The sequence below is a fragment of the Anastrepha obliqua genome, chromosome 2 (assembly GCF_027943255.1).
Source record: "Anastrepha obliqua isolate idAnaObli1 chromosome 2, idAnaObli1_1.0, whole genome shotgun sequence".
Lineage (NCBI taxonomy): Eukaryota > Metazoa > Arthropoda > Insecta > Diptera > Tephritidae > Anastrepha > Anastrepha obliqua.
This window is the reverse complement of record NC_072893.1, coordinates 114,009,525-114,081,613: the sequence shown is the minus strand read 5'-3', so window position 1 is coordinate 114,081,613 and position 72,089 is coordinate 114,009,525. Positions and strand designations below refer to the sequence as shown.

The 72,089-nt window shown below is 37.2% G+C and overlaps 2 protein-coding genes across 2 annotated transcripts; one reads left to right on the top strand and one right to left on the bottom strand.

Moving 5' to 3' along the window:
- Positions 1 to 20,769: 20,769 nt before the first annotated feature.
- Positions 20,770 to 54,461, top strand: LOC129238357 (putative nuclease HARBI1). The gene is made up of 5 exons (XM_054873385.1): positions 20,770 to 20,974; positions 53,678 to 53,787; positions 53,856 to 53,998; positions 54,054 to 54,160; positions 54,442 to 54,461. Exons 1-5 carry the CDS (start codon positions 20,770 to 20,772, stop codon positions 54,459 to 54,461), a joined length of 585 nt encoding a protein of 194 aa, XP_054729360.1.
- A 6,628-nt stretch (positions 54,462 to 61,089) lies between these two features.
- On the bottom strand, positions 61,090 to 62,802 carry LOC129239213 (uncharacterized). Its single transcript, XM_054874560.1, has 3 exons — positions 62,555 to 62,802; positions 62,308 to 62,475; positions 61,090 to 61,355 (listed from the first exon to the last, which is right to left on the bottom strand). The coding sequence occupies exons 1-3, from the start codon at positions 62,786 to 62,788 to the stop codon at positions 61,209 to 61,211; spliced, it is 549 nt and encodes a 182-aa protein (XP_054730535.1). The 5' UTR covers positions 62,789 to 62,802; the 3' UTR covers positions 61,090 to 61,208.
- Positions 62,803 to 72,089: the final 9,287 nt, after the last annotated feature.

The following is a 72,089-nucleotide window of genomic DNA, read 5'->3' as shown; positions in this document are numbered from 1 at the left end:
CCCACCTTAAAATTTCATCTTATTTTTAAATTTTTTAAACCTTTACCTTTTTTCTTATTTTTTCATTGATAAAAGCAAAATTTTAATTTTAACCTTTATTCTTTTTCTTATTTTTTCCTTGGTTGGTTTAAGAGTGACCCCGTATCGGAGTGCCACATAGACCGCAAGTTGGGTCCGTTGGCCCTAGAGCTCATTATGTTATATGATTTCCCCACCTAACCGAGATTTTTATTGTAGATTTTGGTCAAAGATATTAATTCGTTTCGAGAATTTGATGAGAGATTCGATTTTCAGGTCCGAGAGTACTGAAAGATTATCAATTGTTGGGGAGCCTAGAAGAGCGGGTCGACTTCTGGCTAGGCCGGGACAACTGCACAGCAAATGCCTGCTCGATACTTCCTCATCTTCGTCCTCGCAGTATCTGCACAGGTCGTTTTGAGGAACCCCGAGCCGACGTGCGTGAATGCCCAAAAGGCAGTGGCCGGCGATAAGAGATATTATATGCCTTGGTTTGTGTTTCGAAAGACTTATAAGGGTTTTTGTCTGTTTCAGATTGTAGGATGGCCAGATTTGCCTGGTCGTAACGCAAGTAGTTTCCACTCGCCACCTTTCTTAATAAAAACATTTTTTTTTTTTAATTTTTTTTTAACCTCAAATTTTTTTATATTTTTTATTAATAAAAATATTTTTTTTAACCACCCACCTCAAAATTATATCTTATTTTTTAATTTTTAAAACTTTAAATTTTTTTCTTATTTTTTCATTAGTAAAAATAATTTTTTTTTAACCACCTTGAAATTTTTTCTTAGTTTTCATTTTTTTTTCATTAATAAACAATTTTTTTTTAATTTTTTTAAAATACGCACCTTAAAATTGTTTCTTATTTTTCATTAATAAAAATATCTTTTTTCTTTAATTTTTTAGAACACACGTCTTAAAATATTTTCATTAATAAAAGTATTTTTTTTTAAACACCCTGAAATTTTTTCTTATGCCTTCATTAATAACAAGAATTTTTTTCTTCAATTTTTTTAAAACACCCACCTTAAAATTTTTTCTTATTTTGTAATTAATAAAAAAAAATATATAAAGCGTTTTTCAATAGGTGCGCTTCAACTTTTTTCCAATAGGGAGGGCGAACGACGCAATATTTTTTATTTTTCGCTTGTCATTTGTAAACTTCTTAGTATACATTTCATCATGGAACGCTTCACACTTGAGCAATGATTGCAAATCGTGCAAATTTTTTATGAAAATAATCGTTCTGTTGCTGCTACTTTAAGACTACTTTTTTCCAAAAAATCATCTTCAGTGATGAAGCTCACTTTTGGCTCAATGGCTTTGTCAACAAGCAAAATATGCATTACTGGGCAGAAAGCAATCCACACGTGATTCATGAGGCACCGTTGCATCCCGAAAAAATCACTGTTTGGTGCGGTTTACATGCCGGCGGCGTAATTGGCCCATATTTTTTCGTTGACGAGAACGATCGCCACGTTACTGTGAATGGAAATCGATACCGCGACATGATAAACGATTATGTGTGGCCGCAATTGAATGGTATGGACTTAGACGACATGTGGTTTCAACAGGACGGGGCCACAAGCCACACAGCACACGCTACAATTGATTTGTTGAAGAGTAAGTTCGATGAGCGCATTATTTCCAGAAATGGACCGGTCGAATAGTCGCCGCGCTCCTGCGATTTGACGCCTCTAGACTATTTTTTCTGGGGTTATGTGAAGTCATTGGTCTACAGTAACAAGCCGGCGACGATTTGTGAGCTCAGAGCCAATATTGAACGCGAAATTGCTGGAATTTCGGCCGATTTATGCAAAAGAGTGGTCGAAAATTGGGTTCAACGATTGGACTTCGTAAAACGTACACGCGGTGGTCATGCAAAAGAAATCGAATTTCATACTTAAATGTATATGTTCAAGCTCGATAATAAAAAAAAAAATTAGTTAAAAAAGTCAAACCGTTTGTGTTTTATTCAAAAAAAAAGTTGAAGCGCTCTTACTGAAAAACGCTATATATTTTTTTTTTTTTTTGATTTTTTAAAACACCCATCTTAAAATCTTTTCTTATTTTTTCATTAATAAAAATAATTTTTTTTTAGTTTTTTTAAATCACCCACTTTTAGAATTTCTTCTTATTTTTTTCATTAATAAAAATAGTTTTTTTTAAACACCCACCTTAAATTTTTTTCTTATTTTTTCATTACTAAATAAAAATATGATCAGTAAGCTCAGATCAGAAGCTTTTTTCCAATTCTCTTCTTTAGAAAAATTTAGTTTCAGACAATTTTTCAACAATGTCTAAAATAATTGAATCACTTGCATTGAATCGTTCTATGTCAGAAATTAGTGAAACGTCGTGAACGCATTTATATTAGTAGCAATTTTAAAAAGAAACCAGCCGCTGGCACAAGCTCTCATTTTCCTGCAAGAAGGGCAGATGTGCGATTTGTATGCTTTATATTTAAGAAAATTCTCAACATCGTATTGCCGAAAATCAGCGACTTCAAGCTTTCACTTTATCGTACTAAAATTTTGGGGGCTATAAAACTGCATACCCAGAAGCTGTAGATATATCTTAAAAATTATGATTAAAAAGTTGAAAATTTTGATAACAGTTTTTTGAAATTTGTGAAATTTTTGTGAATTTTTTACAAGGATTGAAACATTGATAATAAAAATTTTTCATTAAATATATATACTATATATAATAGGTATATATTAACTACATTTTTATAAAAAATTAGCGGAAAAAATTTCGAGTAAAAAAAATATTGCGAATATTGTAAACAGAGAAATAACTTAATTTTAGCTCGAATTTCTACTTTATCCCTTTGTGATGCGCAGTTTTGCAAAAAAGAACGCAAAATTCTTCACTGCTCCAATCCCTGCGCGAAGATAACTACCCAGCTAGGCTCTTACTATAAAACTCGTAAACCCCACCTGCGCACACGCACACAAACACACACTCACGCATATGAAACTGATTCTCAATAAAAAGCTCACTCACACACACACATCTATAAAGCAGCTACTCACACCACAGAAAATTTCAGCAACTCATTTATATGTAGTACTTCTTGTCACCGCAAGTAATGCACTTCGCACGCTCACCGATAGTGCAGTAGGAAAGATACAAATACGTTGCGATGCGTATGTGTGAATGCTGTAAACCAAAGTGTGCATAATAAATATAATTTCGCCCACCTTGGCAGCCATTGATGTCGGTACAGTAGTAATTGTAGCGTTGGCGTGATCATGTTCGTGTGTGTGTGTGTGCCTAAAGGTACGACAGCGAAGTGCGTATCAAAATTAATGCGCATATGTCAACAGCCACAAGCGGAAAAAGACACTAATACACACACGCATACACCTACACATCTATGCATCCATAAATAAATGTCATTATAGTGTATTTAGTAAGACGCACAGACACACAGAAGACGCGCCAGCGAAATGCAGCGATGAGCGGTAATGACAATCTGCTTGTAGTTGCTCCCAAATGTATGCCATGTTTCGTGGTTATATATACAAATGTATGCGCAAGTGTATGTGTGTGTGTGTGTGTGTGCTGCCGCATAGAGCTTATTACTATTTATATTACACTTTTATTAGTTTTATGGCAGCTACAATGTACGGCACCTGCTCTTATTTGCTGACGTTGGCATATTAAAAATCTTCATGTCGTAACAAAATATTCCTGATTAGCGGCATAATTCATGAATACGCATCTGGGTGTGTGTCTGTGTTTGCAAGTGTTTGAGTGTATAGATACATACATTAATATAGGGTCGTATAAAATGATGTGTGTTGTGTTGAGTTGGTGAGCTCTTGATGGTGCAAACTATGCAGTTATGAGTCGTCGTGAGTAGTCGTGATAAAATTCACTGTCAACGCAACAGCAGATAAGTCCCTCAATGCCTGCGTGCAACTCAATGCCGTATTCATTATTATCATCATGTATGCTTACTTAAGATTATAATTACCAACTTGAAAAGTGTGCGAGTGCTTACATGGGCAGACGGGTGGGTATATATTCAGTGAACATAGGTGTGCATCATACACTGAATATTTCAACACATAATATAAATATATACCCACGCTAATACATAAGTAATTCACTTCATAGCAACTATCACAAGCTATTAATCCTCACTGATTTAGTGGCAGCCTCACTAGCATATAAAGCTGCTTGATCATCAAATCATTGCATCCCCAGGGAGCATATAAAGAAGTAAGCAGTCGAAAGGCATGCGATAGTCTGATCGGAGTCGCACTTTACTTTTTTACAGAGCGCTGCTGTTACCACTGCTAGAAGTATGGAAAGATGGGAAAGGCCCATTTTCTGGAAAATTATTGGACATGGGAATAAGTTTTCGTCCTTGCTTAGCCAAAGTTACGAATTATTTAAACGCTTAAATAATGTGATGAATGTGTCATTGGAAGCTACAATTTTACTCCATCTTTCAGACATCATACAGATTCTTCTGACGAAAACTTCGAGTTCTTTTGACTTGAGCGAGTTTGCGATGCTCTCGTAAGAAGTGAACAGCGCTCCAATAAAGGCAGACTGCATTCATCGGAATAGATGGTAATCCGAAGGTGCAATGCGTTGCCATGCGATGCAGAAAACGTTTTCTTTTCTGCCGTTCAAGAAGCACCTCACATGTCACCAAACGTCTCGCCTCTCGGTACCCCTCCTCCTCTCCTTCAATTGATGTGGCACCCAGTTACCTGCTTTCTGGTCCATTCCCATCGCGTGGAAATGTTTACCGATGGTTGATCTATCAACATTCAGCTCTTTAGACGTATTATCAAGGGTTCGACATTCGTCTTCATCCAATAATTGCGATCTTTACCAGTCACATCGAAATCGCCACTTAGTAAGCATCGAAACCACGCTTTACAAGTTATATTTGATGGCGCGTGATTATCGTAAATATTGATCAGTATCCGACAGGTTCCAGCTTTTCGTAGAAAGGTAATAATGAAGCATGACTTCCCGCAAATGCTGTATTTTCGGGACGAACGTAGACATTTTGAGCATCAGATAAAAAGGAGCTTTACACTTCAAACGAATATCAACTACTGCGCTCGAGACCTTACACATACACCTTCAAATCACCAGTATATTACTAGAGCAAACACAAAAATAGTATCAGCAACGACACCTCTTTTACGAGAGCGGAAACTTATTCCCATGACCAATATTTTCCTCCAGCTTATAATGAGTAGCTCAAGTCAGCAGGAGAGGTTACCTGAGGTTTCCCTGACATCTATTCTGGCTGTCAATAGAATCAACTAGGAAATTGAAAGTTTTTTCTCGTTCAAATCTTCGTTTAGGGTATACCGCTAGTGATGCTTCAGAAGACTAAAACCCTGGTGGTTATTGTCTTTCACAAGATCTTTTTTAGTGTGTACCGCGTTAAACCATATTCCTGCTAGGTGGAAGAAAACCAAGATGGCCTGCATTCCCAAGGCAGGAAGCAGGAGCCACGTCTTGGCCAAAGACTTCAGGCCTATAAAACTTACCTCCTTGATGCGGAAGGTTTTTGAGAGAGTGATCGACTATCGCAATCGAGAGCACGCTGAAACCAAATTATCTCCAGCTCAGAATGACTACCTGAAAGGGAAATCTAGAGTCCTACATGAAGTATCAGGGGACTGTAGAGAAATCTCTAGAAGAGAAAAAATTCACTTTATAGACATAGTTGACGCTTTCAATAATGCTAGGACTGAGTCAATCGTCAGTGTACTAAATAGAGTAGAGGTAAACAGCCTGGGAGAGTGCGCTAACGTAAACCCCATCAATCTTCTTCATTACATTAACAGCTCTGACTGGCTGTAAATATCTGTCTGCTGGAGGTCTCATAATGCTATCAATACAGCGCTTCAAAACCACTTCAACGACCTACCTAAGATGGCAGAGGCTGATCCTCTGCTATGTAAGTGGCAATATGAACTAAACCGCGTAAAATGGTTCGTGATTATGTTTTTTTTTTAATATTGTCAATTTAAGAAAATTACTGCCCAGGATGAATTTAGAAATCCCGATATTCAGGATTATGTATTTTTGTATTTTTTTTTTTTATATTATGAATTTAAGAAAGTTACTGGCGGGACTAATTATGGAATCCTGGAGTCCAGAATTAAGTGTTTTTTTTTTAATTTGTACTATTATTATTTTTCTAATTTTAATATTGTGAATTTCAGAAAATTACTGCTCGGGACGAGTCCCGAAGACTTGGGATCCAGAACGAAGTTTGTTTTAATTTGTAATAGGTATTGTTGTGAATTTAATCCTCCGTTAGACACCTTTTTGAAAAACTTCGATTGGGCGCGCGGACCCTGCCTTTTTTCGTCCTATTCGAGGATCCTTTAAAAGAGATTATATTAATAAATCGATAGAAAATTAAATTTTAGGAGTCTGGCTAGATCTGGGTGCCCAGCGAAAGGTTAAGAAAGTTACTACTAGGGACGAATCACGAAATTCCGGAATCGGATTTTAAGTTTTTCTTGAATTTGGGATATTATTTTTTTTATTATTATTTCATTGTTCACCAATTAGTAAAAAATACACTCATTTTTAATAGATGGAGCCACCTAAATAGCGGCAAATCAGTATTCGCCTACATATATGTACATACATACATACATACATACATGCATGCATACATACATACATACATACATACACACATACACGAAATCATGCTAGCAGATGTAACTCTCGTAGGGGATGCATCTGAGAAAACAACACAAACCATGAGACACCTAACCATGCGACGCAGCCATGTCCAAAACGAGGCCCAACAAGCGCAACAGCGAACCTGTCTACTGCTGGACAGCAGACATTGCAGAACTGCGCAGCGAATGTATAAGAGCAAGGCGAATCTACCAACGATCTAAGGGGACGGACAGTTTCGAAGAAACCAGCTCCATTATAAGCAAAGAAGGAAGGCCCTAAAAAAGTCAATTAAAAACAGTAAGCGCCGGTGTTTCTCCAGCTATGCAACGATGCCGATAATGATACTTGGGGCCTCGGTTACAAGCTTGTAATAAAAAAACTCGAAGTCTTTAAGACACTCCCAACAACGTGCCAATTAAGAAGAAGAAGAACAACGTGCCCAGCTACACTGCGCAAAACTCTGTACACCGTGCAAGACACTATACGAGACCACGAATTGGTCCTGTGAAAGCGATCAAAATTTGCAGCTAACAAACAAAGAAGAACTCCTGATGATCATAAAACGGATCAAAAATAATAAAGCTCCAGGACCGGATGGAATCCCCAACTAGGCCTTAAAAGTTGCAATTCAAAGTCGTACCGACATTTTTGTAGATCTCTACAATACATGTCTAAAGGAAGGTACATTTCCAACCCAGTGGAAGTTGCAGAAACTGGTTTTAATATCAAAAGGATCCAAGCCTGCGGAAGATCCTACAAGCTAGCGACCCCTGTGCATGCTCGACACTGCAGGAAAAATCCTGGAACGACTGATTGCAGTCCGTCTGGAGACTGCTATAGAGGATGTAGGCGGTCTATCACCCCGACAATTTGGATTCCGGAAAGCCCGTTCAACAACAGATGATGTGTCTGCAGTCAAGACCATTGCACAGAAGGCAATTGAAGGTACTCGATGGCTATACGGTAGCAAGAAGTATTGCCTAATTGCGACACTGGACGTCAAGAACGCCTTAAATACGGCGAATTGGAGCAAAATTCTGATCGCGCTTGATAATTTCCACATTCCAGGGTACACTCGCAGGATTGTCGCCAGTTACCTTTCCGACAGAACCCTGCGCTATAAAACCGATGCTGGGGTAAAAGAGCAAAAAATAACTGGCGGAGTTCCACAAGGCTCAGTCCTAGGACCCTTATTTTGGAACGTCATGTACGATGGAGTTTTGCCGAAGAAACATGCAACCAGGCTGTCGGCATGGTAAAGGAATGGTTGTGCAACAGTGGTCTAACTCTTGCGGACCACAAAACTGAAGTAGTATTAATTAGCAGCAAGAAGATTGTGGAGTCAGCTAATATAATGGTGGGCGACCATGGTATAGAATCGAAGCCATTCATTAAGTACCTAGGCGTAATAATTGGCCGTAGGCTCAATTTCAAAGAGCACTTGGTGTACGCGAGCAGCAGGGCAGCAGAAGCAGTAACTGCGCTAACAACTAATGATGAATATTAGAAGCCCTAGGCAAAACAGCAGGAGACTTCCTAATACTGTGGTCTCATCGATTTTGCTGTACGCAGCTCCGGCATAGGCGGAAGCCACAAACTACAGCTCATATGTGAAGTGTATGAAAACGGTGTATCGATTGAGTGCCCTCAGAGTGTGCTGCGCGTTTCGCACGGTATCGGAAGACGCCACTATGGTTATAGCAGGACTACTCCCAATCAACCTAATGGCAACAGATTATGCTGAAATCTACAAAAAAAGCTACTTCAGAACGGGTGACAATACGCAAGATAGCAAGAGAGCGTAGCCTGCGTTTATGGCAGGAAAAATGGAGCTCGTCCCCCAACGGACGCAGGACGTACCGTTTGGTTCCCATAATTTCCAAATGGGTTAACTGTGAACACGGACAGTTAGATTACTATCTGACCCAAATACTGACAGGACATGGGTGTTTTAAATCCCACTTATATAGGTTTAAGCACGAAGACGACCCGTGCTGTTCTCATTGTGCACCAACTGCAGAAGACGCAGAACAAGTTTTGTTTGTTTGTCCGCGATTTGCGTTAGAAAGGGAGGAACTAAGCACTAGGGTGGGGAAGCCAATTACGGCTGATAACCTAGTCGATATTATGATAGAGTCCGAAGAACATTGGACCGTTGTATGTAATATAGCAAAAACAGTAATCTCCAAACTGCGTCGCGCTGAACAACAGCGCAGATCTTCATGAAGAGGCAATAGGCCGCTCCCCCTTCCGTGAAGTACTACTTAGAGAAACGGAGCTGGGGTGCGTTTTAAGTGGGTGAACCGAAAGGCAAGTCTCACACTTTTCGGCTTTCAATGCTTTGTGCCACCTCCATACATATACATACATACATATACACACACGTGCACATCAAACTATTTCACTATTCACCAACTTACAATTTGTATATGTCTTCAATGCATTTACAATATTAAATTATCACTTCCGCGCAAACAGCAAACATTTCCTTAGCTTCCTCCTCCCTCACACACGCACACAAACACTTGCATGCCAACGCACGCTGATACGAGTACATAGAAGCGTGGCACAAAACGTATTGATGATAGCGAAAAGAGTAAGCTGGCGCTTTTATTCGCTTAATCTTGTCAATGATTTATGTCAGCTTTCAGAAACAACTTTCAATATCGTGCAATAGTAGAGAAAAATAAAAAAATAAAGATGCCACAGTAAGAAAAATAAAATTTCATCTGCAATAGTAACAACAGGAAAAAGGACAAACATTATCTAAATATTATTATATTGTATGCCCCCCACCACCCATCAATACAAGGGGGGCCATTAGATGTTTCGCGCTGTTTGCTGGCACTTTTTGCTGTTCGGAACTTTTATTTCAACTCCAATACTTACTCGTCTCTGCTTCTGCACAATTCTTTGCTACTTCAACGCAATCACATAAATCAACAACAAAAACAGCAAATGATTTATACAAAAATGTCAGCATCAACGCGCTATAGGAAGCTGAATATTTTCCACCTTTCAGCCCCGCACACCAACATACGCCATCGTATTACTCATATTTGGCGCATATTGTAGCTGTTTGCCACAACTCTCCTTCTTTCATAGGATTACCTAATAGCGAGCGCAAGAGGCGATAGTGCGGAGAGTGAAGTGGGCAAGTAGGCAGCCACTTAGAAAGAAGCCGCCCGCAGCCAAAGTAGATATATCAATGACGAATGTAATAAAGTCGTAGAAAAAATTGATGGCATGAGGCAAAAAGTAATAGAAATAAAATAAAGGATAATCAGGATAACGAGCCATCGCCTCATAACTTCAACCGCATGTGAAGCTGCCTATAATTTTGCCACAAATTCACATGTGTTCGGTGTCTGTCTGAAATACGCTGCAATAATAATAATAAAGCAATCAAAGAAAGTAAGACCGCTTGCAATAGAGTAAAAGAAAGAGAGAGAGAGAAAGAGAGGGACAAAGAGAATGGGAAAGAGTGTGAGAGGAAATCCGAAAATTATAATGCAACACCATATGCGCGATTTCCGATGGTAATTTTCCTAGTAGTAATACAAAAATGAGGCAAGTAAGTGGAAAAGAAAAAAACAACAAGAACAACAATAATACTTATTAGCAGCAACCTGGCACAGCTGAAGGCAGGTGAGCTGCACAGCGCCTGAAGTATGAGGCATCACTAGTCGAGTTCAATGGCAGTTCGAAGGTGAAGCCACAAAATTTATCACCACAGTAGCGCTACAGATAGCAGAGCATTATAATGCCGTCAAGTGGAGCACTGCTAAGATAACAAAAACAAACATAAAAGAGTATTGCTAACTAATACAGACAAGGGCGGTAGTTACACGAGCGCGCTAAGAGGGTTTTAGGCTAGAAGTTTATTGTTAAGATTTTTTTTGTTTTGCGATGTAAATAGTGTTAGTTTACGCAATTTCCATAGAGTAATGAAATATTTGAAACATACATACCTTCTTCAAGTTTCATTTCGAGTGATTGCTAATCTCCGGCGATAACTCGAGAGAGAAACTGTTTTGCGGTCTACATGATAACTCGCAACTGAATAATGTGAAATAAAAAATTTAAAATGCATTTTTTAAAGAGAATAACTCTCTAAGTACTCCTGACAAGTTTTTTTTTTTAATTTTTTCTTAGCACTTGGCAGCCAAAAAGACCGATTTTCGTTGAAGAACCAGCTAATTTGTTAAGAGAAGATTAATACTTATTAAACCAATTGCTCCCTGGGATAGCTGGTGAATTACGCTAGGAAATACAATGCAAATAGTCATGACTTCAACAATTTTACTCCGATCAAACTATGAAATAAAAAAATAATAATCAATCATTATTCTGTCAAAATGGTGCACCGAATGCGGACTAAATGCGAATCCAGCAAAGACAGATCTTGTTCTCTTCAATAGGAAACAACAATCTCCTCCACTGCAAACAATAACTTTAAAAGGAGAATCATTATTTCTATCAGATTCAGCTAAATATCTGTGAGTTATTCTAGATAGGAAGTTGAGTTGGAAATTGAACATCGAAAACAGATGTAAAAAAGCTTTCATAGCTCTTTATACTTGTAAGAAAGCTATAGGCAAAACCTGGGGTTTTTCACCTCGGATCATTTATTGGATATATACCTCGATCATCAAACCGATACTCTTCTACGGTGTGGTTGTATGGTGGCCAGCACTCGAAAAATGGTGTAGAGTAGCCAGAATTGATTGAGTTCAAAGAACAGCCTGCCTCCTGATAACAGGATGCTTAAGTACAACACCTACTAAGGCTCTAAACACTTTGCTTCACTTGTTCCCTTTTGATCTGGCTGGCAAAGCAATTGCAGCGAAAGCAGCGACACGCATGAATGCCATGTCGAAATGGAAAAAGTATCTTGACCATTCGGCCGTACTGAACAGGAACACTGTTATCTCTTCCGACATATACTATCATGTAAGTCTTCCATCACCACCCTTGCTATTCTCCTGTTCACTCCCAACCAGGGAAGAATGGAAGACAAATCTTACCGAAATCGATGGCCCTATATATACATATGGTTCAAAACAAGACGGCAAAGTGGGATTTGGAATCTTTTCCAATTCCCCTCACATCAATCTATCATTTAGATTACCCGACTACTGTGGTGTATTCCAAGCGGAAGTATGCGCTATCTGGTATGCTGCGAAAACTCTCTTAGAAAATAGAATATCACTAGAGGATATCCGCTTTTTCACCGACAGTCAAGCGGCCGTTCGAGCACTCAGCTCCTCTTATACCCACTCAGATGTGGTTCGATCCTGTCTCTTATCTCTTAACGAGATAAGTGTTAAGAACTCTGTCCAAGTTATCTGGATACCGGGCCACAGTGGATTCGAAGGTAACTGCAAAGCCGATGAGCTTGCGAGAGCTGAAGCTGCGCAATCAAATATTAGTAACTTACCCACAATCCACATTCCGCTCGCAACATGTAAAATGATCATTGATCGAGAATTTCACAGCATTGCTGATCGGAGGTGGCGAGTGGAAACTACTTGCGTTACGACCAGACAAATCTGGCCATCCTACAATCTGAAACAGACAAAAACCCTTATAAGTCTTTCGAAACACGAACTAAGGCATATAATATCTCTTATAACCGGCCACTGTCTTTTGGGCACTCACGCACGTCGGCTCGAGGTTCCTCAAAACGACCTGTGCAGATACTGCGAGGACGAAGATGAGGAAGTATCGAGCAGGCATTTGCTGTGCAGTTGTCCCGGCCTAGCCAGAAGTCGACTCGCTCTTCTAGGCTCTCCAACAATTGACAATCTTTCAGCACTCTCGGACCTGAAAATCGAATCTCTCATTAAATTATCGAAACGAATTAATATCTTTGACCAAAATCTATAATAAAAATCTCGGTTAGGTGGGGAAATCATATAACATAATGAGCTCTAGGGCAACACAACGGACCCAACTTGCGGTCTGTGTGGCACTCCGATGCGGGGTCACCCTTAAACCAACCAACCAAGTAGTTTACCTTTGTTTAAAATATTGAAACAATGATTCCAATTAAAGTTTCACGCTCCAGATAAACTTTACTGTTTTCGATGCTGTTATCAGTTTACAATAAGAGGAAATGCTATCTTCCATAGCATGCTGATTGAACCCTATTATATTTCTTAAGGGGTTACATAGTCCAGAATTTTCGAAAAATCAATTTTTTACAGATTACTATTCTCTACAGTTTTAGGCGTATTTCTGTGCAAGTCGATTGTAAAAATTCCACATGGATCCAAAGTTATGGTAGAAAATGTAACTGTCCGACTGCCTCGAGTGAAATTCACTTGAAAGGTTAAACTCGTTTTTCTCCAAACTACTTTTTCCGGCACAGTCTGCATGATAACAGTTTTTTATATTTTTTGATGCGATTTTTTTTTTAATATTCGAAAGTGTTTTCTCTATAGTTCGAATTTTTGATATTTTTATTAAAAAATTTTATAAACATAATTAAAGTGTAACACTTATGACGTAAAACGCATACTTTTTTTAAAATGCTGTAAGTTGCTAAATTTTTCGAAATTCAAAAATCTGGCTCGAGAGACTTTTTACAGATCCATCAACATTTCAAGGAGAAATGATGCAGACAGTGGAGCAACTTTTTTTCATTGTACTCTGCGTCACGTGATCTATATATATAAAAAGAAGTTACATTTCCTTGGTAATCTTATAACTCAAGAACCGCCGAACCGATTGACGCAAAAATTTTAGAGTTCTTTTCTATCTTTAAGGAGGTGGTTTGTGTAAAGTTTGATTGAAATCGGTGCAGCCGTTCCTGAGTTATGACATTTTATGTGAGTAATGGTTTCCTCTCATACGAAATGCCTGTATGGGAAAAACAACAACAAATACACAGCCCCTTATGAGCGTTTCTGTTGTACTGTTGTGGTTGTGGTTGTAAGTGTATTATGTTAATATTAATTTTGGACGAAAATATAATAAAAACTGGAGCATTCAAGGAACCGGAAAAACATTTTTAACTTTATTTATTTTAGCATAATTTATTTAGCGTAAAAAATTGAAATGGAAATTAAAGAATCAAAGTTTAATTACAAGTTTTTATCGGCTCTTTCACCTTGCCTGTATATAGGTGACCACCACAATCAAATTTTAAAAAAGTACAGAAAAGGCTATTGTGACATCTTTAGAAAGTATGTTGAATGAAAAAAATCAACTAATTCAACTGTTTAAACATTTTACGAGTTCAATAAAGAAAACTTAATATGAAAAATTTCTTGCGATATAAAAAAAACATTTTATGTATGGTGGTGCGAAGCCCACTGGGAAATGCTAGTTTTTTATAAATTTTTGTAAGGAAAAATTAGAAAAGAAAGTTTTTTATAAAGTTTAAGTACTAACAAACAATGTATACATTTTTTTTTATTTATTTCAATTGTTATCCCTTCTAAAAACAGTTTTTTTAGCGCATTTTTGGCGCTGCTGGACGCATGTATGCTGGACGTAGGGTAGATCTTGGTATTTAAGCGCATATTTATATGACGAATCGCTTGCTCCCAAATAAAAATCTACTTCTACGAGTATCTGCCTCTACTGGGCAACAGCCGCTGCTTACCTTAACTAATATTACCATCGTTTATTTTACAAGTTTAGCGTTACTACCTAAGTGTGTTAGTACAGATATCGAGAGAGGAAACCGAAGCCTCCTACTACAGACCTTTATGCATTTTTCTTGCCCACTTCGTAGTTAAAACAGCTACCCACTCTCTATGGATTCGTCGTTCTTTTTTCTTTTTGTTGTTGTCTCAATTGTGCGAAATTGTATGCCGGGTCGCTTGCTGTATGTCGAATTAGCGAACTGCAACACGATCGATCTTTGAGCTGTCATAGTTGGGTATGGAATCCCATTTCGAATAACGAACGATTGGCTACATGAATGCTGATAAAGCCAGAAATCTCTACCTCTATCTCCATCGTAATCTCTATCTCTATCTCCATCTCTATCTCTATCTCCATCTCCAACTCCAGCTCCATCTCCATGTCTATCTCCATCTCCATCTCTAGCTCTAATTCTATCTAGTTTGCAGCAAGGATTTTAATAAGCACAAAGCGAAAGCAATCTGGCTAGCACATCCAAAGACGCTGGTTTGAAGCAAATCCCTTGTAGGGGTGACTGTATTTACGAACATCAACAACAAGCAACTTTGCGATGACCCATTGATCATTAAGTAATGGAAGCTATTGATAGCATATGGTATAAAGCCCATACGCAATTAGGAGAGGAACCTGGACGCAGGTACCTTGTGTATCTAAAAGGCACAGATACGGCCTTGATTAAATGCTTTTAGCAGTCCCAGAGTGGAATGAACCGAGAGGAGAGGAATGTTATATTGTTCATGGAAGCAAGCCTTTCATTTCACTGGTATGACGGCATCTTTAAATTCTTCTGACAAAAAAAAAGCAAAAACCAAATTTTTCTATCTCTAATTCAATATCAATCTCCATCTTTATCTCTTCCGTATCTGCGATTTTGGCCCTCCTATTGTCAGGGCTGTTGCTCATCCCGGAACCCTGCCCTTAAGTAATACGTCGGTAGGCCGCTATGAAGTATGTTAACTCAAATCAGTCACTCTCTGTCAGTATGGTGTTCGTCTCGACCCTTCAGCATTTCCATCGGCATGGAGATCAAGCTGTTGATGGCGTAGGTTTGCCTTTTAGTCCCATTCTTCATCGCGCAGCGTTTTCATTATGCACGCCACTACACCACTTAGTACTGCCCCTCTTTTTCTTTAACAAGACCGCGCGGTAATTCTCGCGCTAGATTATACAGCCCCAACTCTTTGACCGAGAGATGTATAGGGATTTTTCTCGATATGACTGCTATGATGTTGTCTGAAACCATTCGATAAGCGCTCGCAATTGTAAGCGCGGTTAGTCTATTGTGGTTCTTATCTCTTTTAGCGCTGCGTATTTAATCGCGGATGTGTTGACAAGAGAAAGCAGCTGTCGTTTCTCTTCCCAAAGTCCTCCTATATACCATACGTCTTGAAAGCGCACAATGTACTAGCTGCACTGTCACTGCTGCACTTTTAGCTGACTGTTCTGCCCTGCACATGTTAAAGAACCTCTCCCTTTATCCGTAAGAAGATGTGCGCCACTGTCTTAATACCAATTCCCTATTCATGTCTTCGTATTTGTGAGTATTGTTTACTCACCATCACCCGCATGTGCTTGAAACAGAATTATTGCCTTGTAGCATATTTACCAACCGCAGACGCAATATTTTTCGCGAAACTTTTCTACAAAGACACTATTTCACATAAATAACTTTCATACATCCATACCCATATAAGTATTCGTCTATTTGAGCAGCGCCTTAGTGTATGCTATACATTTATTACCTCTCGCTATGAAACTCACCACATAAAGAAGTTAGACAGAAGAAATTATGTAGGTATGTAAAGATTGAAGTATGCGTGCGTGCGACTGTAGCACTTTAATATACATACTTACATAATTTTCATATTTATGTGTAGGTATGTAGGCATGTATAGTTCTCAGATTACCAGCGCATCAAGTCATAAAATATGTCAAACGACATATTGCTGAATCAGCGCCACAAAACACTTACGAACACAAACACAATTGCACGCACTTACTTTGCACCTGTCTCACACTCTTTTCTGATAGTTTTTCTTAGTTTGTTTGCGACCTGGATTTAATGCCTTGTCATATGCCATATACCTAGAAAAACACGCACATCTTTGCCGTTTGGCGCAGCCTTGAAAAATATGTCAAACTAAGTTAATTATTTGCACTTTAGCTAATAACTAACCGTATCGGGATGATGTCCAGTGATGAGTTTGCGTTTTTTACTTGACTTCATTAAGCCATCATAGTTAGGGCAGCAAAACTTTACCTGTTTTCACTAGTTTTCTTTTGCTTATTTATTTTTTATTATTTCTTTTCAAAATAAAAAAAAAAATAGCACGTGAAATCAGGTGTCAAGTTTTGTGCAAAAATGATAAAACCTTAAAAATTTTTTTAGAAAAACTTGAACCTTTCTGCCAAAATTTGGTAGAAAAAATTAGCGTAGGCAGTTTAGTAGTCCATTAAATTTTAGTAGAACAAAGTGCAAGTGGGAAGTGGCTCAAGATTCTAATTAATTTGCGATAATTTTTCCTCCTGACGATGCATTTTCTCCAAGTAAAAAAAAAAGTCATGCATGCGTTGCGAAAAGAGACAAAATTGCATTGGTTGACTAAACTTTTCGCACTCTATGGTATAGTACACATTTTCTGATAGCATTTTCGAGTTCGGTGTGCCAAAATATACCGAAACCAATTAAGGGGTTATATACAGTTAGAAGGCCGAAAAAAACGAATTTTCCAGAATTTTTTCTGAGAAAACTTAAATTTATTGATATAAAAATTTGTACACATATTATGTTATTTTTTAACTGTATTTCAAGTATTAGTAAAAATATTTATTTGAAAAGGAGCTATAGCTATAGCTGATCTCCGGCAGCTCCTCTCAAAAACCCCTTTCTGCGGTGACCACTATGTCTCTTAACTGGATCCCCTGAAATTAAAAAGCCACACAGATTTCATTAAAGTAGTGTTAAATCTACTAACTAATCGAAGGAATAAGCAAAATAATTTTTTTGACGAAATGGCGGTTTCTCAAAATAAACAATCGATTTTTGACCAAAATTTCGGCATGAAATTATTTATAAGAAAAATATTTATCGGCGAGAAAAAATCTTCGATTAATTACTACTGGGCAAATGGCCCAGTGTCTTCCAGGCCGAAATCCAAGCGATTTCGATCTGTGCACTGACAAATCTAAAAAGGGGTATCAAAGGGGCCCACATAGCTATATATTCAGACAGCCAAGCGGCACTGAAAGCACTAATGTCTCATTCTTTGGAGTCGAGACTAGTGGAAGAATGTGTAAACAATCTTCAAAAATTAAGTACAAATAATACGGTTGTACTTTGCTGGGTTCCAGGTCACTCTGGAATCGAGGGTAACGAAATTGCTGATGAACTGGCAAGGGCTGGATCGACATCAGACCTAATAGGACCAGAACCATATTGTGGTATCAACTGGGCGGAAGCTAAATCCAGGGTAGACCAGTGGGAACATACTCTCAGAATAGCTTACTGGGAAAGTAATCTGAAACTTCGTCAAGCCAAGAGGTTGGTTAGACCCTTTACCTACAAAAAGGAACTGATTAACTTACGAAAAGTAGATATCAGGAAAATAGTAGGCTTTCTTACGGGCCACTACTATCTAAACTATCATCTTAACAGAATTCAACTCCTCAGGGACACTGAGTGTAGACTCTGCTTTGAAGATGACGAAACAACGGAGCACTTATTGTGCGAGTGCGTTGCACTGGCTAGAACCAGAATGCAAATCTTCCACCGTGATCAACTGGATCCGGAAGACATAAAGATAGCTCCTATTACAGATATACTAAGGTTTATACGTATAGCAGAAAAATTGTTGGAAGAACACGGCTTTCAACCAACTCCTTTCCAAAGGCAGAGAACAACTAGGCAAACTAGAACCTTATGTAGTGGTCGGGCAACTTTCGCGGATGATCAGAAGGATCATCCATATTAAATTAGGTAGCTTGACACAAAAGATCTTTTAGGTCGCAGTGTCGGTCACTGGACCACCTACTAGGATAAAATTAAAATTACTAAAAAATATATTTAAGAAGCTCGTGTTAAAATTTGAGACTAACCGGTTTAGCCGTTTTCGAGTAACGTTTCGACTTTGAAGACACCATTTTGAGAAAAACACCATTAAAAGCCATTTATCGAACCTTCACTGCTTCGGCAGCTTCTAATAACACGAGCTGATGTTGTCTGCGAGCCATTCTTCCGTCTCGGGTGCGCTCACGCGCTCTGAGATCGAAAATGTTCGCGCGTTGCTCATCTTCTTTTTCGGCATATGAATGGCATTTGGCCCAAGTGTAATTCTTCTTGCCTTCATATAATGCAGTAGTGATGTCATTCCTTCATTAAATATGCCGGCAGCTATGTATGCAGCAATTTCCACAATTTTCGAACCGGCCGGAACAATTTTGGAAGAGATTTTCCCAACCAGTTCATTGTAGCTCTCATTGTTGTTTAAAAATTTACCTTTCTAGTATAAAAAACAACAACACACTGTTGCTTTATGCATCTAAATACATTAGAAGGGAACATTTGCAATATGCAGGTCCATAAAAGGACAGCGTTCCAGGTAAGCGTTGCCGATCCGGCCTTCTACTTTCAAGCACTCTGAAATGCATTTTCAAATTTGCGTATAAATTCGAAAATATTCATTGGAACGATATTAAATTTTCTGTGTGTATTCTTATCTATATTTACATTAAGAAAATAATGTTTAAAAAAATCGATTTTTTGAAAATTCTAACTGTATATAACCCCTTAATTTATTCTTGGTAAAAAAAAACATGTTGCATAGTGTAATTATTGAAGTGAAGAAAGTTTTGCAAATGTTTGAACTCTTTATGTCTGGTCTAAAAAACGCGGTTGATGCAGTAGAACCTCAGATCTCCGCTCTCGGAGCTACTGGGACATCGTTAAAGCTGAATGCCATCTGACGTTGTCTTGCTGGAACACAACATCTTTCTTATGCACCAATTCTCGCCGTTTCAGCTCAGTATCGAGCTTTCATGAGATTAGTCTTATGCAAATGGTTGCAAGTGGTTTTCTAATTAATCTTTAGTTACCAAGCAATGGAATAGGAGCTTATATGGCGGTACGACTCAAAAATTCCCGTGATTTTATCTACATTTTCACCGATAAGCCACTCAGCATGAAATCGTTGGAATCCCTGCTTTACTGTGGTATTTGTTGCGGTATTGAGCCCATAAAAAGCACCAGTTTTGATTACCTTTTGCTTCGTCTTTTCACTTTGGCCGTAGAAATCTATATATCTATATATATAAAAAGAAGTTACATTTCCTTGGTAATCTTATAACTCAAGAACCGCCGAACCGATTGACACAAAAATTTTAGAGTTCTTTTCTATCTTTGAGGAGGTGGTTTGTGTGAAGTTTGATTGAAATCGGTGCAGCCGTTCCTGAGTTATGACATTTTATGTGAGTAATGGTTTCCTCTCATACGAAATGCCTGTATGGGGAAAAACAACAACAAATACACAGCCGCTTATGAGCGTTTCTGTTGTACTGTTGTGGTTGTAAGTGTATTATGTTAATATTTATTTTGGACGAAAATGTAATAAAAACTGGATCATTCAAGGAACTGGAAAAACATTTTTAAGTTTATTTATTTTAGCATAATTTATTTAGCGTAAAAAATTGAAATGGAAATTAAAGAACCAAAGTTTAATTACAAGTTTTTATCAGCTCTTTTACCTTACCTGTATATAGGTGACCACCACAATCAAATTTTAAAAAAGTACAGAAAAGGCTATTGCGACATATTTAGAAAGTATGTTGACAAAAATCAACTAATTCAACTGTTTAAAAATTTTACGAGTTCTATAAAGAAAACTTAATATGAAAAATTTCTTGCGATATAAAAAAAACATTTTATGTATGGTGGTGCGAAGCCCACTGGGAAATGCTAGTAATATATAAAAGAAAGTCATGTTAGTTACACTATTTATAACTCGAGAACGGCTGAACCGATTTGGCTGAAAATTAACGGAGAGGTAGCTTAGAACCAGGAGACGGACATAGGATACTTTTTATCCCATTCGAACGCGTTTCCGTGAAGTCACTATAAAATGTGGTATAACAAAAACGCAAATGGCAGCTAAATGTAATTTTGTCTATGGTTAAGTAGAAAATTTGATAATATAAATTTTGTCAGAAATATATAATCACAGTAATTTGTATTCTCTTTGAATCATCATTATAAATGCCGCGACCAAGACGATCGAATCTTTCCCGACAAAGCCGTAATGCAAGAAGGATACGAAACATTGCGGATGTGCGTTCTACTGATGCTCTTAGTCGTATGTATACAATTCATCCAAAGAATGATGAATGCTTCTATTTGCGGTTGCTTGCAGGTTAGAAATGCCAGCGTCAAATCGTGAAATGAATGACGAATTTAATCGAGAGTTGGAACGGGAACGTGAATATGATCACCAGGAATTAGATTTAGTATTCCACTGTGAATCGCCAAAAGTTTATGATACATTAATGAAGGCAATTGCTGATGGAAATGGTGGTTTATATTTCCTTAATACCCCTGGGTCTTACCAGTTCATTCCTCATGTCAGTAATTTTAGCCACTGTTCGTGCGAGATCCAACATTGCGCTTGGAGTTGCTTCTTCTGGAATAGCAGCCACATTATTAGAAGGATGCCGTACGGCTCATTCAGCATCAAAATTGCCGTTAAACCTTCAAAAAATTGAAGAACCAACATGTAATATTACAAAAAACTCAGCAATTCCCAAAGTTTTATCAGCATCGAACATCATCATCTGGGACGAATGCACAATGGCGCATAAACGTGCATTAGAAGCACTTAACCGAACATTGAAAGATATACGCAATGACTCGAGATGTTTTGGCGGCGCAATGATTTTAATTTCTGGCGACTTCCGCCAAACACTGCCAGTAATTCCAAGACCAACGGCTGCTGGCGAAATAAACGCTTGCCTCAAATCATCGAACCTATGGCTCACATAGCGCAACTTCAGCTGAAAACAAACATGAGAGTTGCATTACGTAATGATACATGTACTGAAGATTTCTCTAAGCATTTACTGACTATCGGTAATGGTCGAGTACCTGTCGAACAATCGAGCGGATTGATTTCATTTCCTCAGAATTTCTGTAACTTTGTCTCATCGAAAGACGAACTTATCACTAAAGTATTCCCAAACATCATTAATAACTACAAAAATAATGAATGGTTGAGTGAGCGAGCAATTTTAGCGGCTAAAAATAGAGGTGTAGAGGACCTAAACTACATAATTCAAAATGATATCATTGAAACAATGCATTCATTCAAATGCATTGACTGTGTAACAATTGAAGATGAGGCCATTAACTATCCAAATGAATTTTTAAACTCCTTGGATGTGCCTGGCTTACCACCGCACAATTTACGCCTAAAAGTTGGCTCCGTAGTAATCATGCTTCGAAACATTTGGTGGGCTTTGCAACGGTATGCGTTTGGTGGTAAATAAATTGATTAACAATATGATTTACGCGACGATACGCAAAGGAAAATTCGAAGGAGAAGAAGTTCTCATTCCGAGGATCCCGATGATCCCAACCGATCTTCCGTTTGAGTTTAAAAGACTTCAATTTCCGATCCGTCCTGCATTCGCCATGACCATTAACAAATCACAAGACCAATCCTTGAAAGTTTGTGGGCTGAATCTCAATGAAACTCAATGTTTCTTACATCGTCAATTATATGTGGCATGTTCACGGGTCGGAAAACCATCTTCCTTGTTTGTTCTTGCACCTGATAATAAAACAAAAAATAACGTGTATCACATTAGAATAATTGATTAATAAAAAAATTAACTTATATTAATAAAATCAAAAATCTGCTTTTTTATTGCCTCTAGGGCGGGACAAAGCTCGCCGGGTCAGCTAGTACTGAATAATTAATGGATTTTTTCACTTTTTCACCTCCACTTTGGGACGCTGTAGCACACAACTGGCTTCGCCAAAGGCAAAGTTTCTCAAATCTGTGTTTTAAGCATCTGTTTGCTTTCTAATGCCGTGAAGTAAGACATAATGCAAGGTAGGCATCCTGAGGTATAGCTCACTAAAGTCATCTAGCGGAAAACGCTAAGAACTTTTTACTTGACCAGTTATCTGGGTTTAGGCGTTGTCCTCTTATTTCTTATTGTCCTGTTTGGGATTTCGACTAAGAATTTGCTATCTACGCAACTTTCTTTAGCCTCTGAGGTATTAATTATAAAATATAAAATAAAAAAAATTTAAATAAAAAAAACATTTCTACTTGAAAAAAATGGAAAATGTAATGGAAAATGAAAATTATTGTACTTCTTTTATTTCAGTCTAAACATAAAAATCATTAAATATCATTATCAGTTCGCCATAAAAAAGGCTATTGTTCCGAAAACCCCGCTAAACCGCCACTCAACAGCCTCAATACAAACTCAGAAGCGCGTAAACACAAATGCACACTTGCTTTTATTCTCTAGTACAACAAAAACAAACAAAAAAATCGACTTGTACTTTTCACGTTTCCCTTTTCGCACTTCAAATGCACAATTAAAATCGACTGTTTGATCTTTTATTTGTATTTGATTTGCGAGTGGAAGTGTAGAAGTACTTTCAATATCATTGAACACTTCGCTGGTTGTTTAAGGACCTAAGAGTTGCTTATAAGAGCTTTCAGCCACACAGAGTTGCATTTCACTCACTTTTGCAATGATGCTGTGTTCTAAAGATTTCAAGGGGAGAAGGCCGAAAAAAATGAATTTTTTTAAAGAATTTTTTCTACATGGTATTGTTAGTAAACGTTGAGATAAACGAGAAATTATAATATATAAATATGTATGTATTATATTGTTATAGGTTAGTTTAGATAGGAGCCACTCATCAAAACAGCCAGCAATTCATCTTGCAGAATTCGGCTACTTGAGATATCACATGGATCGAAAACTCTTATTCCACTTCAATTTACTTATGGAATCAACAAATCTGCGCGCCTGCCACATTTTTAATCCTTATACTGCTCCTCTCCCAAAATGGTCATCATCATCCATCAACATTACAGCTACACGAGGGGAGCTTTAGCCAACCTCAACCAACTTTTTCCATTTAACTCGATCGGAAGCCTCCCTCTTACACTTTTTTACTTTAAATTTCTTCAAGTCTTCTGTGATGTTTTGTAGCCATATCAGCTTGAGTCTGCCTTTGCCGCTCGCGATGATTAGATCGTTCTTGACTCACGCGATAACCGTTTACGCGATTTTGGCCGCATTTGCAGGAGTCATCATCAAAATAAGCAGTTCTCATCCGTGACTTTGTTTTGTTCTTAATTGGGGAAGGGTTATCGTGTGGCAGTTCCCAAATCCAGCGCATAACCAGATATCCTGAACTGATTCGCCTTCTCACTTTAGCTCGCTCTCAGACAGCTGTTTGGGAGCTATACAGAGGACACTTGGGCGAAGCTTAATCTCCCCCAATCAGCATGAATTTATCTAGCGTAGGTCTACAGTTACCAACCTGGTTGCTTTTGGTGAATACTGCTTTGGAACTTTTGTTGTACGTTTTCAAGTCGATTGTGTTTACACGGACTTTTCTAAAGCATTTGATAGAGTTTCTCATAGAATTCTATTACGTAAATTAGCCTCGCTTGGTTTCTCTTTGGTTTGCTTTCAATGGTTGAAATCTTATTTATCCGATAGACGATGTGTGGTAACGATTGAGGGTGAATGTTCGTAACCTTTCATCGCATCTTCAGGGGTGCCACAAGGCTGTATTTTAGGGCCTCTTCTCTTTGTTATATTTATTAATGATGTTTGTACCTGTTTTTCATTTGCCAACTTTCTTTTGATTTGAAAATATTTTTGGCCATTAGAAAAAATGAGGATATTCCTATGTTTAAAACGGAAATTAATGCGCTCGTTCGCTGGTGCAGTAACTCTGGCATCTCTCTAAATAACGGGTGGGCCATACAGTGTTTGCTCTTTGAACCACCTATTTTTTTGAGAATGGTAACACAAATGACATGTCAAATGTGTTCATAATTTACTTAAAGGTTTGACATTTACGAAATGGAACGCTATACGCTTGAACAAAATTGGGAAATATTGAAAACCTATTTCCAAAGTGGTGAGTCTTCTTCTCCTTCCGCGGTTACAGTAAATGGCGAGCGTTACCGTGACATGCTCAACGAGTTTTTGTTTCCAAAAATTGAAGAGGATGACATGGACGACATTTGGTTTCAACAGGACAGTGCAACTTGTCACACTGCCAAAGTTACACTCGAACTTTTGGCTACCGTTTTTGGATTCCGATATCAATTGGCCGCCTCGGAGCTGTGATTTAAGCCCGTTGGACTATTTTTTGTGGGGAGCCGTTAAGGACAAATGCTATGCGAACCATCCAGAGACGATTGATGCTTTAAAACACAAAATCGAAGTTGCCATTCATGAAATTGGAGCGCAAACAATCGAAAATGTGCTTCAAAATTGGGTTGATCAAATGGCCTACTGTAAAGCCAGTCGTGGTAGTGATTTATACGATATTATTTTCATTAATAAATGGCAATGTTCAATCTTCAAAAGAAAAAAAAAAAGTTTGAAAAAATATTGATTCGTTTTTTTATAGCCGATTCAAAAAGCAAATTTTACGTGGCCCACCCTATATTAAGAAATGTTTTCATGCCACCTTCGCTAGAACTCAAAATGTTCTCCAGTCATCTTACAGCATTGATAATACTTTACTTTAATCTGTTCATGAATTCAAAGATCTAGGGGTGATCTTTGACTCACATTTTTCTTTCAACAGTCACATTAACTTTATTGTGTCCACTTATTACTCAATCTTAGGTTTTATACGGCGTAATAGCTCGATGTTCTCGGACCCTTACACTCACAAATTACTTTTTACTTCCTTTGTTCGCTCTAGATTAGAATATGCATATCTGGAAGCCTTGCCACTAATTTGCTATTTAGAGAATTAAAGGTGTGCAGAAGGTGTTCCTTAAATATGCTCTCAGGTCATTAGAATTCTCAAATCCTATCCCTTCCTACCATTCCCGTTTGATTTTAATTAATTTAAAGTCTCTAGAGAGTGAAAGGTCTATACACTCACTGTGTTTTGTTTTTAGTGTAATTAAAGGAGAAATGGACTGTTCATCCCTATTACTTTGCATTTCCTTTCATATTCCTACTAGATTGTTACGTCATACCTATCAATTTCATATTAAATTTCTTAACACGAATCATGCGCGAATGCTCCTATTGCCCGCGCTTTAAGATAATTCAATGAGATCTCGAGTTCTATTCCGCTTGACTTTTCGGTTTAAAAGAATGAATTCTATAAATTTCTAAACTCTTTTTTCTAATTTATTTAATAATTTTAGTAATACAGTAGTAATTTAAGCTCATATTTGATCTAAGTGGTCTGTAAAAACAACAATTATGTTTTAGACTTGTAATAAACGAAGCCCGGAAGTTCTGAGCTTCTTGGACTATATGCAGAAGAATCTTCCTTGACACTCCCAAGCGAACGGCTATCAGGTACTTTCCCCACTTTTTCTACAAACGGAGCCATCCTCCAAATGGATTATAGTTTACAGTTTTTTCTCTGCCCGCAATTCTTTTATACGCACTACGCGATCGACTCAGCGTAGTCGTTGCGGCTTCGCCGTTGCATAGGTCAATTAGTTCATTGTTATACCGTTTTCGGAACTCGCCGTTGTCATTTCGTATGGGTCCAAAATTTTTCTAAAAATTATGCGTTCGAAGTTCCGAAGTCTTCCTTTTTTCGCCAGCATCATGGACCAAATCTTAGAACGCATGTAACCACTGGCTTTACCATTGTAAGCTTACATTTTCTTGAGAGAGATTTCGATTTTAGCAATTTAATATTAGCATAATAGGTACGGTTGGCTGCCATAGTCTTTCCTTGATAGTGATACTCAGAACCAACAGGACATTTTATCAAAACACCAAAGTAGTTCAAATTCGGCACACCTTCAAAGTTTTAAAAACTGATTGAGATATTGGAAAGTTTTCTTTTGCCTTCATCTCTTGAGATTTTCATGTATTTTGTTTTGTTTTCCTGTTGATGTAAATAATCGTCCATGCACCTGCGGTTTCTTGTGATAATGACTATATCATCTGCATAAGCGAAAGGCCAGATCGGCTAAGCAAGTGACCGGAATAGTGATGTTGACAGTGAATCCGCTTGCTTTACACCTCTTCCAATAACAAAGGAGTCCGTCTGATTACGTTGCAGTCGTAGCTTACCTGTCGTATTCCGAAGCTTTAGCATTATCAGACGAAATAGATTTGTTAGTATATTTCTTGTTCTTCCATTGTTTTTGCTACATATGGTATTTTTATACTGTCAAAAGCCTTTTTAAAATAAAAGAATAGCACAAGTAGATTGCTGTTGTTACCTTAGATATAAAAAATGCGTTCAACTCCGCAAGCTGGCCCCAAATTATGAGTGCACTGAGAGGATTCGCGGTGCCGAAATACCTGCAAAAAATCATATCAAGCTACTTTGAAAACAGGCTCTTGCTTTATGATACTGACAACGGAATAGGCACATATAAAGTAACTGGCGGTGTCCCACAGCGCTCGGTGCTTGGCCCAACACTTTGGAATGCTATGTATGACGGTATCCTCAAGCTTGAGCTTCCTGAAGATGCTACCCTCATTGGATACGCAGACGACATTGCGTTGGTGGTAGTGGGAAAGCATCTGGACGTGTTGCAAGCGTTATGCAACGGTGCAATTGTAAGAATTAGAAAATGGCTTAAAAATGTGAAGTTAGAACTTGCAGCTCAAAAAACTGAAGTCGTATTACTGACAACACGACGGGTACGTGAAGAGTTAGTGATTACGGTAGCTGACCATGTCATAAGGTCGCAGTCATATATCAAATATCTGGGAGTACTCATTGACTCGAAAATGACCTTGAAGCATCATTTAGAGTTAGTCAGTGAAAAAGGCGTAAGAATAAATAACGCGTTGACTAGACTGATGCGTAATATTGGCAGCCCTGGCGCAGGTATACGGAGGCTCCTGTTAACAGTCACAAGCTCAGTGATTCTGTACGCAGCTCCAATCTGGGCAAACACAAAGCCATCCATCGTACCTCCGACACATACGAGCCACATACAGACTTGGCGCCCTGCGAGTAGCCAGTGCCTATCGCACTGTCTCAGATGATGCAATTCATGTGATAACGGGAATGGTGCCTATCGAACTTCTCGCGGTTGAGATGTATAGGTTACATAATACAATTGGGTAGAAACCGTCGAACGTGGCTAAAAAAGAAGAAAGGCTGCGAACAATTGAAGAATGGCAGATACGATGGGAGCAATCCGAGAAAGGTAGGTGGACCTTTGAACTGATTCCCAACATTGCGAGGTGAATTGAGCAAAAACACGGAGCAATTGATTTTTGTATCACACAGTTGCTGACTGGACACGGTTGCTTTAAAGCATACCTACACAGGTTCCATATTGAGAACGACCCGTACTGCCCGCAGTGCCCCGAAGAACAAGAAACGGCGAGACATATCTTGTTCCAATGCCCGCGGTTTATCAATGAGCGAAATATACTTGAGGGAACGTTTGGCGAAAACATAAGTGAGACAAATCTTATCCCACATATGTGCGAAAACGAAGAAAACTGGAAAATTTCATGTGTAGTGGCCGCAAATATCATGAAGAACCTTCAATACGCGGAATATTCACGTAGGTCCCTGGAAAGAGCTCCTTAACACAATGTACAGAACAGAATGACAGATTGAGTAATAATATACTCACAACGGCCGCCTGACGTACTACTTAACGGTGAGGTTCCAGGAGGACATACCGTAGGACATGAGGGGGGGTTTAGTTGGGTTAAAGTTCCACACCACGGTTTCGGCCAAAGGCTTTTGATGCTTCCCCTCTTTCACAAAAAAAAAGGTCTAAGGCCACATTAATATTCACCCAGCAATTTTTCAATACACTCGAATATATCGCAACTCTTAAAAAATAAACCTGAACTTAAGTCTGATAGGGAGCCACTCGCGGAATACTCCTTCTTACATTCAACTACGAGCTATTCGAGGTTAAAATTGCAAAACAAAAAATACCACATTCCCTCCCTGGTAAAAACCTACTACAAGCAGTTAACTATTGCACTTACCCATCCATAATCGTATATTCCATTCACAAAAAATCAGCTCATCTAAGAAATCGCTTTCTTTGAACAGTTCGCATATTTTCTTTTGTTTACCACAATTACAAGATATCCATGCATCACAGCTGCTTTTCAAATACACACACCAACACACTTACTCACACACAAGTAGGTCGGCCACAACAAATGTCTTCGAAGACAATCCCTTTGTACAAAAATAACAACTACGAGTAAATACATAACTTTTACATCTGCACATACGAGAGTATATATTTGTGTATGTGTATGTGTGTGTGTGCATGCATTTGTTAGTACATAAGTAAGTAAGTGATTTGTGCAGTATTTGTTGGGCACTTTATTTTATTGTATTAGCAGTGTTGAAGATTAATTGCCATTGGTTATGTTTGGCATATGTTAGCTGACTCTGCTTTGCCTAAGAAGGTAATTAAACGCTTTTGGTGGCGGGCGGTTTGTCTGTTTCTATTTACTTATATGTGCATATGTATGTGTATTGAATTGCTATAACCGTCTATTTTATGTGAAAACTTGTGTTTGTTTTTGCAAAGGAGGAAGCAAAAAAATGCTTGTACTCTGTCAGTGTAGAACTTTAACCTGAACGAAGCCACCTACCATCCTTAACCAATCCCTTCACGGTACTAACTTAACTATTTCGTTATCGCCTCATAAGCTATAAGCACTGCACCCTTTTCCATTCAGATGCAGCCCGTCAGCAGTTGTACCTACTTGTTGCTAATCTACATTAATCTAATATTTTTAAGATCAGTATTAGAAGTATAACCAGGCACTGCTTAATGGGGGCATAATTGCAAAAGAGATGGGCTTACCATCAGCAAATTTTTGCTGCAGCTGCTGAAACCCAAAGGAGGTTGAGAGTTTTGAATACTGTCTCTATCACAGTACCGCTCGGACTAAGACGTGCCAGCTTTCTCTTCACAATTACTTCCCTAGATGCCTAATTGGACATTAGCAATACATATTGTCGCTTTAAGCGATAGCGGCTCCAAATATAAGCATATTTTGGGACTTTTTTTAAGTGGGAGAAATAAAATAAATAAAAAAAAACAAAATGAAATAAATTTTCACCCTCGTCTGATTGTACAAATAGCAAAATCTATTCTGAATTGTGGATATAGCGCCGAGGTGTTAAGGACCACTCTTTATAACTCCAAATTATTCGGGAAATAATAATTTCGTAATTATTTGCCTTCAAAATGCCCTCGGGAACTTCACTATAATTTGCCACATTACACTCTATATTTTTTAACACTTCACTAAAATTCACCAAATATACACTCACACGCGTGTTTTTACTGATTTTTATGCTAATATTCTAATTATTTCTATTAAAATTAAATGCAAGTTCATTTGCCCAAGCAATCACTTTCCAATTTTAAACGCAAATAAGAAGAAGATTGGAATGACAACACTATGGTGTTGCCGGATGCCTGCAAATGAAAACAAAAATATGAAAAAAAAATTAAGTATTTGAGTTTAGTGTTAATGATGGGGATAGGGGTTATTGTGACTTTTTACTACTACACGCATATGAAGTTTTAATTTTGGGTTCAATGGTTTTAACATGGAAAGGAGTTCTACACAAAAATACTGTGGATTGCGTGGCCGGAGTTGGACTGATGAGGGTTATTTTTTTTTAAATAATGCGAAATAAAATTCTATGCATGAGGACCCGTTTGTAAAACTGATCGAAGCAATACAATACACTTATAAACTGTAATTTTTGGCTTTTAATTACTTTATTATTTTTTTGTGATACGCTTAATATCATTGTTTTTAAGTTTCGATGAGTTGTATGTTTTTATGTTCAAAAATATTTCTCAATTTTAAATTAAAGCAAAAATACTGCAGTTTTACAATGAACCTTCCACTGAACATCCCTGCATACGAACATCGTTTTTATTTCAGGTGTATGGCAACACAAACTTTTCGCTAAATTAGAGAACTTTAACATTAAATTACTTAAAAACTACGAGTACTACTGTGTCATATGCATATGTAGCTGTATGTGCGCTTACTGTTAAAGGTAGGTCAGCAGTGAAAAGTGTATAAAGTACTAATTCGCGGACACTTTCCTGCGGCATATCGGCATTGATTTCATAGATATTAGAAATGTCTGCTTTATAAGTGTGATTTTGGAGCATAAAGAAATTATTTGGAAGATTCATTTTTAGTTTGCATGGCAGGCCCTCCACCATACCTTGTCAAATGCTTGTGCTATATCTAGCAAAAAGGTAAACACAGTACTCCTTATTCTTCAATGCTTCTCTGGCGAAATTTTATACAAATTTCAACTGCTCGATTTTGGAGTGGTGTTTTTTGAATCCCAACTGGTGCGTAGTATAAGATTTCTTTGTGCAATTATAGGGTTGAGCCGATTTAGTAAAAGTTTTTCGAAGGCTTTAGATAAACTAGAAGGCAGAATTATTGGTCTATAATAGGACGTCATATCCAAGGGTTTTCCTGGCTTAGATACCTTTGGTATAAATTGAAAAATTTCAACATTTTTGGGGGTGTGTTCCTTCAAAATGTACCTTGACTTGGATTAAAAACAAAATTGAAAAAATTATTAAAACGTTGCTCTTTTTTACTTTGATTTATATCAACATTTTTTTTTTTTGTTTTTTTTTTTCAAATACATCCGCCAATTCAGAAAAATCTTGAAAGGTGAAAAGTTAAGTAAACGAGCTTCAAACTGTTTGATAAGCAGCGCAACTACCTGATGCTCAATGTTTTGGCTTTATATCTACAGCAACATTGCGAATGAGACTCATTAACTTTGTGTATATATTCCCAACAATATTAGGTATCGATTGAAATGAAAAAATCCAATTTGTTTATCTCTTAAAGCAGACTCTCCGTTCATAACATCTCACTCGAAGTTCTAACCAAATAAACCACTTTAATTAATAAATTGTATTGTCACAACTGCCACAAAAACTAGCAACTCACAACAAATACATCGCATACTACAACGAAGAACAACTAACTACGATTACAACAATCAAAACAACAAGAAAAGCAATAGAAGCGGCAGCTGAAATCAAAAGCAGCTCACAACTTCTAGCACAACAACTTTTAGACACCTAAGTATTTATTTACGCTCACATACGAAGACAGTAGTGTAGCTACTCAGAAGCTCACATACACATGCACATGCCTACATACATGCTATTGGCAGCTTATTTATCAGCTTCTATTTTATTGTTGCTTTCATTGGTGTTTATGCACTTGTGTGGTATCCTTTAAATACCAATTTATGGCAGCAAGCAGATAAAGTCCCAAATCTGCACTTAATCTTTTGTATTGTTTAATTTTGGCTCATTGAGTTACGCAGCCATAAGCACACAACTTACGTACAACTTACGTGCGTATGTACATTAGGGTGGCTCATCAAAAAAAAAAAACAAAAAAAAACAAATTCAGTTTTCCTATCAAAGTTATAAATAAAATTTATTATATTTTAAGGCATTAGCAAAAAAATATTTTGAAAAATTTTTTAAATTTAGCTGAGCAAGAGCGATTTGAAAATGCCTCCAAAAATCGAGTTGTTATAAGGAAATAATTAAAAAAAATGTTTTCCGAAAATAAATCTCAGATAATAGAAGAGTTTAGAGAAAATGTTAAAAAAATTGTATCGGTAGAATCAAAATAATGAAATGTTTATGCTACTTTTGTCTGTTTTTGGAAGATAGATTTACAGGGAATTTGAATTACTCAGCGAAATTTTGATTGAGCTATGACTAATCTAAAACTATGACTTATCTCTAAAACCAAGTTAAATTTTCTATCGAATACAACAGTCAGTTATCCCAGCTCTTCGCTCAATTAATGATTTTTAAAGATCATCGCTGACTACTGTCTGAAAATATTTTTAAAAATTATTGTATGGCAAAAGCTGGTAAGCATTTAAGATTCAAAAACTCTATCAAATATAAGGATTCAAAAGCTAATATAAAATGTATGAATAATTTTTTATAAAAAAAATATTTAAAAAATAATTTTTCTTAATTTTAAGCATGGCTGTGCACAATTAGCAAAAAGTTAGAAAGCTAAAGGTATATATAAAATATATTTTTTTTATTAAAAAAATTTTAAAAATATATTAAACACCTTTTTTGAAAAAATCTTAAGCATGGCTTTGCGAAAATAGAGAAAAGTTAAAAGACTAAAAGTATATATAAAATGTTAAATCCATTTGTATTAAACATATTTTTTTAAATTTTCAAAAAAATGTTAATGTTAAATTCTTCAAAAAAAATATTAAGCACGGCTTTGCAAAAATAGCGAAGGATTAAACGCCAAAGGCATACAGCTTAGTATAAAATGTATATATAATTTTTTATTAAAAAAATATTTAAAAAATTATTAAAAATCACAAAAACAAAGAAACAATTTTTTTTCTTAATGTAGATAAGAATAGCTAGAGAAACACGTAGGGGATTTAAAAAATATTTATTTTTGTGGAATTAGCAAGCATTTGAAGGAAAAAACTCTATTTTGGACTAAAAAAACGGCACTTAAATAATTATAACAATCGTTTAAATTAATCTATCGAAAATCCCCTACGCTCTTCTCTTAAGAAGATTATTACACAGACGTTGTGAAAAACCTGATTAAAAATATTTGAAATTGTTTGAGTTATGCTGCGTGCCAGTTTCAGAAAACGTGTTTTGAGAAAAACGCGTTTAAAATTTGGAAATTTGGAGAAGTCGTTAGGTAGCAGCCACTAACGCTTGGTTCAAAGCTTAAAATATTTATGAAATAAACTTCGGTCACGTATAAAACTTTTTGTTCTGTATTTTAAAAGGTTCAAAGAATTTTTTAAGCTTATAAAAAAAAAATTAATTTTTTGAAATTTCTACAGTGGTGTTACCCCTTAATATAAAATGTATAAATAAAATTTTATAATAAATGATTTAAAAAAATATTTAATTTAATAAAAATATACTGAAATTTAATTAAAATTATGAAATTTTTTTTTCTCGACTTTTTTCCAAACAATTTCAAGCATGGCTCTACAAAAATAGCGAAGTGTTACAAAGCCAAGTAAAATCTTTTTGTTTTTATTTTTTTTTCAAAAAATTATTAGCATGGCTTCGGCTTTACAAATATATCTAAGATTTAAAAAACCAAAGGTATATATATATATATATATATATATTGTATAAATAATTTATAATAAAATATATAAATAATTTTTTATTAAAACATTTTTTAATTTTACTTTTTTTATTAATTACAATATTATTAATTATTAAACTTTTTTTTAATAAACCCAATAAAATAAAAATAAATTTTTAATAACAAAAATGGTAAAAATTTTTAATAAGGAAAATTTATTTTTATCTAAAAATATGTTAAGCACGGCTTTGCAAAAATATCTACTGTTCAAGAGCATTTAACCTACGATTAAAATTTCCTTTCTTGATTCTAAATTTTTTGAAAATTTGTATGAGTCACTTTTAGGCGTAAATCTTAATATTTTACGAAACATTTTGGCAGAGGTCCTAACATATAATAAATTTGACCGTCCCAATTTTGATTTTTTGTTTTTCCGATTTTTTTCATTAAGAGTGATGCACACTAATGTACATATGTACATATGAACACTACTTTCTTCTTTCAACAGCAAAAATATGTGCCAACTACAACAGGTAACGATAGGAAACAGGAAAACCGCAATTTTGGCGTTTGGTTGGGCATAGGCGGCGTATACGTAACCTCACATCGACACCATCACCACCACCACCAAGGCTTAGGAGTTCTCTAGCTATGAGGTTAACGCAACAAACAGGTGTGAAAACAATGTAAAATACTGCTTTTGTATGCGCCTGTGAGTGTGTGCTGCATTATACCGGAAATGTGTGGGCAGTTAGCGGGTGTAGCGGCAGCGTGTAAAAGAAAAGCTGCGCTACGCCGATTGTTGCTTGGCAAATAAATCGTTTATTTTGCAATATTCAATGCCTCATTGCAAGAGCGGCAATTACAAAAACACATCAGCGCCGCACAAAACCAAATAATAGTAACTAACAAAGAAACAAACAAGCAGACGGACAGCCATACAGCCATGCAGCCATACGTGAGAGCAGCTGCTACCTAGCGCCTTGTGGAAAGTGCATGCATGTACGCGTGTGTGTGTGTGTGTGCTTATAAAGCTATGAGTACCTACATATGTATATGTTTCTATGTGCGCACACAACTTTAGATTACTTCCTGGTCTACACTCCCTCATTGGGCTTCCTGCCGCACTTCCGCTTTCAAACTCACTTAGCTCACCTTAAGATTTTAGCTTTGCTTTACCGTTATGCCGTGAACACAAAGACCTGTTATTGTGTTTTGTATGTTATTCTTCGTTTATTTTTCTTATTGCTTTAGCTCCTTTGGTCTCATAAAATATTGAAAAAGCCGCAAAAACTTTGCCAATCCAGTCAAGGGTACACACCAGAGCCATCGGCAGCCACGATTTCTCGGCTCACACAACGCATGCAGTGTACATATCAAGTGGCAGGTGGCATGTGGCATGTGGCATGCAGCAGCATGTGACGCATTTCAATGCGTCTTTGTTTGCCTTTGGCGTGCAGCAGGTGTTGCTTGGTCGTTGGCACGTCGACACGCCTAATTGACAGCTTATTTGTAATCGGTAAAAAGAAGTTAAACATTTTTAAACACAAACTCAATCGGAAAACTTTGAAAGGAGTGTGCGAAAAATTAACAAGAAATACTCGAGGCGTTTGGGAAACTCCAAGGAAGGCCATGAAGATGTTGAGGAAATAGAATAGGAAATACAAGGTGTGTTTCTTAAGGGTTTTTTACAATAAAAAATAATAAGAGTAAAAATTGTATAAAATTCTGAATTATCTACTGGAAACATTTTTTTTTTAATTTTTTTTTAGTTCCTTTCGACTACTGAATTATCTTCTGGTAAAACGACTTGACGTGACAAAAATTCTGTATAAATACATTGATGAAGTATTTAAGTTTACGAAATCATCGCTCGTCGGAATTTGAGGTTTTTTACTAAGAAGCCATTTTAATTTATTACATAAAATTTCATACAAATATGGCTTTTACCCCAGTAAAACTAAGCTTCTACTCTTCACTATTCAGGCCGTGTTACTAAACTACAATTTCACCTGAATGGTGTCAAAATGGCACTATGAGCCACCACTCCAAATATCTTGGCGTGATTCTCGACAACAAACTCAGTTAGAAATACAATATCGAGTACAGAGTTGAAAGAGCAAACATAGCAAAAGAATTCTAGGTAAGAAGTGCGGTTTACGACTAAAAATCTCACTCTAGTTTTACACTGTAATTGTGGGTTTTATAGGTCACTCGTTCGATGATCTGCACTGAGGGCAACAAACCAACCAAACCCGGGAAGAAAAAAAGGCTGGCATATACTCTCGTAACAGAGACATAATGCTCGAGTCAAAGCGACTGGACCTCGAGAGCTTATGATGACAGCAAGATCCTTCAATAAAGAGTATGATTTATTAATAAAAATTCCAGCTGCCTAGTTAGACTCGCGTAACTTTGGCTCAATTGCGTTCTGGATATTGCAGCAGGTTAAAATCCTACTTATCCAGAATCGACCTCAACATATCCAATATATGTCCGACATGTGAAATTACACCGCCCAATAGGTAGGTAGGTAGGTGAAATTGTTGAAGTGCCAGTCTGGCACTCCTCAAGTAGCACTGAAGCACCGTTTTGATACCATTATGAGAACTCTACCAGGTAGATAACTAAAGCCAGCCAGAGCTGTTGATATAATGGAGAAGATTGATGGAATTTAAGTTGGCGCACTGCCCTAGGCTATCGAAGAAAAGAGCACCCAGTGACCTTAGTCGCCCAGCTGCCAAACCCGGCCACATACAGAGAAAATGCTCAACAGTCTCCTTCTCTAAAAGGTCCCCACAGCTTCTGCAATGGGGGTTAAATGGTAACCCTAGCTTTTCCGCGTATTTGGCGATCATTCAGTGACCGGTAAACACAGCTACGAGTTTGGAAATTGAATGGGGAGGAGCCCAAAGGACTTGGTGTCTCCTCCGTAAATTGTACTGGGGCCAAAGGGTTTTCGAAATAGCCCATGAAGAAATGGAGCTCCATCTTTTCTGCGCTCTCCTGAGAAATAATTTGTTCGGTTCCCATTTAGCAACTGTCACGGGGATGCCGATGACCGGGTAGGAAGTCTCTGAGGCCAATTCAGTCCCCTTCCTGGCAGGCTCATCAGCGATTTCATTTCCCTCAATGTTCCTATGTTCTGCAATCCAGATCAGAGAAATTTTACCGTTACAGTGAAGAGATTTGATCTTCTCCGTACAGGAGCTTATTAATTTTGTTCTGCACCATGGCGTCGTCAGAGCCTTGATCAAGGCTTCACTATCGCAGAATATGTTAATATCTCCCTCGCTCCCGCATTCCCTAAGCATTTTCCATGTCTACAGGATCGCAAAGACTTCTGCTTGAAAAACACTAGCAGTATTCGGTAGTTTAAAAGAGACAGATAAATTGGATGATTTAGAGAAAACCCCTGATCCGACTCCCGTTTCCATCTTGGAACCGTCAAATACTAACCAACTATTCACATACCCTTTTAAACCCACTATTATAACATACCTCTCCCTCTGGACCCAACTTGTCAAAGCAGCACACTTTCTGGGCCTCCCGTTAGATCAGTTAGAGGATGAAGATTGGTGACTACACAGCACTGGCAAGGCCTAGTTAACTGCTACGACGACAACAAAAACCACCATCGACTACCTATCACCAGTCGTTCACTTCATTAAAGATTTCTCTGTGGTATTTCCAAGTAAAGCAATTAGAGAAGGAGGTGAATCCCTAGAGAATTTAATGCAGAAATTTACACCGACTGGTCTAAGATGCGGCAACAGCGTAGGTTTTTACTCTGAATCCATATCAATGTACCTCCCAAAAAAGCTAGCTTGGAGCCACGATGGCTATCAGTGAAGACATCAGAAGACATCAACAAGATGGCTATCTTCACTGATAGCCAGGCTGCTGAAAAAGGTGCTACTCACACTATAACTGGCAAGCTTACAATGTAGTTTATAGAGGATCTCAACTCTTTCTTTCAATGGCTCGATATAACTAAAGGCCACAGAAACATCGAGAGTAACGAGGAAGCGGATGAGCTTGCTAAGCTAGGATACTCCCTAAACTCGAAAGAAGCGGAGCCAGTAGAAGTTCCCTTCAGCTGGATTAAAGCGTAACTAGGGTCTTACTATTACAGTATTTTAAGTAGACTATCGAAGTGACTACCAGTCAGTGCCGTATCCAGGCAGACATATTCTGACTATAACCAATCAAAGACCCACTTAAAATTGATTTCAAACTTTTTAAAATTTTTCTTAATTTTATATGAAGTTTGATAGTATAATTTACATGAATTTGGTTAAAAAATGTATAATATTTAAAAAAATAACACAAAAGTTTTAACTCAAAAAACATTGTGAATATAGCAAAAAATGATCGTGCAATCCGTGATGCTCGCTACTGCACTTTTTGGAATGCATTTTGTTTTTTACCAGGCAATCTCACGTACGTACTTCTTCAGATTTTCTTATATATAATGAACAAAATCGTATTTCCTCACAATTTAAATTTCCTGGAGCTATTTGTCCGTTTGTGTCCACAACTCAGAATTTACTATTTTAAGTTTCCCTCGTGATAGAGTGTCGGCCCCTTTGAGGGGCTTCTTCCACGCGCAACTTTAGTTGGATTGAGCTAGCATTGGAACATCCATACTATCGATTGCTGTTTTAGTTCTGGCTCATATGTATAGCTCCAAGATTATTCACCTATTACAAAGTCAAAGAAGGGCTTTGAACCAACGCGGCTGAATTTCTTCAACGTCCCCTTACACCAATCGACACGAGTACTTTTTTGCCCAATTGTTAAATTATGCGGTATCCAATGAGTACAAATCTTCTTGACCACCAAATGTTCATGCAATATTGAATGCATGCAGGACCCACTAATGCTCAAAGATGCCTCCATCTTGCGATATCCCACATAACGATTTTACATTATCAAATGACGCACATATCAATTGACACAACAACCATTTTCAGACGGCCCTCATAATAATCATCCTGCAAGGATCGCTGGCCATGTTAGAACGCTTTTTACCAGCATTTCGCAGTGTCTAAGTGGGGTGCTTCAACGTCAAAAGCCGGGATAAGGTGATCAATTCAAACATGTCTCAATAATTCACGTCGAAAATCGTAATAAATCATCGCACGAAAATTGACACGAGTTAATTCCATCTTTTGGAGTTTTTCAATTCACTGAAAGCAGAACAAATAAATCTCGGTTTACCAGCAGCCTTTAATTTATCATTGATTTTAACTACTTCCCTAGGAAGTCGCAGACAGCTCCCAGCCCTCCCAGGCACAATTAAATATAGAGTAACACAAACGAAATCTCTCAGACAAACTCCTCTATGCTATTCCATTGGCACTCCTTAACTAATCACTCACAAAAAACGCGTACGCATTTTTAAAACCAGCCAAGAGTCAACAATAAGTAATCGTTTCGAAATCAATGCGTGCGCTCTAAAGTATGCACAGAAAAGTCCGGTGAAGCAGGTAAGCTTATTAGTAACGCCTGCAATGCGACTATTAACGAAAAATAAACATTGCGAAAATACAAACCATTCTTCCAAAATATACTACGTAGACAAACTACCACGCATCCAAAGAGCCAGACAGAGGCAAAGCAAATAAGGCCTTCAAAAGCTAAGCAATAGCAATTTGTTGCATAAAATGTGTGAGAAGAAAGTCTATGGCTGATGCTTAGCGCGTCGAGAGTGAGATCAATTTGAATTTCAAATTAAAAACACGCCGAAAATAAGTAAAGTAGCAAAGATAGAAAAAACAAAGAAGAGCAAACTGTATTTCCCTCCGCATTCCCTTCTTTGACAATGGTCAAAGAAAATATGAAAGACTTGCCATGGAGAAACGATGACAGCGATGAAAAACGAGAATATGACGCCCCCGATCAAGCCACTGCAGTTGCAAATTTGCTTTGTAAACAAATGCCGATGAATGTCGTAGTAGTGGAGATCTAAAATATTTATATTGGATATGCAGCAAGCGAAAGGTGAAACAGCGTGAGTTGGAAGTTTCGCAAATGTCGAAGTCACAAATATTATATTTATATCCCATTGTCAACGAAGCACACGGACACCACTCGATGTTTTACGCATTTTAGAGACCTTCTATAAAATTGAATGTATACTTCTAAGCGCAATGGTGTTGTGGACAATTCAAATTACGATATTGCTGCATACTTTTTGGGTGGTACTATGACGAATGCTGTTCGTTCATTGCGCGCTACTACCTTTTTTTCAATATTTTTGTTTTTAGTTACATATCTCTACGTATCATTTTTATACCCGCAGCGTAATTTGAGCAGTTGTTAGATGATTTGCGGTCATTTTAATTTCACTTGACTTTGACTTTGTGACTGAATTTGTTAATACAAGTTTTATGCTTTAAGCTCAAATTTAATACTCATGCAAACTACAGAAAAAAAACTGAATTAAGAAAATTTAGGGAAAAGCCCCTTTATGTGCAGACAAACGCTATATGCATTCTCTAAATCCATGTCGAACTTCTTGTTGTTGTTGTTCTTTCTTACTCTTCCCATAACTCTTATACTCGCAATTATTTTATGTGGAGGAAAATACGCAACACCGTGAACAAAAAAAAAACAAAACAAAATTATTATAAATTAACGCAAATTTTGAGCAACGTTAAACTTACATATTATAATATTATACCAAAATTGAATGGGCTACAATACCGCATGTCCAATTTTTTTTCATTCTGAGACAACGTAAAATATATTTTGTCAAGGACAGCTTCTCTTATTCCTCTTCTACATTGAGCCTATATAATTGTAATCCGGCAGCTTTAAAGTTCCACTGATTTCCACTTAGTTATAATACTAACGGAATATTGTTGCAAGATCTACCTACCAGAACTCCCTTGGCAAAAGCATCAACTGAGTTTAAAATCAATTCTTAAGTACATGAAATAATTCATAAGTTTGTTGAGAATTGTAGGTTTCGGTTCAGCGATTGAAATGGGAAATACACTGCTAGAATTTGAATCAACGAGGGTGATTCTTCAACAAGGTTGAACATTTCTACTGAAATAATCCTAATTTGCCCCTAGCTCCGTTTTACTGGCACTGTCTCGTGTGATGTTTTGTTGTTGCTGTTGTTTTTTTGTTTTTTGTTTTTTTTTTTTGTTGAGATCTACTTCATGGGATCATAGATGGAAACTTTATATCTCTATGTCTGAGATTCCATTAATTTACTGGAGGAATGGCTTACCGAAAGAGCGAGGTCCACAAGAAGTTCGCCCCAATGGAACAAACCGTCAACGCAATTTTTTACCTTGGCGTTTTTTAGCGTTTGTTGCATCGCATTCGGCGGATTCGTCCTGAATACCGCGAAGAAGGAAGGTGGCGCTTATTACATGATAATGCACCATCTCATCGACACTCTTTTGACTTATTTTCTTACTCGAAACCTGCAACACTCTTTCGAAAAACTTTTAGATCGCGCAAAATAGTGTATCAGAGGGGGCTAGCGGGGACTATTTGAATAAATAAACTCGAAGTTATCAGAACAAAACTCCTGTCGTTTCTATTTGAACTCTTTTTTTTTTTGACTAGACAGACTAGTAAGTACAGCACTCAGTCACAATTAAATCCATTGTACTGCACTCGGATTCCCTTTTAAATTTTCTTTAATCTTTCTCTTTAAAAAAAAATTGTGACAAAAAATATTGTGTAGCTGTATACCTAGGCATTGCTAAAGCTTTTGATAAAGTTTGGCATAAAGGACTTTTGCATAAGCTCAAACGAATCTTTCCACAAAACTACTTTGAACTTTTGAAGAGCTACATAACTGATCGAAAATTTTATATAAGATATGAAGACGAATATTCCGATATTCTACCAATGACAGCTGGAGTACCGCAAGGCAGTGTATTAGGTCCTCTCTTATATCTAATATACACCGCAGATGTGCCAACTCCGACAACAGATAATACAATGATAGCAACGTTCGCGGATGATACTGTATTAATGGCATCAAACAATGACGAAAAACTGGCGACCTCTACACTTCAAAAATTAATAAACAATACAGTAAATTGGTTTGACGAATGGGGTATACAAGTTAATAAAGACAAAACTATACAAGTTATATATACAAACAAAAAGACATCAAAATATAATCTAACCTTAAAAAACAACAAAATAAAAATCTGCCCAGCAGCAAAATATTTTGGAATAACTATTGACGAAAAACTAACATGGAAGCAGCATATCATTAACAAAAGAAATCAAATCAAGAATAAGTACCGGCAATTAAGTTGGCTAATCGGACGAGCATCAAAACTATCACTGTATAATAAGGTGACTATATACAAAACAATTATTACTCCTATCTGGAAATACGGAATAGAAATATGGGGAACGGCTAAAAACACAAATATTCAGCTCATACAGCGAACACAATCCAAAATATTACGAAATATAACAAATGCTGGTTGGTTTATTTCCAATGAAGCCATACATCGTGACTTAAACGTAGACACTATCCCAGAAACAATCACAAAATGTAGCACTAAGCATATACAGCGACTGTCAGTCCACCAAAACGAAGAAATGCGTAAAATAGCACCGGCAGAAAATATCAAACGAAGATTAAAGCGACACACACCGACTGATCTAACTATAAGATTTACAGTGTAATCACAAAAAACAATAATAATAATAACAGATTCTTCTTACATTGGTAAAAGAACATAATAGACCCTAATTGTACAAAAATTACATATTGTTAATATATAACAGACTGTAATAAATAAAGGGGAGATAAAAAAAAAAAAAAAAAAAAAAAAAAATCTGAGTAGATCTTGTGGTGCCAAGGAGCCAAGGTGGTCGCTTGTTAACACATCTGGGCCAAAGACCTCAAGCATGATTCGAGCGAAGGCTGGTCTCATCCTCCTCTCCACATGTTGGACAGGGTGCGCTGTCTGAAATGCCTACCTTTTCCATGTGCTGCGCCCATAGAAAGAGGTCCGTCATCAGTCTAACCAGCCGCCTACAGTCCTCTCGGCTTAGTGACAGCAGGAACTGCGACAGGCGGTCGAACATGATAGGTAACATCAGTTTTGTCCATCTGCAGCCTCTCTCAGCCCGCCAAGCTCGCTTTTGGGTTAGAGTAAACCATTTGCTAACCGTGGCTTTGATGGCTGCAGAAGGGAGTGGCAAAACGTGCTCCCGGCCAAGGAAGTTGTATTTTAACTCAGTCTTGTTTATTTTGGACTTCACCTTGTATGTACCGGCCTACATTGATGTTGTTGTTAAAAAATTCAAATTTTCTCCAAAAGAATTTGTTGCAAAATAATTTTTTTGACCTCACGCCGAGTTTGGTACTCTGTATTAGGTTCGAATTTATTATTAGTCACCAGTTAAAGCCCCATAAAAATCCATTCAGTAGTTTCTGAGATTAGTGGGTACATACAGGCAAAGGATTTCCTGTACCACCTTCGGTCATTCGTTAAACAAGTTTTCAATGTATAGTCACGACTTCTCAGCAATTTTATTATATTACAGATTTGGTTGTGGTAATGGACCTACTGGACTTTTGTATACCAATTATGATGTACTATAATTTCTTCCACTTCTCACATGGCATTTTATTCACCGAAAGTACATATTTCGATAAGCCTCATAAATGGAAGTCCAGGTCAACGCAGAGAAGACCTTTTATGATGTCATATCTCCCACGAGGGATTAAGAGCCGGGAGAAGAAAGGGAGAAGAGACCTTCTTCTGGTCTGCCATCATAAGCTACCATCACCGCACAAAAAATGTTCAGAGCTGGAAATTTTGCATTCATTCAGTCAATGAGCTTACCAGTCCTAACTAATAGCAACGGTTGGGTATAACAACGCATCTTAACATTTATAGCTGATAGTGAGAGTGAGAGTGCGGCTATTGAGGCGCGCAACGCACAAACAAAAGACAAATTGAATTTTTCACTTAAGTTATTGCAAAGATGACAGCATGAAATAATAGCGTCAGCTACAAAATAGCGATTACTGCTGCGGCGGTGGGGCTGAATGCAAATGTAAATACAAGCAAACAATAATCAGTTAATACAAAACAAACAGTGAAATTAGACCCAGCGGGGGTTTTTTTATTGCATCGGACGCTTAACAAACTTGAGTTACAAAAAGGAAAAGAGAAGTAAAGTGAGGCAACAAAAGCATGTCTGGCTAAGGAAATATTTTTGCTTTCGCGCATTTGCTGGAAATTGATACTTAGATATGTATGAATATTAGCATCCTTACATCTGTCTTGCGCCGAAAATTGCAAAAATCAACTTGTTCTGCATAGCCTGCCTGACAACGGTATACACACATACGCACAGACACACATATGCATGGATTCATTCACTCGCCAATATCAATATTTACAATTCACTTAAATTTGCATGCACGAATGCATTGCATACTTTTGTGCGATTGCGATTTGCTATAATTTTGGGTGCGCTCAACTGTGCACCACAGTTTTGAAAGGATTTCAGCTGTACTTCTTGTTATTTTAGCTGTTTTGGCGTTTTTGCCTAAATTTTTTGGTTCTTCGCATTTTTTTTTTCGTTCTTTTACTGAATGTTTGCTGTTTTGTTTTTCGCCTCACTAGATTTTTGCTTACTTTTTGCTGCCACTGGAAACTTTTCTAATTTGTGGCTTAGAGTAGTAATATGCAGCTAGTTGGCGCTGAGCATACTTACAGCCGGCACTAATATCGCAACGCTAACAGCCAAGCATTACAATTTTGAATTTTGAAAATTTGCAAAATTTCACATACTCACCCATTGCCACACACACATACACACACAAATCGTATGTTGTGCTCGTGTGGCGCCTAAAAGCAAATCAAACACTTCAAACAAATATTGACAGGCAAACAATAAACGTCAAAAGTAGCGGCTGTAAGCCACTTTGCTCCTCTCGCCGATATATATGCTACGTGAAAATCTCATTTTGAAGGGCTTCGTGTGAGAAAGAGTGAAATGCCAGAGCGAGCTGCTAGATTTGGTATACCATTTGCTGATTTTGCTGTTTGCTCATGCAACTGCCAAGCATTTTTCACTTTGATAACTTTGAGTGCCTATAAATATGTGTTATGAGTTTTACAGTTTTTCGTTTTTGGCGCACTGGTTTAATAAACTGTAGTTCTCTGTTTGTTCTTCCGATGGTAACCCCTTTTTTGTTCCCATATTTTGGTGTCAATGAACAGTTTTAACATATTAACATATTACCAAAAGTTTCTAAGTCAATTGCGGGCACATTAACCAGGCGCGGCAGCTTAAATATTTGGCTTTGATGGTGATTTAAAATATTAATTTTAATTTTTTCGCATTCAAAGAAGGTTCCCGAGGGATGGAAATAATTTTCTAAAGTAAAATGAGTTTATTTCCCTACGCCATGCCTCTGTTTCTTCTTTGTGAGTTGTTGTTGTTGTTGAGGTGGTTGAACATTTCTGAGCTGAAATGCTCCTAATTAGTGACCAGCACCGTTTTACTACCACTATCTCGTGTGATGATGATGATGTTATTTTTTGTTTTTTTTTTTGTTTCCAAGTCAGATCCCTTTAGTGAGGTCCGAGTATAGCAGCAAATCCTTTATCTCGATGTCTGAGATCTCCTTAATTTGCTGTAGGAAAGGCTTACCGAAGGATCGGAGTCGTGCCCTGGCTAGTCCCGGACATTCACATAAATAGTGGAACAGATTTTCCTTCGCCCCTTCCGCTTGACAGTTTCTACAGATAGGATTGAAGGGTAGATTGAGTCTAGCTGCATGATCTACTTTCCAATGACCTGTAAGGGTTGCAGTGATGCGTGAAATGTTTGGCCGAGAACATCCTAGCAGGTCATTCGTCCTTTGGATTTTATATGACGGCCATGTGTTTTTTGTTGTAATACATGTAGGTATTTGCTTCCATCTTCTTTCGTCTTCTTCTAAAGCATGATTCTTTCTAAAGCATGATAGTGTGAAGCAATGGATGCTTTTAGTGTGTTCAGTGGGGTGGATACTGCCACCGCCTCTGCTATGTCTAGTGTCGAGCCCTTTCCTGCTAGCTCATCTGCTATCTCATTGCCCCGTATGTTCCTATGACCGGAAACCCATATCAGAGTAATTTCAAGCCAATGGCTGAGCAGTTTCAGCTCCTCTCTACACTGTAGGACCAGTTTGGATGAAATGTAGTTGCAGTTTAAGGCCTTAATAGCTGCTTGACTGTCTGAGGAGATAGCTATTCTTGCACCAATTTCCTTGTAGAGTTCTAGGGATTTGCATGCTTTGTGAGTAGTGCCAGCATCAGCCATTCATTACTTTATAGAGAAATTTAATCAGCAACACACTTCTCTATTTCTAAGAATTATTGACCGCTCGTCGCCGTTAGCTTCAAACAGTTCAGCAGGTTTACCAACGGCCCATATAATTTTCACAAAGTGGAGAGTTTCAAATACTTGGGTGTAAACCCAGACTCAGACTCCCTAACCGGCGTGACTGATAGATTACAAGCTGCCACTAGAAGTTATTTTACTCCCCTGAAACTTCTCGACAATAAATTACTATCGAGGTCATGAAAGCTACGAATCTACAGGACGCTAATAAGATAGCAACATATGACTGCGAAGAATGGGCACTGACATGAAACTTAAAGAACTACCTTCTCCACTTTGAACGTAAAATCCTAAGAAGGATATTTGGACCAGTAAAGGAAGCTGACGGATCTTACAGAATAAGATACAATGGTGAGATCGAACAGCTGATATCAGGTCAAAACATTGTGCGTTTCACTAAAGCTCAGTGGCTAAGATGGTTTGGACACCTACTCAGGGTAGACAACAGCAGAATTACGAAAAAGGCCCTCAACTCTTTCATTATTGGCATCAAAAGACCGCCAAGAAGATGGGCAAACTGTGTTAATGCAGACTTTCGCCTTATAAATGCTAGGAGAAGCGACGCAATAAACCGTTTCTTATGGAGCGCGATTGTGAAGGAAGCACTGACTCACCCCGAGCTGTAATCGCTATGATGATGAACAGTTTTCATCATTACAACTCATTCCTGTAACATTTCTTCTTATGGGAAATATTTCCTCGTTATCTCCAGTGTATTATGAATATCTGTTGTCAGACCTCCATCTACGTCTTTAAGAGAACTACGTCCGGTCTTATTACCATTAACTTGCCCTCTTTCTTGTATAATTCGCGCTCTCTTTCCGACGAGGAGCAGTTCACCTGTCTTCGCTTCTGTACAAAAAGGCATCTCTAGTCCTCCAAATAACTGCTCGATATCTTTGTAATCAACTCTTTCACAGCGCGTCGAAGTGAGCTTAATTTAAGATCTTATTTTATTATCTTATTATATAATTTGTTCATAGAAAACATTTTTTCGTGGAAAAGATGGTCAATGTACTCCATATATAGTCGAACTTCTGCGGTAGAGGTGCTTTCTAGACTATAACCCCTTTCACCGCCTGGATATGAACGGGGCATGGGAGCCAATATCAAAATTGCATCGAACAGGTGGGCGAAGTAGGTGCTTGTAGAATAAATTTGTATATGGAGTTCCACTGCTTGGTTATATCCAAGTCATAAGGTCTTGCTTATTTGAGCTCGAATAATAGCTTAGATTAGGTTATACTGGTAGTCAGTCTATAGAACCAACTCATTTAGATCTTACAAGTCCGTTGTGATACCAATATGCGTCATTTTTCTCCGTGGAACCATTTGATGGCTCTTATGGCGCAGGATTGGTCCCATCCCCACGCCAAACTCTAACAATAGTCGAATGTAGAAATATTCAGCTTTCGGCTGTTAGTCTCTCGTCGATAAATTTCATGTTGTTTATTACACAGAGAAGCCTTCGTATCTCAAATAACACGAGTTAATGTTTCGAGTTAATATTGGCGCCTGGGTTCGATTGCACATTCTCAAGGCATAGTTTTTACTTATCATATAATAATCACCAATTGCACATAATATAATTGCATTCTTCGACAGGAATTCCTGGTGCTACTCACGACCTTGTTGAGTACCATGGTAAAGTCCGTCAGCATCTGTCAGTTAGCGAAGGTACTCCCATGAGGGCTTAATTTTCCCATCGCTGAGTCAAAAATCCTATCATTACTCGCTTAAGTCTCGCGACAACCGCAAATTCAATGCCGTAGAGGAGCAGCCTTCATATTTCTCCTCTGTTAGTCAATAGTATTCAATATTTGCATCATATGCACAAATAACCAAAGTTTACAAAGGTCATCCTCTCAGTAATTTTTTACATTTTCAAGCCCAGCACACAACTCTGAAAAGGAAATCCTACACGAACCCGTTTGCATACCGACACACTTACTACGAGAGAGACGCCATTCTAGTATATAGAGGAAGTGGATTTTGGTGAACAATTAGTTGGATTAGTCGCAATGGAGGTTAGGTTAGATTATGGTGGTAGTCGTTCTGTAAGACCAACACACTTAGACCTTGTGATACTACTGTGCGACACGGAAACCTCTTTACTTTTCTTCGTGAAACCATTTTGGGGCTCTTATAAAGCGCAGAAATGGTCCAATCCTCAGTGGTTCCAATGGAACTAGACTTATTATCTTATCTCGCCCGTAGTCATTGTGTTGTCCAAGACTGCTCAATAGGGCTGATGGCTCCTGACCAAAGATAGTCAGTGTTTAATAGTTTAGTCATCATAGAATCATAGCTAGCTGTTTTTCTAACAGTCGGGGAAAAAGTTCTAAAAACATGAGAGGTTCTATTCTGTATCTTCCACGACTTCAGAACACATCGAAAGGACTACCTATCGGGATCTGAAAAGAAAGACTCAAAAAAACTAGTGCCGACTGAAGATCTGCATTAGACGAAAGCCCCACGGACCTGTTTTGCAATATATGAGCATTCCTTAATATTCGACACCAGTCTGTAGTTTCACCGTTCATTAGAAGAGGTTTACCAACGTTGATGTCACACACAGAGTTTCCGCATCCTTCCTTCTTTCTGGAGGAAATCATTGGCAGTATTAGTGGTTAAGGCTTCTGTGGTATCACTGGAGCTTGTTCGCAAAGCACTTATTACTCCGAAGGCTGCGAGTCTATGTAAGACAAATGCGACAACTAAGAAAAAGTGGCGGGGTAGTAGTACTGGAATTTGTAGACACAGTCAAGCTGCACTAAAAGCCCTTGATAACCAAGGCTGCACTTCGAATTTAACTGGTAAATGTAAGACAAAACTGAACAGTGTTGCAAAACAGAACAAAGTTTGTCCTATTTGGGTGCCTGGACATTTTGGTATTACAGGAAACGAGTTGTCTAATAAACTGGCTAATGCCGGCTCTGCACGCATAGAACTAGACTTTCAACCTTTTCTAGGTGTCATTTCTGCATAGATTCAACTATGGATTGACAACTTCACGAGATCTACTCATAGAAGACGTTGGTCTGAGTTGAAGTCTTGCAGTAGAGTCACTTGTTTTGTCAAAGAACCAAACAGGAAATTAGTGGCACTTCGCTTAAAACTTAGTAGAAAGAACCTGAGAATACAAGTGGGTGTACTCACAGGGCATGACGCCTGTGGTCCGCATATGGCTACCATGGGAATCATTGCGATCCAATGTGCTTATCCTGAATGAGAATCAGGACACTGCAGAGCATATCCGCTATAGCTTTTCGGCGTTTTCTAAAGGGTTCTTCAATTGGCGCGGGTCGATTTTGGCGCCCTGTGGCAGCCATTTTGTTTTGGTGACATCTGTCAAATCTTTTGTTTATTATTCAGTTGCTTATGCCAAATCATCGTGGCAAGTTACATGATTGAACAGCACGTTCAAATAATAAAACTTTATTATCAAAATGAGTGTTCATTAACGCAAACGTTGCGCGCATTGCGCCCATTTTTCGATAGACGTGGTGGCCTTTCAAAGTCGACTCTTCAACGTTTGGTGGCCAAATTTAAGACGACCAGGTCAGTAAACAATCAGCCAACACCCGTACGTCCAAGGAACGCAAGATCAGCCGAGAACATTGCCGCGGCCCGTGAAAGTGTACAGCAGAACCCGAGGCAGTCTATTCCTCGCCGTGCACAAGAACTTGGCCTTTCGCAGACTTCAACTTGGCGAATTTTGCGTCGGGACTTGGGCCTACACCCGTACAAGATCCAACGACCCAGGAGCTCAAAGTTGATGATCATAGACAACGCCGTTTGTTCGCTGACTGGGCTTTGAATCGTTTGGAAGAGAACCCCAGTTTTGGGCGAAAAATCATCTTTAGTAACGAGGCGCATTTTTGGATGAATGGCTGTGTTAACAAAGAAAATTGCCACATATGGGACGACACTAATCCACACGACTTTCACCAGGTGATAATGCATCCTCAAAAAGTTACCGTTTGGTGTGGATTTTGGGCCGGCGGCGTCATTGGTCCGTACTTTTTTGAAAACGACGTTGGTGAAGCGGTCACCGTCAACAGCGAGCGCTACACAACGATGATAACCAATGCCTTATGGCCCACTTTGAACCATATGGACCTAGACGACATGTGGCAGGACGGCGCTACGTGCCACACAGCAAACGCCACGATTGACATTCTGCACATCTACCCGCCTTTAGAATCAGACTTAGACGGCGATAAATACATAAATGGATAAATTACAAACTCTTCTTATACCGGATCTCTTAAGATTCTTCATTGAATCCAAAATATTTACGGAAGAGTGGGCCGCAAACCACTTCCATATGGCCGCAAAACCACCCATATTGTGTGTACCCTGTCACTCTATTATTTCCACTGTAATCTCTCCAGGTGTAGTGTAATGGTCCTCCTGTCTGAGTCCTTGGACGTGTCCAGCTACCCACAAATCTAATTTAGGGTGACGTATAAGATCTTTCAGTGCATGAATTATACTATAAGGCCGGCTAGGAGAGCCTCTGTCACTTTTTTTGACTCCACGGGACTTCCAAGTATTTTATGTATGGATTATCAGTGAAAATTTACTATAGAATATTCCAAAAATTTCATCTACTTACTCAACATAACAAGGAGGGAAACTTTTCTCCTTCATATTTTTGTGCTTCTTCGCAAACTTTGGTGCGCTTAATTTTTTGTTTTGTTTTTCGAAAAATATCTCTTCCTTAGTGGTCCTTACGGTAGTAACTCAAATCAATTCCCTTTAGTGAAGTTTTTTCTAACTCACATATGCACACACATACACACGCAAAGCATTGAGAGCTCACTCTACGAGATCCTTCTAGCGATTTGATTTTAACTCAATTCGCTGCGCATAACCTCAAAGTTCGTTGACGAAAACAAATGCTCCCGAAGGTGTTGTATATCATATGTATGTATGTACGTTGCCTTTTTCCTTCACATTGTTCTTGTTATTTTTGATGTTGTGCTTCGTTTACTGCTGGCAGTTGATAAAAGACGAGCAGTCACTTTGAAGTTGCCGTCTACCGAAGAGAGGTAGCAAGTGAAGCGCTTCATATGTAAGTTAAGTAAGTAAATGTGAGTGCATGCGTGTGTGTGTGTGTGTGAGAGAGTTCCTGCACTCCTGCATGGGTGTGCGCTTGTCGCGTGTGAATTATTAAAATCTAATAAACCACAAGATTTTAAACGACCCCCCATATAGAGAAGTAAAAACGAGGTAAAGTTTGATGTCTTGTGCTGCCTTTGCGCCCAAAAGTATGCAATAGTGCAGAAACAACAACTTTTTAGTAGTTGTATGTCTCAAGTTTTTGTGGTTTGCGTTGTATTGAACCTTAAATTAAGTTTGAACGTGCCCACATACCGAAAATGGACCATCCACACACGCACCCCCACGAATGCCAGCAAACACATTCACATGCAGGCGCACACACATTTTAATGCATAAATATCCTTCAACTTACCAAACTTGTGTTGTTTGTATAGGTTAAGTTTAATTTGTCGTACATACTTTTAGGCGTATGGGCATGCACATAAATTTATGCCACAACCACCACTAACAGACCGCCATCAAATGTCTACAATAGCAACAAATACATGCCTTACGAAGGCAAACAAACTAGTTAGGTACATATATATATGTGTGTGTGTGGGTGTATTGGCATTGGCAGGTGTGAAAATCTTTGCTGTTCGATGGTACTTTTCACACTTTCTCAGCTTCACACCGTCTCGTAGCGCACACTAAAGACGCACACATACTCTTACATATGTGAATTTATAGTTGCACTGTGTGTGTATGTGCGCATATGCGGCATTGAAGAAGTAGTGGAAAATGTAATATGCCAATAGCATATCTCCTTACTACCTATTTACGTGATAGCAACAACAACAACAATGCACGCATCAAATGTTTGATTTGATGTGGAAAGTTTCAATAAGTTTTCATGAAAATTTGACGGTCTTCCGGTTAACTGTAACCGGTTGTTGTGATGTATTTCGTTGTCAAACAACAAAAAACCAGGCTATGCATAGTTTCTGAGGCATAACGATGGGTACTGTTGAATAATTTAAGGCGCATTGGACAATTAGGAGACTGGGCGTGAATTGATTTACAGGAGGCAGATGTTGATTAATTTGTAGGAAGCCGGTAAATGTAAAAATCAAAAATAGTATTTGCGTAATTTTTGAGTATTAAAAATTAAGACTTTTATTTGAAGCCAGAATTTATTTATTTATTCGAGAAAAAAATCTTAAAAACAAAATTATAGCAAAACTTACAAAAATGTTAAAAATATTTTAACAATTTATTACATACCAAAATATGAAAATAAATAAAGTAAGATATACTAAAATGAATCAAATATTCACATTTTATAAAAATTTATAAGAATAAACAAATAAATTTCGAAGCAAAAATATACGAAATAGAAATTTAAAGTAGCTACTGAAAGTTGAAACAACTTTTTTACAGAAAAAATTAGTTCATCACAGCCAAGAATTATCGAAAAATGTGATTTACTCAACAATACATTTGATCCTTTTATTCCTATATGGAACATAGGGCCTCCAACATCGTTCTTACGTTCCAGATTCCTATTTTACCCAACAACTGCCAAAAAATATTAAAATACGAGACCTATTTTCTTCACTTCGTGTAACCAGAGCAGAGGATATCAGATACGAACTTCCTTACTAGTGGATCTGCCATTTGGAAATCGAAAAAATGTTATTCAACATTTAACATTCTCTTCTCGAATTAAGAAAACATTAAGGCCCCTATTATGAGCAACATTCGATCTTCGACTGTAGTCGAAAGTGCTGATCGAACGAATTTTCATTTGGTATTATGGTGCTCATTCGTTGAAGAATAGGACTATTGTGAATTTCGATCCCTCGACGCATTTACACTTGATAATTTTTTCTCAGCTGGTAGAGCAAATCAAAATAAAAGAAAAACAGATTGTGTTGAAATCCTTTGCTAACATTATTTTTAAAAGTTAAAAAAGTAATTTATGTGAAAATGAGTATAACGGAGTTGTGGTTCGACGATTCATCGGACGATGAAAGATTAGTGGAACTAACTATATAGAAGTAGAAAGCAGTTGAGGGACGCATCCAACCCCCTAGAAATGGCTTCCACTGAGTAAGTTCAGAATTTTCAAAATGTGTTGACGTACTTAATATTACAGAAATTTCCTTACAGATTTTTAAAGAACTTTAGATTATCTAAAGAGGCGTTTGTGAACCTACTGCCACTACAGAAAACCAGTTGCAGCAGTGCACCCGAGCCAAATCGATTCCAAATATTTTAAAGCTAGCCACAGTTATGCGATTTTGTGCTCAGGGATCGTACCAATTGAGTATTGGTAATGAAGGTATGTTAGGACTTGCTCAACCCACTGTGTCTGTTGTGCTATCAGAAATAATAGATGTCCTGGAAAATTATATTTGCCAAAGATGGATAAAATTTAGTAGTACAGAGGCTGATCTGCAACAAAGAAAAGCACATTTTAATAGCAAATACCGGATTCCAGGAATAATTGGCTGTGTTGATGGCACGCATGTTAAAATTGTCGCTCCCAGGAAAGAAGTTCAGCATTTGTATTACAACAGGAAGGGATTCTACAGCATTAATGCTATGATTGTAATTAGACATTTGCATATATTTTAATATGAGTCATAAATTCTAAATGCGAATAATGTAAATTTTAGGTTTGTGATCATACAATGAAAATAACCTATATAAATGCGAAAAATCCAGGAGCTACTCATGACTTCATGGCTTTCAACATGTCGCCATTGAAAGCGCATTTAGAGGAGCAACATCTCAATGGCCGTCGCAATACTTGGCTCCTCGGTATGTAATAAACACCAATTGAAACTCCGTTTTTAATAATTTTTATCTGTCTCTGGTGATGCTGGATACGCTCTAAAACCTTATTTAATGACGCCGTTCAGAAACTCTGAGGAAGGGTCTCCACAAAGGACCTACAACAAACAACATGCTAAAGCGAGAAGTATAATTGAGAGAACAATTGGAGTCCTGAAAAATCGATTTAAATGTTTGTTGCAGGCAAGAGCTTTTCACTATTCTCCAAAAAAAGCAACACAAATTATTAATGTGTGTGCAGCTTTGCACAACATTTGCTTGTTTCCTTAAGACTAAATGTAAAAATTATTTCGATAGGAATTTCTTTTTGATCTCTAAAATCGCTACTTTTAATTGTAGTTTTGATCTGCGGTCTTGTTGCTTCTTCAGAACTTCTTCTTTGTAAACGCGCAATTTCTCCCGTTTTAGTTGCAAAACTTCGTCGGTAGCGTTTTTTTTTTAACTCGTAATTTTTTTTTTGAGTATTCCGCTGTTTCTGCAGCACTTTGCTTGATTTTGTGCAATGTAGAAATCATTTGTTCATAAAATTGTTTTTGGCCATCAGTCTGCAACTCCAGTAACCTCAATCTCTTTGCTTTTTGAGACTTTTTGTTTGTTCTGGTTTTTCCTGCTGGCTCCTCGTGAGCATTTAAATTTAAATCGGCTTCACTTTCCTCATAGTTTTGGACCAGAAGCTCTGGGCTGGGATTTGACGGGGACAAAACTGTGAACTGGTCACTGGTAGTTGTATACAGGCCAAATTCCACCCCAGGCGGATCTATGCAGACATCAAATTGCAGTAAACCGATTATGCTTTCTTCGGTATTTCAAAGTCCCTGAAGTTTGTTAGGGCCCCCACCTGTTGCTCGGAGTTCAGCTTTGTTTTGCGACATTTTTTTTCGCTTTTGACTTCATGTCAGCCCATACCTGCCAAGGGAAAAATGTATTTCTATAAACATCACACAAAAAAAAAACCATTATTAACCTTAATCCATTTTGCTGCCGTTCTAATTGGTGGTCCCAAGCAATTCAGCTCCGTTGTGAATTCCTCCCATTTTTTTGCTGCATGTACTTTGGTGCAAATCCCTTTTGCAAATTGTGGATTAATGCAACTAGCCTTTCTAATTGCTGTTTGGTACTCACGACTTTCGACCTGCATAAAATTAACAAAATTAGTATATATTTATTATTTGGTTACTATAAAGCAATAAATAATCGCAAACAACTTACATTTTAACAAGTTTTTCCACAGTACGCTACACAATCGAAAGCAAAATTGCATTCGACTCTAAATTCGGTATTCAACGAAAATTTCGACAGGGTTGCACAGCTCTTAATACCAAAGTGGCATTCGATTTTCGATCTTCGACAACCAACGAATATCGAAGATCGAATGCAACTCATAATAGGGACCTAAATTTATGATTTCCTACAGTTAGGCGCAGAATTTTTTCAATTTGTGTTGTTTAAGCTTTAAAATAGAGAGCAGAAAACCGACGTAGAGTATGCAATGTGAAGACTTGCATTTTATAACAAAAAGAACTCAACAACTTTACTCTTACACGAGGGACGTAGGCCGCATAGAGATAACTTTAGGTTTGACGCGGGTCCGAAAAAGGCAGCAGTATCTTAAGCATCGATTTCTAAAACCATTCAATTGGAAAAAATTCATTAGGTAGGTAGGTATAGTGGTTGTCGGTTGACACACCTCGGCCTGCTGTAGGCCCATTGTGATACTACTAGTGCTGTCCCTTCTTCTCACTCTACATTGTCCTTATTGAACCAACCTGTGGTTTTAATATGTATGTATATCTAACAAGGCTTGTTATTTTTATATTGACTACTTGCGGCCGCCGTAGCCGTATGGGTTGGTGCGTGATTACCATTCGGAATTCACAGAGAGATCGTTGGTTCGAATCTCGGTGAAAGCAAAATTAAATAAAAACATTTTTCTAATAGCGGTCGCCCCTCGGCAGGCAATGGCAAACCTCCGAGTGTATTTTCTGCCATGAAAAAGCTCCTCATAAAAATATCTGCCGTTAGGAGTCGGCTTGAAACTGTAGGTCCCTCTATTTGTGGAACAACATCAACACGCACACCACAAATAGGAAGAAGAGCTCGGCCAAGCACCTAACAGAAGTGTACGCGCCAATTATTTATTTTATTTTACTTCTGCCAAGTTGTTCAGGGAACCTTTTTCCTAAAATATTGAACCTTCTTCTATCCAGAGCTATGCAGCCGCATAGGAACTATTCTATAGTCTCTCCCTCTTCAATGCTGTTGCAGCTTCTGCAATAGTCGTTATGGAGTGATCCCAGTCTACTGGCATGCCTGCCAATCAGACAGTGCCCTGTTAGGACCTCGAGAATATTTCTTATGTTTTTCCTGTTTAGTTTCAACAGTCGGTTTGTGTGGCCCATGTTCCCACGTCATTGTACTTGTTGCAAGATCAGGGACTGAGTCCATAGCCTGTTGGCACCTCTAATAGTGTGTTTGTCTATAAGCATCTTACAAGTTGCTAAAGGTATAGGTAATACTGTGGGCAAAAAGTAAGGTGAATTTGGTTGTAAAATGAAAAATCTTTATTTATTCTTGTAAATCAATTTCATCCCCTTCAAAATAATCCCCTCTCGATGAAATACACTCATGCCAACGATTTTTCCAATCCCCGAAGCATGCCAAATAGTCCATTTCCGGTATAGCCATCAGCACCTTCTTCGATTCAGCTTTTATCTCCTCAATCGACTGCAACATGCTAAAAGTTTCCGCAGCCGAAATTTCATTCCGCAAACAAAATTTGATTTCCTTTCCGCTTACTTGCTTCTTTAGCTTGGAACCATCAGTACAGATACTGATTCTGCTTCTATTGTCCATTACCCTATTGTCCCAATCTTCTCTCGTTGGGAAAGTTGTGGTAAAGGATGTGTTTACACATGCAGCTCTACTGAGTTACAAAAGTCTGTCGTTTGATGTAAGAAGGGGTATTCGTTTAGTATTCTTGCTTTACCCCGTCTGTTAGTGGCTAAGTTAAAAGATTCTCTTAACCTAAGTGCAGCGATTAGCACCCCTCTGAATACTTTCTAAGCGTTTTACTGTTGTTCTTTTCTAAAGTGTTGGCCACCAAACTAAGACACCTTATACTATTTTTGGGGTTAGGCGCCATTTTGCTCCCACAATTCTTTTGCATACATAGAGTGATGTGGCTGCTTTTTTTAATCTATCATTAATCGAAAGGAAAGTTTCCTATCTAATACTAGTCCTAGGTAGCTTACCTCTTCCCCTATTGACATTCATTACCTCAGTATGAAGAATATCGCTTTATACCTCATTATTTCAGACAAATAAAACAAGAAAAAGATCATCGAAATCGATAAAGACATAATCGAATTTTTCAAGTCTAACACACGACTAATTTGGTCCTTTCGATTTCTCGACTTTTACCCTGAGGATTTGGAAATTTCCTTTTTCTTAAAAACACCCCATTATAGGAGCAGCTTCCGGTCTTTTAAAGAGCTCAATGAATAGATCAACCATCGAGCTAGAATATAGTTTTGTCGTATTTCTTAGTACCTGGTAGATATGATTAGATTAGATTTGTGGGGGGTTGGACAAGTCCAAGCACTCAGTCAGTAGACCATTGTACTACACCCGGATAGAAATCAGTAGAAAGAATAAAGATAGGAAAGATAGAAGGTTGATGGTAAAAACGGATAGATTAGTTTGAGGTCACTCTTCAGGTGCTTCAGGTCACACACTCAGGTCCTTCCTGCTGAGTTTTAGGAGGAAGGTCGCTGTTTTCCTGTTTGGTTCTTTCACAAAGCACTTAGCTACTATGCACGAGTTCAACTCAGACCAATGACCTCTGTGAGTAGACCTCATGAAGTCGTCAATCCATAATTGAATCGCTGCGGAATTGACACCTAGAAAGGGTTCAGGGCCTAGTAGCATACTTGTAGAGCCTTCATTTGCCAATTTATCAGCCAACTCGTTCCCTGCAATACCACAATGTCCAGGCACCCAAATAAGACTAACACAACAAATGTTTTGCAACACTGTTCAGTTTTGTCTTACATTCACCGACCAACTTCGAAGAGCAGCATGGGTTAGCAAGGGCTCTTAGTGCAGCTTGACTGTCACTATAAATTCCAATACTGTTGCCCCGCCACTTTTTCTCAATTAGCCAGTACGCCACATTCAAGATGGCATAGACTTCCTTAACGAATACCGTGGCCATCTGTCCTGTGACATAGGAGTACTTAATGTCTTCGTCTAAGTACCATCCAGATCCGCTTCCATCGCTGGATTTGGATCCGTCGGTGTAGAAAGTGTGCTGATATCCCGTTAATAGGTTCTCTGGACCTAACCATTGATTTCTATCTGGAATCAAAACATCATACTTCCTACCGAAGCTAACGACAGGCACCCTATTGTCCACCGGCATCGAGAACAGTGTGCACCGCTCCGACAACTGGTGGTATATCTGACAGTGGCCAGTGCTTACTTAATTTCCCCAGACTCCGTTTAACTTGAGCCTGTACGCCACCTTCATTGCTTCCTTTCGAATTTGAAGATCTAGAGGTTGCAAGTTCAGAATAGCATTAAGGGCATCACCAGATGTTGTGCTCATGGCACCTGTGATACCCAAGCACACACTTCTCTGTAGCCTGTTTAGGGGTTTTACTCTGGAATTAACCATTGTGGCTTTCCAGCATACTACAGAGGCGTATATAATAATGGGTCTAATCAGGGTGATGTACAGCCAGTGTACTATCGCCGGTCTTAGACCCCATGTCTTGCCAAAGGTTCTCTCACACTGCCAGAAGACTTTTAGTGTTCGAGAGACCTTCTGCTCGACGTGCTTCTTCCAGATAAGTTCACTATCTAGGATTACTCCTAGATATTTAACCTCAGAAGACAATTGCAGTGTTATAGTACCTGGTAACTCTTCATTATTTTCATTCCATTCCACTTTCGGGCACTTGACTCCGGCCGACATTAGGTTCCTCTTGTTCTTCAAATAGAGTTTTATGTATTTAGAAGCATTCATTTTGATACTCAAAACTTTTAGGAACTATGATTTTGTTGCTATAAATTATAAATGTACAAGTAATTGGTATGCTAAATTGAGACTTTTTATTGGCTGGCGTCGATGTTACTGAGTGCTTCGATATATCTAAATACAAAGTCAGTGAAATTTTTAGGATTTTATACAGCTTCTGAGGAGGAATTGTGAACAAAATTTCTTAATATACAAAGAATTTAGAGAAGCGTAAGAATTTGTGGAATAGGTTTGTTAAAAAGTTCTAATTGCCAAAAGCGTCTTTTCACAAGGAAATATACCTATACTACTCTAGTAAGTTTAAGTCTCAATAAGTCTCTACAATCATTACACTAATTTCAACCTATACCGTATAAAACTATTTGATCTGCCCTGCTTCTTCATGGACGCTACAACATTTATTAATTATAACGGTTAAGATGAAATATTCGAACACAAATGAGATTTTGGATATTATAACTAAATTAAAAAAATAATTCCCAGTTATCGGTAAGGTTTCCATTACGGAGCACTTTTTAAATAACAATCAAGGGATTCCGATATTTTCGTGATTTTTTGGGATTTCATATTCACGGCAACCTATACCTATACCTGTGATCAGCATAAGATTCACGCAGCCAAAATCGTGTGGAGAACTCCATATCTCACCATGAACATCTTTACGAAAAACAATCTTCACAGTTTAAGTCTAATCATCGCGTTTTCGAAAGGTTGAAGTAGATTTTGTGCATCGATTCATCACTGTGGATGAGACTTGGGCCCATCACCATGGTCCTAAAGCAAAACAAGAGGCTAAAGAGTGGTATGAACCTGGTTCTTCGGCTCCGAAACGAGTTCGTGTCCAGAAATCGGCTAAGAAGTTGTTAGCATAAGTTTTTTGGGATGCGAAAGGAAATTTGCTTGCGGATGGCTTGCAAACTCTTTCTCTCTCTCTCTATCTCTCTTTCTCTCTCTCTCTTTCTCTCTCTCTTTATCTCTCTCTCTTTCTCTCTCTCTCTTTCTCTCTCTCTCTCTCTCTTTCTCTCTCTCTCATAGAGCATAAGGCCTCCAGAAAGGGCTTCCAACGGTCATGATCGTTCGCGATGACTTTGACTTCTTTGAAAGATTTCCCAGCAGTATTTCTTTCATTTGTTTCGAGAGTTCTTTTCCAAGTGCACCTAGAGCGTGTCTGTCATGCGAGCAAGTCTGTCATGAGACAGGTCCCACTGCCATACAAAGGACCAATTTTACATTTGAGTTGAAAATACGCCGCTTTGTTTGTGTGGGAATGTATGTAGAATTCCATATCTTGGTCTTCTTTGTATGTTGTCTACTGCACCTCCCTCCGCGGAAATTACCCTTCTCAGATAAATGAAGTTGTTGACATTTTGAATACTGGAGTTCATAACGATAAAGCTACTGCTTGGATCTGCGACATTTTCTTTAAGCGATTTAGTTTTTTTCACCATTAATCTTCAGTCCGACTTTCTTTGACTCTTTCTCCAAAACGCCGAGCTTCTTCTGCATGTCGGAGTGATTTGTTGACAATAAGCAGATGTCTTCAAGGTGTTCGCTGAAATTCCACTGTAACAGTGTCACAAGAGAATTTTGACAATCGCTAAAATCCATGAATTAAAGTTCGAATTGGTTGAGCTTCCACCGTATCCAATAGATTTGGCCCATAGCGACTTCCATCTGTTTCCAGGGCTAAAAATATTCATGCGTGGAAAGCGTTTTTCACCAAATGATGAGGTCATAACTGCTGTGGAAGCGTATTTTGCAGCTCTTACAGATTCTCATTCCAGGGATGGAACTCATAAATAGGGCTTTCATTCAAATAAGTATTTTGATGTCCCGGGAGACTATACTGAATAATAAAATATATATGTAATAGCAAAGTGTACTTCAAACCATAAAATTGTGTTTTTCTTATCAAATCGCAAAACTTATTGAACCTTCACATAGCTCCTATCTTGTTCATTAAGGTAGTGGTCGCTGGAGGTGCAAGCCCATTGGTAAATAAATAAGACTAAAAAAACTTGCTTATATTTTTATCAACTTATTCGTTCAGCAGCAGAGAAAATTATACTATATATTGACTAATACTAAATATTTATACATATTTATATACATATATTCACAACATGTACTCATTTTGTTAATATGAAATTGTAAGATCCGCTTCTAGACCACCGACGGCTTTCTCGCCATTTTTCAAAACGAAAGTCATCAGATAATCGCCGCCTGGTATATCGTCCCCCAGAAAATCGGTCTCCAAAATATAGTCTTTGTACGTATAAGTACCCTGTGGTAAAACATGAAAATGCGTAAGCGAATTAAAATTTTTGAAACTGAATTTAATGGTAGATTACATAAATCTGTAGAGTACATAAATCTGAGGAGGTTCCTGACATGTATAAGTATTACCAATCTATAGCTCTTTCTAAAAAGAATGCAGTCTAATGACCATCATTTGAACATTTTATATCTACCCATACTCCTTTCTTCTTACTTCATCTGTTTCTTCATCAAACCCTTAAGGGGTCCCGGTGGTCTAGAACATTCAAAAAATCGATTTTTTGTTTACATAGGCTTTTAAGAAAATACTATCAAATTTTTGGAAAGATGTTCCCAGTATTTTTGATTCTACACCCGTTTTAGTAGGTAGAGTCAGATTCGTCACGCGGCCACTCTCAAAACTTTAAACTCAATTATCTCAAAACTACTTTTTTCGGTCTGGTGTTGTCAAAAAAAAACTATTCAACCGAATCGTTTGAAATTTTAATATGTTGTTCATAACAACAATGGCTGTCACCCATACTAGAATTATATTATTATTTCAATTATTTGGTTTTTTTTTTTATTATTAAAAAACTGAAAAACCCCGATTTTTAAAGTATCAAATTGAAAACCTCGCCATTTTGTCAACTTTTTTTTTCTTTTTCTTTATTCTAGTACGGGACATAGCTACAGTTATACCGATTAATAATTTGTTTGGTTTTTGTATTTCAGATAAATAGAAGAGCCAAAATGGACAACACCGTCCAGGTCCAATATTTTTGGGAGTGTCAACTTCAGCGCCATTTTTTAAATTAAAATAAAATAATTCCATTTTTGTATGTAAAAGAAGTTAAATAAAAAACCTACAAATTTAAATATCGTTTTTACTTTTTCGTAATGTAAAAAAAATCCTGAGAATACCCTACATTTTCGAGCTCTACACCGGCAGGACCCCTTAAATAATTTTAAGCACAAACCTTTGGGAAGGGACATGTAAAATCCTCCGGTAAGTTCGACGATTTCACCATACCATCGTAGGTGCTCTTAAGAGTCTCTACAAATTGGCAGAAGGGCTTTTGAAATTGAAACACAATCGGACCACGTCGTTTACTTTCGCGATCGTATTTGTATATTTGCGATTCAATCTGTGTGAAAAAGTAAACAAAGGTACAAATATATATTTCTTTCTGCCATAAATCTTTCCGCCATATATAAACTACTTACCTTTTGTTCATTACCCAAATTATGTTTGCATTCCACGTCCCCTGTAAGACCCAATTGCGATCGTGATATCTTCTTTAAACGCAAAGTATCCCAAGCTATCCACGAATTATCATATTCGGACATTGGTTGAAAGGAATTCAACTCCACATTGGGCTCGCGGCGCTCAGCCTGCAACTGTATAACCTGTATAAATACAAGTAGGTAAATGAACGCGAGTCCCAAGCGATAATCCATTTTGACGGCGCGCGAATTAATTTTATTTCATAACTGAAGTGTTGGTCAGGCTATGCTGATTTTTATAACGAACACAGATGAATTGTCGAGGCTGTTGGACACGCAAATTCCTTGTAAATGGGAACAAAGATTATGTATTAAGTTGTAGATGGTAATCAATATTTTTTATAGTAGAGATGGTTGCTGAAGCACCAAAAAAGATATATTTACGTGTTTGCATGAATGCGTGCATGTTTCACAAAAAATAAACGTACAGAATGAATGTGGAAAAAAAAATAAAATATTAAAAAATAAAATTATGTACAATACAATAAAAAAATAAATAAAAGGTCAAAGTCAAATAAAACGATATAACAAAAACTGTTAGAAAACAAAATAAAACTGTTAAAAAAAAACAAAAAAAGAGAAAGCAATGAAAAAAAAGTTAATAAATTGAACAAAATATCAAAAAACAAAATTAAATAAGAATACACTAAATGAAATTTAAGGTAGAATAGAATTGGGAAAATTAAATAATATGCGCTAAGATGAAAAAATTAATGCCAAAAAACAATAGAAAATATAAAATAGGCTGCAATAAAAAAAATAATAATAAAAACTAAAAAAAAAATCTATTTAAAAAAACGAGCATTAAAAAATACAATAGGTATATTACAATAAATAAAAAATTAATAAAATAAAACTCAATAAAAAGATATAAAAACTAAACTAAATAATATAAAATAAGAATACAAAATTTTATTAAATTTAAATTACAAATTAAATTAAACGAAAATTAATTAAATTAAAATATACAAATAAAAGTAAATAAAAAAATAAAAGAAGTGATATAAAATAAAATAGAACAAAATAAAAACAACAACAAATATCTAAACGAAATTTTTGAGTGGTGTAAAATGGTAAATGAAATGATAATGTAATGAATAAGTAAAAAAAAAAGAATTAAATACAATATAACTAAATTAAATGTGAAGTAGCAAACAAGAAAAAAAAATACCGAAACATTAAAACACTAGTAGTTAAAATAAAATAAATATAATTAGAAAAAAAATTAATTAAGCGACGAAGTAAAATGAAATAATATAAAGTGCTATGAGTGCGAATGAAGTAAAATGAAATAATATAAAGTGCTATGAAATAAAATTATATAAAATGGAATGAAAAAAAAACTATAAAATAAAGTAAACTAATATAAATAAATAAAATAAAACAAATAAATGAAGCAAACTAGAATGAATAAAAATAGTACAAAAAAAATAAATTTTAACTAAAATCTAAAATAAACTAACCACGAAAATAAAGTATGTAATAAAATAAAACAGACAAAAGGAAAAAGAAACAGAATTAAATATAACTAAATTAAATTTGAAGTAGCAAAAAACAAACACAATAAATACCAAAACATTAAAAAACTAGTACGTCAAAATGAAAGTTAATTTTAAAAAAATGTATTTCACAAAATGAAATAAAATAAAATAAAATTGTATAAAATAAATCGGAAAAAAATATAAAGAAATGAAAAATATAAAATTAAATTAAATGAAACATTATAATAAATGCTATAAAATAAAATGTTTAAAATACTAAAATAAAGCATGTTATAAAATAAAATCTTTTCTTAAAAAAAAATTAAAAAGAAAAACAGAATATAAATCACTAAATTAAATTTGAAATGGCAAAAAAGGAAATACAAAAAAATATTTTATTAAGCAAAATAAAAAGAAATAATACAAAATGTTATAAAAGAAAAATTATATTCCTATAAAAAAATGAATTGTATAAAAAACAATACAAAAAAAATTTAAAATAAATCAAAAATCATGTGCAGCAGTGGTAGAAGTGAAAATTCTGTGTGTGAATAAGAGAGAGAGAGAGAGAGAGAGAGAGAAAGAGCGAGAGAGGAAGAGAAGGAGACAGGGATAATTTCAAAAGAAATACAACAGTATAAAATTTGTGTAACCAAAATCCGATTTTATTAACTACATATGCATTATGATATCATCTGTTGGTGGTTCAATTGGTAGTACTGATATAATTGGTTTGTGATAGCTGAAATATGAAATATATGTACGTGATTCAATATTTTCTAGATAACGTGTGAAAATTGCATCCAGTGTAGTTCCGGATTTTGTTGTTGATTCTTTAGGGTTATTGTTTATCTGCAAACCGAATGTTTCTCGAAGAAATTGAATCAACGGCAAAGAATCATTGGATCCGAAATTTACGTTGAAATCTCCCCCGAGAATCAATGGAATTTTGTCTTCGCCTCTTCCAAGTGTATTTGCACCTGCGTGGCTGTAAACCAGTAGTGAGCGGTGAATGAAATATATTATGTCATCAAGATTTTGGTTCGGTGAGATATAGATGGCGGCTATAACAATAGTTTTTCCATTCAGCGTTTGACATTCTGCAATGCAAACATCACCAACTGGTGTGGCTGTTGATGAATATGACTGAGACTGCCTTGCAGTCATTTCCATGTTTGGTGTGACGATATTTACGCTATCATCTTGATTGTGATAGATTGCCACACCGCCAGCTCTAACGTTTAGTCGCTTATATTTGATGACGCAATTGAAATTTGGTATACTAATATCCTCGTTATCGTTTACCTAAGTTTCGGACAAAAGTACTATACTCGATTTGCGGATGACAGAGTCTGTTAAATCTGCGGAATGTGCTCGTAGGCTCTGACAATTAAGAGTATATACAGATAGCCTTCTTCTCTGAGTCATGAAATCGATTATTTGTTTATACACAGTTTCCAGTCTATTTAACGATAGTCTCCGGAATTCATCTTGTAAATGAGACATACGGACTGATGCTCGTCGACCATGGTAGAATATAAAATCATTTCCGTTCGTTATAATCCACAAGCCTTCAATACAAGTGTCTCGTGATAAAGCAACGTAAACTAATGATTACGAATGTTTTTTATCATATTCGTAAACAACTTCAGAATACGTGCTTCCCTGAGACTTGTGAATGGTCGTCGCACAAGCACAAACTAATGGTAAATGTAAAAATGTAAAAATGTATATGATGTATATCTCTCCTTCTCTTTCTCTCTATGTTATACCATATATCTGTATACTCTGTCTTACAACGAAACTTATGTCTTAGGTATAGAAAATGTATAGCTCTCTTTCTCCTTCTCTCTACGTTGAATCTTTTTTTCTCTCTCGCGTAACGAAATCTCTAAACGTTACATTTTTTCCAATTCACTCTCCATTCTCGCTCAAATATCAGACCGCCGCTAAAGAAGTTTCACTTCAAAAATAAAATGAAATGAAAAAAAATAATTATAATAAAAAACAAAACAAAAAAAATTAAAAGTGAACTTAAATAAATAAAAAAATAAAATGAAATGACAAAAAATAATTATTATTAAATATAGAACAAACAGAACTCTCTCTTAGCTCTTTCACTCACCTCATCTACAATAACGTCACGCCAAAATTGTGCTCATATTTCCATAATCTGCGCAATCTTATTTTCTATCATACTTGAGTTTCGATAGCAACCCCAAAGCTATAATATAATATTTTGCACTTAAATGACAACACTTCAAAACCTTTGTCGCCAACTCACCACTCACCACGCACCACTCTCAACCGCACTCCACACATTGCGCTTCAACACCTCTTTTAATTGCAAATGACGCCGGCAATATGCACAAAATCGGCTTTCAATAAAATATTTCACCCATTCCGCTGAGTGCAAACGAGCGCATCCAATGCAATTTTAATGACAAACGACATGCCCAAACAAGTATTACATACAATTTTTGAAACACCAAACAACTGCGCTCTTACAAGCCATTGATATGGATATACACTTCAGCGGCAGTAGATAATCACCGCTCAGCCCATCCACATGCAAACAGGCAGGGTGCACTGATGTAACGCAACCACTTAATTATCATTATGCGATTGCATTACCACACGTACACCTCGAAAAATAATACATATTGCGTGTGTATGAGTGCACAGTGTTGCACTTTAAATGGCACTGCACCACTTTGAACGTGGCTTGGGCAATAATGCCAAGCCCCTTTTGCGCCCAGTTGTGATTTACTCGTACTTTATATTCGTTGCTATTGATATTGCAAGAGACATTCAAATGAAATGGTGGCGTAATTGAAAAATCATATGCAGCGCTTATAATTATGTTTATTGCAATAATTTGTTGTTGTAGGTATGGAAATATTTGTCCTACGACTATGGATGATGCTATTGTGCATGTGTGGCAATGGCATTTGTGCGAAAAAGTTTGGGAGTATGTGGCAGATTTTCGCTATTAAAATACACTTGAAATTGCACATTTCGACGCCTGCTGCGAATGACAAGGATATCGACGAAGAAAAGGGTGTTTGTTCATATACGAACGGAGTAGGGTTTTATAGAATACGAATATTTAGTGGTGGTATAAGATAAATTCATTAATTGGTAGCAGATCTTGATGTGCCAAATTCAATATTTGAAAAAAAAAATAAAAATAAATAAATAATAAATAAATAAATAAATCGATTTTCTTTGCTTATTTATAGATTAAATATTCAAAAATATCGTCTCTTTACGATTTTTCGAAATTCCGAATATTTATGGAGCAATACTTTAAAATTAGTTTTCAAGCAAAACAAAGCATGAATTGATGTTTATACACGGAAATATAATTTGCGGGTTCTACCGAACCGATTCTGACGAAATAAAAATTAATTAAAAAAAAATATAAATTACGTAGAATTGATGTCGTTATCGCGTGAACTACGATCATTCGGAAAAAAATTTTATCTTTTTTTTTGTGTCCTTTAAAGTCAAAAAAGGGCCAAAAAACGAGTTTTCATCATCGCCGTCATTTGTCAAATTTTATTTTATTTTTTAAAGATCGTAAGAGTTCTCACGATAACGACATTCATACAGATCAAGAAAATTTTTGTCTTTTTGATTCCACACACCTGTGAGTCCCAGAATCCGTATCGCCAGCAACATACCTTTTTTTTTTGGAAGACCATTTTTTGAAGCCTAACAACTTTTTGAACGAAACATTTTTAGTGTGAATCTGAATGGTTCATTTACCCAAAAACAATTGTCTCGATATGAAAACCACTTGCACCAAAAACACGATTTTTGAGGGGTTGACAAATTAAAAAATAGATTAATTCCAGCGAACTATGTAAATATTTATAAAAAGTGAACCGTTCAGATTGACGAGGTTGTAACTTCGAATAATTAAAAAAAAAGTCTATGCAAATCGGTCAAATAGTTTTTTGATAAATAATGATCACCGCGACGGTAATTTTCAAAAAACACGACTTCGAGATAATCGCGTCTAAAGCTTTGCGTGCACATCATTTATGGATAATTTGCGCGCTTCCACGGTCTGTAACTTTCGTTCTAGTGCTCCGATCATTATGATTTTTTGTATTTATATTTTTAAGATGATGCACTTTTAGATTTTTTAGGCCAGCACAAGGCATATAGCCCCTTAATACGGACGCTGTCAGTGGCTAAAGACACCTCATGAAATTATCCACTGCGACTTATTGACAAGTGCTCACAATTTATTAATTTCTGATTTAATTTTAATATTTTTTTATGAATATATAAATCATTCTCCTACAAATATTAATATATATAAATCCAAGTTTGGAGCTTTGTTTAAATTTAAAAAAAATTTCTTCAGAAATTCCAAATTTTTTCATCAGAATTTTTAGAAACATTTCGAGTATGCAGTTTCCTACTATAGCCCATTGAATTTTGATACTAGCGCAAATTTGAAGTATTATAGCTCAATAGCTGCGTTTATTTTTGAAAATTTTTTTTTTGGCGGTCTTGTGTAGTTTCTTCACATAACAAATGCTCGAAATTTTTGTTACAGTCCCTGTGCTGTAGTTATTTAACGCATTATATTAGAAATGTTAAGCTTTTATTTTTCATACTGCATGTCCCAAATTAGTCTCAAATCAATATTAAATATTGCAGTATTCTCCGAGAACTATTTTGCGGTATTTTAAAGCAAGAAATCAGGTGGAGTGAAGGCGAATAAATTTAAGGTGGTATCGGTAAATCAGCTGATTTTTTTTTTCTTTTGCGGCTTTCTTTGCCAATACTTTGGTTTGACAATCAAACGTACCTGTACAAAACCTTGTTGTTGGTCTAGTGCCACCACCTTTAATGGATGCGCCTTGGTTGGAATCCAGCGAGTTAAGTCCATGCCACGAATATAAGAAAATTTCCTGCGCTCTTGCTCGATTTGGTATTTCTATACATCTTACATCAGACACTCAGCGTTCTGATCAAGGCTCTCAGGTACGTAACTTTCAACACGTCTATATTAGGTTGCGGGACAAAGTTATATTTCGGAAAATGAAGAAGCAGTCGATGTGCGAGGATATTGTTTGAGACAGAACCTGAGAAATCGAGCCACAGAATATCTGCATTCGCAAGTTGAAGATGAAATAATCTGGACAAGACTAGAGTGACGCAGAACATGGAACTTCCAGCAGTTAGGTTAGGTTATAATGGTTGCCCAGAAAGTGGACCCACTTGGACGAAGAATCTTAGTTCATCCATTGTGATACCATTGCAATGGGGAAAAGAGGTGAAAGAATCCGAAAGGAGAGGGGTGGGGGTTAAATATATATGTGGACTATGAATGGTGACTGACTTGCGGTTGTGCTAGCCACTTTATGCTGCTAATGAAGTTCAGCTGCTATGCCAGCAGGCGTAGGAAAGAAATGAGAACCAAAATGCTGAAATCTCAGTTCCGCGAGCGCGGGACAGCTAAGGGGAAGGTGCCTTATCCTCCATATAGCTGACGCAAATAGGACTCGAAGTAATTCCGAGTCTCACGGCATGTACACCTCGGGGATAGTGCACTGTGAGGACGCCCACGAAATTTGAGAGCTGAGGTTTTGTGATCCTCAGAATATCCCTCAAACGCCTTCGATTCACACGTGGCAAAAGGATTTCGCCATCTTACAAGTTTGTGTACTTGCACGGCACTCAAAGCCCATCTTTCCAGGAGTAGAGCGCAGGTTGCCAAGGGGATGAGCGGAATCCTGGAAAATGGGCTTTGTGTCAACTCAATGAGCGCCGGGCAAGTACTCTTTTCGCGGTGACACTACCTCACAGGTCCCTTTTATGGTCAGCTCGTCCGCTTTGCAGTTTCCCGCAATGTCACTATGACCAGGTACCCAGTCGAAAGTGAAACCAGGCCCTGACCAATTTCGAGTGCACCATAATAGAGCCCAGGGTTCTAATTGCCGATGGGTTTTCTGAGTAAATATTTACCTTCTTAACAGTTATTATGCAAGTAAGTAGCCAATCAGCTGCTTCTTTGATTGCGGCTGCGGCTACCTCTGCTTGGAACACACTGTAGTGATCCATTAACCTGAATTTGAGTCTGATGGGGAGCTTTTTGCAGAATACTACTCCTTCAACCCAAAATACTCCTCCTCCAACTGGTGTTGCATCCAGTCCACACCTCCTTTGAAAGTTCCACTTGGATTAAGCGAGGGTACACTCTGATCCGTTGCCGGGGTGATGAAGCCAAGTTTCCAAGGATACTTGAGTGTCCGTACGTGAGGTCGAACTTGAAGCCCGAACCTCTCAGCCTGATTGCAGTACATGCAGCGGCAGTTTTGCTCGCGATGCCTACAGGTGCCACATTTAACATTACATTAAGCGCTAGAGTAGGAGTCGTTCGAAGCGCCTCACTGATTCCACAGAGACCTTGGAACTCTCTCCAGCTTCTTTCCAGCAGTTACTTACAAAAATTAATATTTCTACTCCTTTTCATTGGACACAGGACTATGATCTATATGATCATCAAGTTCGGGGACCCGCATAATCATTTCTACGTAATTAAGTTATAGAGTTGGGGAAGCGGTAAAATCCATTTGGCGCTTCTCTGCCTGCGCTTCGAAGAATGCGTCTCCGATTTCTGGGAAATTAGTTCTTCGTTAATCTGGTTAGCTTAGAGACAGTTTTGCTAGAGAGGCTGTTTGTGTTTGCCAAAAGTTTTGATAATTTAAGACCACTGAAAGAACTCGTTTTAAGAGAAGCCATATAATTTCTACATATTTTTTTATGTTTCTATATTTTCAATCCAGCGAAACTTGTTGGGCCAAGTGATAGTCTATGTCGAGCACAAATATTAATAAAATTCAATTGAGTTGTGTCCAGTAGTTTGTAAGCCATTCAATAGCAAAGAAAATATTTATAATTTTATATATTTTGTTAATACTGTTTTTGTATTTTCTTATTTATGCAAACGGAATTTTCATTCATTTGAGTGTAAAAAATGGAGATTTCCTTTAAAAATCCTAATAAATTTAAATTACTTATTTTACTTCATTTGACTGCCATAAATCTGCCATCAGCGCATTTGTGTAGCCACATTTACACTAGCCAACCGCACATAAATCTATCAAAAGTAAGTAATTTATTATTTTTACACATTTTTTCTTTACTTTCACCCTCTTTAATTTGCCTGTTAATTAACAAAAAAATACCCTTCGAGCTTTCCAACTTTTTCCTTCTTGAATGTTCCTTCGTCTGCTAAGATACGCCGTTCTAATTATGAGCTCATACTCAAATGCTCACCAGTCTTTTTTCTTAATTCTAACATAAATATTGTATAAAAACTTTGTTAACCGGAAATTGCACTAAATGTTCCTTTTCAATTGCATTTATGGCTGCCAAGTGCATAGTTCCGGAACGCGCACAACATAGCAATGGCTTTTGACGGAATGAGTGCTGGGTGCTCACACTGAGAGCGAGAGAATGCAGAAAAAGATGATTTTATATTCTTCTTCAGTTTCGAATGCCATTAGGTGCGTAAAAATCTGATATTTGAGTATTTGAATATTTCAAAATGCAAAAAAAACAAAAAAAAAAACAAGAAACAGAAAAATTTTATAAAATTAAATAAAACAAGAAAAAAGGAAAGAGAAACAAATTTAATTGATGAAAACAGTACAGTGGTGAAGGGGCTTCACCCATTAAGTGGCATATAGAGAAATTTTCAGTAATTTTCGTTTCGACGCCCATTACTTTTTGCCAGCGAAGAATTTTTCATACACACCAGCAGTACCAGAAGCAAACAACTTTTGACCTGAATCAATTGAAATGAGAAAATGTGAATCAGTCTCATATTTGTTGCAGTGGCTGCTGTTCATCGACTTGGACCGACAATAATTGCTCAGAACTAAAAGTCTCTACTTATTCTTAGTAGACAAGACATTTATTCACCTAATAACTTCTGCAGCAATGTAGAGATGGAGTTAGAGGATATC

Bases quoted from the DNA above. Each gene is read 5' to 3' on its own strand.
- LOC129239213 (XM_054874560.1), bottom strand. From the start codon at position 62,788: ATGGATTATCGCTTGGGACTCGCGTTCATTTACCTACTTGTATTTATA. The intron at 62,476-62,554 runs GTAAGTAGTTTA...TTTTTCACACAG, and splicing joins ATTTGGGTAATGAACAAAAG to ATTGAATCGCAAATATACAA. The intron at 61,356-62,307 runs GTTTGTGCTTAA...GTTTTACCACAG, and splicing joins TTACATGTCCCTTCCCAAAG to GGTACTTATACGTACAAAGA.
- LOC129238357 (XM_054873385.1), top strand. From the start codon at position 20,770: ATGCCAGCGTCAAATCGTGAAATGAATGACGAATTTAATCGAGAGTTG. The intron at 53,788-53,855 runs GTAATTAGACAT...TGTAAATTTTAG, and splicing joins ACAGCATTAATGCTATGATT to GTTTGTGATCATACAATGAA. The intron at 53,999-54,053 runs CGGTATGTAATA...TTTATCTGTCTC, and splicing joins CGTCGCAATACTTGGCTCCT to TGGTGATGCTGGATACGCTC.